The sequence below is a fragment of the Aegilops tauschii genome, chromosome 3, assembly GCF_002575655.3.
Source record: "Aegilops tauschii subsp. strangulata cultivar AL8/78 chromosome 3, Aet v6.0, whole genome shotgun sequence".
In the NCBI taxonomy this organism is placed as follows: Eukaryota; Viridiplantae; Streptophyta; class Magnoliopsida; order Poales; family Poaceae; genus Aegilops; species Aegilops tauschii.
In genome coordinates, this window is record NC_053037.3 from 52,523,336 (window position 1) to 52,594,809 (window position 71,474).

A 71,474-nucleotide genomic window follows, 5' to 3' on the forward strand; every position below is an offset into this window, starting at 1 on the left:
AAATAATTTGGCAGGATGCCTTGAATTTGTAATATAAGTTGATGTAAAAAATTTGGGGCCATTTGGCGAATGTCGAAAAAGAATGTGCTTTCAAAAGGTCCCTTCTGGCCCTAACCAAACACCCTTTGTTGCGAATGGTCTATTTTTTGACATCCTTCAAATGACCCAACTTTGCAAAAGGACCCTTCTAGCCTACCCGAAATCCTCCGTTGAAATAAATACACTCTCAAACGGACCCTTCTAGCCTACCCGAAATCCTTCGTTGAACATGGTCTATTTTTGGACATGCATGAAATAACCCCAACTTTTCCGTTAGCTGGGCATGCCCATGGTAGGCATCCATGTCTGGTTTGAACGAATTCCGACACAGTATACAAATTGCGTCGCGTTCGGCTATTTATCGACTATTTTTCACCGGGTAAACTCTAGAAAAATGCAAGAATTGTTGAAAACTCAAACAACTTTGCATGGTGCCTTGAATTTGTCATAGAAACTGGTGAAAAAAGTTGGGCCATTTGAAGGATGTCGAGAAAAATAACGTGCTCTCACAGGGAGCCTTCTGGCCAACCCGAACACCCGGTGGCTGCAGTCAGAGCGGCACAGGGAGATGGGGACTCGATGGAGCTCGAGGTAGTTGGAGCCGTGCGGAGAGGCAATGACGAGAGCTTGGGAGAAACACGAGAGACGACTTCTCTCAAGGACGCAGATCCTGCAACAGACGTTATTGTGATGAGAGAGATTGCAACAACGGGCCAGTTGTAAAAAGCTAGTGTTGCTGGCCATGAGGCACGTGACGTGCAAAGAAGGCGGCGGACGCGGAGCTGCGATCCTCCAGGTGATCTATATTTTTTAACGAGTCCATCTGCTTGCTCCACTTCAGGCGCGACGATGGCGCCGCCGCGCTGCAACAACCAGGTGACTCGTCCTCGAAGGGCCTGCTCGACACTGCAACAATGGAGGACACTGCTTCGTCGACGCGCCCATCCATTTTGGCCCATATACGACATGATTGGGGCATGGAATTTTACATCAGGGTCGATCGTGGAGGATCGTTCCACACGTATCCTGACCTGGGCGGCCCGTTCCAGAGCATGCAACAAGCGGAGAATGCCATTGATCGGCATCTTCGTGGCCGCCGGGTTAAAAAAATGTAAATCTCTCAACATTGTTCTAGATTTTTTTTATCCCTTCATATCTCCTTTTTTTCGTTATAATATTCAGAAAGGGTGACATAGCAAGGTGCGTCTCCACTTCTGATGAAGTACGTACAATATAATAAAATCCTCTGGAAAATGTCTGATCTAATCTAGGTGCATGGAGCAAGCTGGTGTTTCTATGCAGGAGATGGGTATACGACAGTGTCTTTACTGGCCCGACAGCACGCGGAAGAGGCGTACGAAGTCATATATATTTCAGAAAGGACATGAACACATTTGCAGATTGGGTTGCGCCATGGTGGACCAGTATAACGAGAAGCATAATCTTTTCGGGGTTTGCTCATTGCCCTTCCCACACGTCCTTGTCCTTGTGCTGCTACCAAGATAGCACTTTCATATAGTAGTTGCTCATCTGATCTGCTTATGTTTCTTTTTGCAGGATCTTGCATATGAACTCAAGGATCTTGTGCACCATTGTTCATTTCGTGAGGAGGGGGATTGGTACCGCCATATGAATTTCACTGCAAAGACTAAAGGAGCCGATGGTTTGGGCTGCTTGTTCGACAAACTATTTTTCGTCGAAATCAAAAATGTAAAACAAAAAGGAAGTGATGGAGAGTGGGCAGTCAACTGTTTTTGCATGATTGAACCCACTGACAATGGTACTATACTCTTGTATTAAATTAGATATTGTTGAAATACAGTCTATGGATTGCATTGACTAGAGCATATATGTTAGATATATAATTTTAGATGTGTTTCTGGTTTCATATTTATTATATTGACGTGTTTGTTTGACTTTTGTGTTGTGGTTTCCTTCATGTTCATACATTATGTTTTGAGCTTTACATTTGGAATATCTCAAGCTTGGGCATGCATAATGGTTGTATAGGCACTTGTTTTCTCGGCATTGACTTATTCAGCTATTACTACGTGTGTCTATTTGGCTATTTGACACTTAAATGGCAACTAACCCTGTTATCCTCCGTTTTTTTTACTAAAGGTCATTGCGGTGGTTGTGTAAATGATGTGAAGCACCCCAACAAAGTGGATGCATACGCTGGTGGTCATGTGAGTGCAGATGAGCCATGTTGTGTTCCCGCAGCATGGAGTGACTCCGGTGAAGATGTATGTTGATTTACTTTTGTATAGTGTGCATTTAACAAGCTTGTTGTTTTACTTACATGTATGTCTCCCTTCTATTATAGGAGAGCAGCAAGGAGCGTAGGATAAGACGTATGTACGAGGTAATGACATATTTTGTGTGTTATGGTGCCATTTTGTAGTAACATGATGATGTTTGCTCCTTGACTGATTATAATTCCTTGCATGTGTATTACTTTCAGGGCCGGAAACCTTTCGTGTGCCCTGCGTGGGCAGTACCCAAGGAAACATGAGGTGAAGGACTAGGGAAACCGGAGAGGAGGGCACCCCACGATGATGGAAAATGGATCTCATGTCCTTTGGAACAACGGTTAAACAATTGGAGAAAATTAGTAACACAATGTCTTGGAAGATCTTTGTTCGAAAACTGCTGGGGCGATTTGGGAAATCAGGGTCGCAGTGTGGTGAAATACTCATCCACGCAAGGAGGTTTCTACCAATGGGGGTACCTATAGATGAGAAATCCATCATACACATGCATTAAGATTCATGCAATTAGGGCCCACTTCACTTGTACACTAGATAAAACCCCGCGCGCTGCTGCGGAAAATGAAGCCAAGAATTTAGACGGAAAACAATACAAATTATAGACAATTATGATATAACTTCTTATGCGGGGAACACATGCTTACATAAGGCTTATCCCCAACGGATTACTTGAATGTGTGTTAGTTTGCTCCTTAGATGTTGCGTACCTTCTCTTTTGCTTTTTTGGTTTCATACAATGGTGAGTGATATACTGCATTTCCTACCATTGACAGAGACATGTGTGCATTCTCCTTTACATCACCTCTCAATGTTGTAGACCTGTGTGGGCCTTCCTTGGCTGCTGGGCCGTTCTCGATCCCTGCTCTCAGCCCATCGCTCTATCCTCCCTCTCTGTCCCCCTCTTTGCCCTGCCTCCTTGGGCCCATCCAAGTTGTTCGCTCCTTGCCTAACCCAACCCATGCCTGGCCCATGCCCCTATGGATTTATATGGCTAGCCCGCGGTGCTCGCGACCCCTCTCTATGGTTTCCGGCCTCCCACTTTGAGATACGTCGTCTTAGCCACTCTACTCACTCCATCTTCTATCTCCAGATCCACCACCTATCTCCCGCTTCTTCGCTTCTGTCGTTGCCATGTTGCATGAGCCCTCCGCGGACCACAACCCCAACGATGCTACGAGACGGGGTTGCATTCCAAGCTACAACACGACCAGGAAATGCGGCTGCGGGACCGCTAGTTCAAGGAGGACAAGCATTGCAAGGCGGCGGCACGCCCTTCTCCGGATGGCTCCTCCTCGTCCTTGGCTTCTACATGGGAGGGTGGCCGCACTGCTCCATCTGCGATCCCAAATGAGGTCAGATCTGGGGCGGCTCTGCTCAAGACTCCCGCCCTCCTCTCCTCGGCGACCACCCGTCGGGCTTCCTCGACATCGTCTACAAGAACAACAACTACTACTATAGCTATCCCAACCCCAATACCAATCCCAGCTACAACCAGCGTGGCAACTATGATTTCATGGATACAACAACAGCAATGGAAACTTTCAAGGTAACCACTCGCCAGCGCAAATTCAAACCTCATGATGGTGCTTCGGGCTCGGGGGACCTCCCTCCCTCCTCCACTCCCTAACCCCCCTTCCTCTAGATCTAGCTCGACTTATAATCTGGTCGCATCCAATCTGACCTGCTTTTATTATCACCGCCCAGGTCATTTCCAAGCGTCGTGCCAATTCCCCCCTTCTGTCTCATCTGCCCTAGTGAAGGCCGTCTCACTATTGATTGTACTAACCGCTCAAAGCCTTTCTCATACAAAATGTATGGCTATGCCATGCACTGCTATGGTTTCTATGGCATGGAGGGATCCTCGGAGGAGGTCGTGCTACCATCTACTTCTCTTAACGCTTCTATTATTCGTGCTCTCTCCGACGAGGTTCCTCTATCCTTAATCCAGGAAGAGCTCAAACACTGGTCTTGGGCCCTGTTTGGTTCAGCTTTTATCGACAGATTCCGCTGCCGCGCAGCAGAATCTGAACCAAAGGGCGAACCCAGCAGAATCCGATTCCAGAAATCTGTTGCCAAAATCTGAACCAAAAGCGGGAGCAGCCCAGGACGTGCTTTCCAAAATCTGATTCCGCTGCAGGCAAAAATCTGAAAAGGTTGTATCAGCTGGTTTGCTAAATGACCTACATCTTTTTCACATCCGATTTTCCACATCTGTTTTTCCACAACAGATTTTTCACAGCTGCTTTTAGAAATCCATAGCCGAACCAAACAGGGCCTTGATGGATTGGATTGGCAGATCCAACCGATGTCTCCTAAAGAATTTGCGGTTGTTTTTCTCTCTGTTGAGAGTCTGAACTGGTGTGCCAAAAGTGCGAGCTTTGCTCTACCACTTAACAACATCTCTATCTGAATTGTCGCGGCCCCTGATGTGGCCAAATCTTATGCTTCCCTAGTGGATACGTGGATCCTTCTCGATGATGTTCCCCCTCTTGTGCGAAACATTTCATCCATGCTTGCCTTCTCTGAATTGATTGGCAAATCCGTCCAGGTTAACGAGGGCTCCTTTTGCAGCCTGAGTCATGTTCGTGTGCATGTCCGGTCCAAGGCACCTAAGAAAACCAGAAGCTTCTCAATGGGAGCGAAGACGAGGGCGGTCATCTGGGGAGATCGACAACGTGCTTGGGAAGAAGGGTGGCTCAATGATGGTGGCTGACATAGTGCACGGTGGTCGGAGGCGGGGAGGGCGCGGGGCGTAGGGTGAGAGCAAAAATAGGCGGAGAAAATGTCTTAGTTTTGGCTAGTTAGTCTGTTAAGGTAACTCCAAAGAATTCATGTTTGGATGAGAAAAATAAGAAAACAGATTGCGGGGGGAGGTGTTTTGCCTCCCAGGAGCATTTGCTCCCGCATGAATAGTAAATTCAAAAATTAGTAAAAAAGGTAAAAAAAATCTGGTTTTTTTGTAGGTGTTCGTGTAGTGTCGCAAGCATGCTTGACAATTTTCATGCGACACGGAACAGCAGTGTTTCCTCGGTGAAAATAAATAAATTTAGGGTAACATTTGCTATTCGATTTTTTTTTTTGCACAAGCAAAAATGCTTAACCTTTTTGCCTAAATATTTGTAGGTAGCATTTGGATGTTACTATGAATACATAAGATTTTTGTTAGGATTCTTTTGACATTTTAAAAATTATTATCACATGCAATAGCACGCGCACCCGGGAGCTGAATTGGATTTCCGACTGATTGTGCAGTTCAATGGTACACATTGGTTCAAAGGGAGCCTCTCTCGTGTCCAGCTCTCATGTTCACATTTTTTCAACGACACACTATTGTGAAAGTTTGGTGCACGATGTTCGGCGGGGATTGGTGTCTCAAGAGGAGATGTGGCTTCTGTAGTCAGGACAACAACTTTGTGCGGGGTCGATGGGGCCTCTCTCGTCCTGGATGAACGACGATCACCTACCTGGCCCAAAAAACGGGTCGGGCTTGGGCTATATTTTATAGTCCGAAAGAATTTGAGTCGGGCTTTTATTTTCGGACCTGGTTGTCGGGCTTTTGGCCGGGTTTGCACATGCGTATGCTAAAAAACAGCGTTTAGGCCAGGATTTCAAACTGCTTTTGGGACCAGGCTCGGGCTTAATAAATGAGCTGTTTTTGGGATTGGGGTCACACTCGGGTTTGCAGTTTCGGAATTGGGATTTTGCAAGCTCGGCCGGAACACGACCCGACCCAAGGTATGATTACGTTTAATCCGGCAGATATTATTTGGCGCGTAGGTCGCGCGCAAGCGATCTAGCACGCACCCCTTGGGTCGGCCCATTTAGCACTTGATAAATGAAACCATTTGTTGTTTATCATTTGTTTTTTATGTTTTTCCTTTGTTTTGTTTTCTACTGTTTATGTTTCTTGATATTTTTTCCTATTTTTATTATTGTTCTTCCTTCATTTTAATTTTCATTTTCGTTTTAGCAACATCTTTCAAAAAAATTTAAAAAAAAATCATGAAGATGAATTCCTGAACTTTTTCTAAAATCATGAACATTTTTAAAATATACAAATATTTTAAAATCGTGAACACTTTATAATTATTGTTTTACAAATTTATGAACATTTTTTAATTTACAAACATCATTTAAAAGTTTGGAACATTTTTAAAATTCATCAATATTTTCTGAAATGCATGATTTCTTTCTTAATCAGCAAACATCTTTTGAACCAATAAGGTTTTTTCGAAATTTGGCAACAAATTTTAAAATTCACGAACATTTGTTCATATTTTATGAACATTTTATAAAAATCATGAACATTATTGAATTCGTGGAAAAAAATCAAATTCATGAATGTTGTTTGTATATGCGAACATTGTTCAAAATCATGAACATTTTTTAATATACGAACATTATTTCAAAATCACAAACAGTTTTTAAATGCCCAAACATTCTATGATTTCTTCATCTATCATATAGGGCCTTAAGTATGCATGGTTCTATGGATTAGATTAAAATGGTGTAAATATACTACTTTACTAACTCTGTACACCTACATATCTGAATATCTAGGTAGCAAATATGTTGACCGGAAGAGTGTTAATACATGTACAAGTGACGGCATCTGTTGCTACTTGCTAGCTATAAAGGAATTTGGGATCTTTGTATCTTACGATGCATGCTGAAACATGTTTATTTACCTTATTAGAGTAGAGTATGATTTATTATGATTGCAGCCACTAATTAATTTTTATTTTTCTTGCAAAAAGCGGGTGTAAACCAAGATGTGGAGTGTTAGGCATATTTTACATGTCCGTGGATACAAGAACCGGAGCTAGAGATGATTGAGACGGATTTCATTAGTTATTTTGATATAAAGGAGAACATCAAAGAATTGGGTTTCAACCCTTGGGACAACGTTTATTATCAAAAAAAGGTGGCCAATGGAACTTCATGGTTGAGTTAACAGATGATGCAGGCATGATGAACATGCTAGATGAATTTGATGCTTATACGGAAATCACTTTGCATGTTTGATTGGGGGCGAGCAACGCAAACGAGAAGCCACGGGAGGCGAGCGTGGCGTGCGGCCGACTTGGGCGTTGTGCGTTGGACGTGACACAAGCGACCGCCATCGGGCCGAGACGGTCGGGAGAAGCTGCGTGGCCCGATTCAAAAGTGAAAAAAAAAAGAGCCAGGAAAAACCACTAAGGTGGCATGCCAGCTGGACCTAACAATTATGACTGACCAGTCAGAATGCTCACAAAATTTTAAATAGAGTAAATTGTGACAACAAAAATTCTTAAATGGGGTAAAACGGATGAAATCTCGCTAAATGGGGTAATTAGCGTCAAAAATGTCAAATAGGGGGTAAAAACTGGAATTCACTCAAAAAATAACATCCAGTAGGTGTTTTTCTAGCTAGCTGGACCACGAGTCCAGGACGATGGGCGGAGAACATGGACGTCGATCAATCGGATATCTAGCTGGTTGATGGTACTTAATTTGCTTTGCAATAATGCCAAGCAAGCAACTGAAACTTGATGGCGATACGACTGAAGCCGATCAACCCCCACGTTGTCCTAACGTTCATCAACTCAACCGGAAAAGAAAAGAGAAGACGACCAACCGATGGGTCACCTATAGATCATGCATGTGTCAAGGACGAGAAATGTCGGCAGCAGGAAACGCAACGGTACACGCTTGACCCCAACGTAGCTAGGAGCCTAGGAATAGGATCATCGATTGATGAACGCCATGCACCGACCCTATTGACACTGCCTGGCTGGACCAGTACGACGGTAGGAGTATATGAAAGGCCAAATAATGTGCCACTGAAACTTCATGGTGATGCGACGGTAGCTGATTAACTCCTGGTTGTCCTGACATCCAATTCAACAGGAAACTGAAAAAAGGCCATGCACGTACGAGTACGACGAGCACCGATAACGTAGAAATCACATGCATCTAGGACGAAAAATGTCGGCGGCAAGCAGGAGATGGAAATGAAGACGCTTGGCTGCAACGCTGGATGAATGAGATCCATGTCCGAAGTCACCGACATGCATGGTACTCCACGGTTGGCCGCAGTCAACTCATGTCCCCCGCCTATAGCTTTCCTCGTTCCCACTCCATACCTTCCTATTTCTTTCTTCTTTCTCCACGGTTAGAATCAGAATGACATGTTGACATATGCATGTCTAAGCAAATAGGAATAGGAGTATATGCGATTGACTTATTATACTTTTGGCGAAGAAAACTACTACTAATAAGAAGCTTAATTAATTGACTTGTGGGCACCGCCGGTCCTTAACGAGGCATTCATGGAGTTGTACGTGAAGGAAGGCTCTTCTTAAGTATGAAATCTTTGTGGCGTTTAGGACCATGGGATCCACGCATCCATCCATCGGGGTCCCTCCTCTCCTAACGGCCGATCGAGGTTGAAAGAGTTCGTGTGCACCCTCTGACTTCAGTTCAACGCCGGGGAGGTCTCGTTTATAACGCGGGAATCCATCGGTACGAGTATTGCCGTACGTACTACGTGTTTGCTAGTCTCTCTGCATTTCGAACAATCCAACGTGCTCCGCACTACGTCTACATTTGGAAGATAAAATATATATTAATTTTGATCTCAAAAAAAGAAGAGAAATGCGAGTATTTTGTGTGAAAATGGACAAAATTGACCCTTATCTGAAACTTCAACACAAAATGGCTTCAATCTAAAAATATTTCACAAAATGGCCCCTTTTGCATGACGCCCGGGGCTAGGGCCCGCCCTAGCCCGGGGCGTCATGCTATCTAGCATGGCGCCCTAGCCGCGGGCGTCATACAAAAGAGAGCCATTTCGTGAAATATTTTCAGATTGAGGTCATTTCGTGTTGAAGTTTCAGATAAAGGCCAGTTTTGTTCATTTTCACGTATTTTGTAAGCAGAGTTTTGACGGGACGGCAACCGGCGTGCTGCCTGCCTGCTGGTACGTTCCTTCGACGACTCGAGGATGGGACACTGGGGCCTGTGTGTCGGTCGTTCCTCAATTATTTGGCTCCATTTGTACCCGGCTGAATTCCTTGCACAGCTACATGCTAGTTGATGTGCCAACCTTTTTGTCAAAAGAAAAATAAAAGTTGATGCGCCAACCTAATCAAATCAAGTAAGAGAGGCGCACATCTTAATATATGCAAGATCAATTTGTTGCACAAAATGCACGCTCTTGAATCTTGGCTAACTAGATGATGCCCCACGTACGCGTTTCCGCGGGAAATCTTGCAAAAATAAATGCATAAATACTTGCAAAAAACAGCTAAAACTAATGGAAGGAAAATGTAATCAGAAAAACATACAGTGTACAAAAAATTGAATTTCAATTACAATAATACTGTTTCCAACAAAAATGTAAAAGTTCAACGACATAGATATGCTACAATCGACCAACACATATATCATCAATACAAAATCTAGTGCAAAAATAAATTGCGAATAATTAACATGCATGAATATATGATGTGGCTACATTGCATGCATAGTGTAATGCAAAAAATAGGATTTATGACTTGGATGCATGACTTGCTTATGTGGCATTGTTGCATGGCTAGTAAAAATAGATAGTGGGTTGTAGCTATTTAGGAATAGAAGATATATATTGCTGGTATATCTTTTTTATTTAATGAGTGGAGGAAAATCGGTAGCAAACATATCGTGTCCTTTCCCTAACGTGTAGGCGCTAGGGCAAAGATCTCCTCCCGCCCAAAGCTTCACCGGCCATTCTATGGATTCTCCTCCCTTTACCTACCGTTTTCGTGGCTGCTAGCAGGGAGGGGAGTCCCGATGTCTTCGATCGGGCTAGCAATTTAGGTTATGTTTTGTTGTCCTCGCACGGCACTTGGGTAAATGGCGATGCTTTATCTTTGAGTTGATCTTCCGTGCTTCGATCCTTGTCGAATTCGTTCGCCAGGACGGATTTGACGGAGCTCTGACATAGATCCCTATAGTCTCCTTGGAGCGGCGATGTTAGGATTTCTCACCATATGTGCACAAATAATGAAATTTGGTGTCACGCACTTTGGATCGATTCAAGGGTCAATGACGACAACTGCGGTTCCAGGGTGTTGATCTTTAGGGGCACGTGCACGAAGACTTCCCGACTTTCATCAACAAGATCAAGTCGTCTCTGGTATCGAAGCGGCGATAACTCCGCATCGGCGGACACCAACATCGGCAATGGGAGTCGTTGTAGGAGAGGGCAAATGAGGAAACATTGATTTTGTTGCTCAAATGATGGGCTCAGTTTGAGGGGTCGCTGCTCAAATTTGAGGAGATAAAGTATTTTGAAATAAGGACTAGACGGTGTTAGGGCATCTCCAAGACAGACCCGCAAACCTCCCGCAACCATCTGGACTGCGCTGTCCGGACAACGGAAACCCTCCAACGTGGTCCTGTATCGGTCTGCAGGGTGATCCGGACGCGATTTCTCCCGCAAACCGTATACAAACGTGGGGAGGTTTGTGGGAGTTTGGACCGATCCCACGCCCGCTTCTGACCGCTCAAGCCCACCAAAACCCCTCCTCCCCTGCCCGCGTGCGTTCCCGTCTGGCATCAGTTGCCTGCATTCATGACGCTGTAGAGCATGCCGCTCAATATTGAAGATGGCTCAGGGCGGAGACGCGTCTCCGGTGTCCGTGCATGTTCAATGCGGGAGACGCGTGACAAGACGGGACAGGACGGATATCTACTACACCCGTTCAATGTCGTTGTTCATCGGTATGCCGCCATTAAGCAGGCTCGCCGGCCGAGAAACCCACTCCGGCATCGCGCATTGATGCACTCGGACGCCTCACCTCACTGGAATCCGCTATATAAAGGCAGCCACATCTGACTAACTCCACAGCACAACACAAGCCCCAACACATCCTCCTCCCTTGCACTACATCCGCCATGACCGCTAGCGGGAAAGCACTTTCGGACAGTCTATTGCCGGATATGAAGCAAGCGGTGGCCGCCCTTGCCGCCGCCTGGCATAGCCGTCGTGCCAGGCGAATCGAGGCCGGCTTGCCGGCCAGCTCACCCGGGCTCTCAAACGACGAGGGCGACACCACGATGGAGACCGGCTCCGACGAATCCGCCCCGGCTCCCGCGCCTCCTGTGCACGCCGACTTCACCATGGAGCAGGCGCAAACACACTTCAACGCCACCATGGCGGAGGTATAGCCTGCGCCGGCGCCTTTGTCGGCATTCCAGCAGGTGCAGGAGGAACAACGGTACAACATGTTCCTCCTGAAGCATCACCGGTTGGTGGAGGGTCATATCTACGGCGAGCGCGAGAGCGAGGAGGCCATGGCCGCGACGAACCCAAATTTTGTCGCGGAGCTGTGTGCCATCTAGGATGTCGTCCATGCTCAAGCCGCCGCTCGCTAGGAAGCAGCAGTCATGGAGGCGCAGCTGCAGGCGATCACGAAGGAGAACAACCCCAGTTGCGCCTCCTACGCGTCGTGGACGAACTATCAGCCGGCCTGGTGGGACGACGACAACGCCGGCGCCACCATTTCCCCTATGGACCTCACGTCCACCGGCGACGGATAAGGCACAGACTCCTTGAGGGTGAGTATGCCACGGGAGACGGCATGGCCTGGTGTCCCATGTGGGCCGGTCTGTCTCCCGTGTTCTACTCTTCCTCGCCGAAGATGGCATCTTCACTTCATCGGTCTTATCGCCGGTGTTCATGGAGACGGCGGAAGGAGGACGACACGGGCTTGGACGTCGGGCACCGCCGTCGTAGGATAGGTTTAGTGGCGGATCTTTTTTTGTTCTAAACATTCGAAATATAATTAAATCCGTCGTGTTTGTATGAAATCCCGCCGTGTTTATATGAATTTCATCCGGTTTGATGAAAAAAAGTTTGAAATGTATGCGGCTAGCGTTGAAATGGCATTATCCCGCATCCGCGTCCGTGAAACAATCCTCCTACCCGCGGATGGATGCAGGAGGATTTTTACGGGTTGCCGATGGAGATGCCCTTAACTTTAAAAAAAAACTCCGCAAACAAGATTATTTTGAGGGGTTTAACGTTTTTGGGGAAGGGATATGCATGCAGGATGGGAACGGAGATATTCTCCCACTGTGTAGCCCTAGGCAACAACCATACACGGACGTATCCATGTCAAAGATTTGTTCCTAATTTAATTAGCCCCACCTAAACACCCAAACCCTACAGATCCTACGTATACCTCCACAGGGGTTGGCACCGGAAGGTGTTGTACTTTATCAATAAAGGAAAAAAATATCAAATACCATGCATAATTTTCTAGCAGAACACTTCAGTCTTGATACAACAATCACCATCTATCTACTGTAGTCGTTGGTAGCAGTACCGCAACATCAAACGACTGCATCGAACAAGGAAAGGTCAAAGGGGATTGCCAGTCTCCACAAGGGGCGTTTCTCCAAGAGCATCGATACTTAATTCAACCCTGAACCAAAAATGGCCGAACTCATCCTGAAAATGACCTTCCATTCAGAAAAGAACTAAATGCAAAAATTTAGTCAAAGAGAATACTACAATCCATCCTCGTGGATCATCTCAAACATCTCCCTGTCCGCGTCGTCGTACGCCGGCTCTTCCGCTTTAGGCATACCAGCGAACAACGTGCGGGCACCCATCTGCTCCACGCTCGTTGTCCCCGTTCGGACAAGCGGCGGCAATGAACACTCAGAGAAAAGCAGCGACCCCACATTGACATTGACGATGAACGACATGGCGGGGGATGCCGAGGACTGCCTACCCAACTGCTTGGCAGCGTAGAAGTACGGGGCCTTGTAATGTTTCGGCCTTGGCGGCATCTACACGGTCGGTGAGGGCCGGCGGCCCGGGCCGCCACGACCTCCACCACGTTCGCGACCTGCATGCCCACCGCCTCGTTCGCCACTAGCACACCCTTTGTCGGCCTTTATCTTCTTGAGTTTTTCTTCCTCTGCGGTCTTTGCTTCGAAGCGACGATTTTGCCATATTGCCGAGTTGATCTTCGTGGTGAGCGTTATGCTCGGATCCTCCTGTTGGAAATATGCCCTAGAGGCAGTAATAAATGGTTATTATTATATTTCTTTGTTCATGGTAATTGTCTATTATTCATGCTATAATTGTATTATCCGGAAATCATAATACATGTGTGAATACATAGACCACAACGTGTCCCTAGTAAGCCTCTAGTTGACTAGCTCGTTGATCAACAAATAGTCATGGTTTCCTGACTATGGACATTGGATGTCATTGATAACGGGATCACATCATTAGGAGAATGATGTGATGGACAAGACCCAATCCTAAGCATAGCTCAAAGATCGTCTAGTTCGTTTGCTAGAGCTTTTCCAATGTCAAGTATCTTTTCCTTAGACCATGAGATCGTGCAACTCCCGGATACCGTAGGAGTACTTTGGGTGTGCCAAACGTCACAACGTAACTGGGTGACTATAAAGGTATACTACGGGTATCTCCGAAAGTGTCTGTTGGGTTGGCACGGATCGAGACTGGGATTTGTCACTCCGTATGACGGAGAGGTATCTCTGGGCCCACTCGGTAATGCATCATCATAATGAGCTCAATGTGACTAAGGCGTTAGTCATGGGATCATGCATTGCGGTACGAGTAAAGAGACTTGCCGGTAACGAGATTGAACAAGGTATTGGGATACCGACGATCGAATCTCGGGCAAGTAACATACCGATTGGCAAAGGGAATTGTATACGGGATTGATTGAATCCTCGACATCGTGGTTCATCCGATGAGATCATCATGGAACATGTGGGAGCCAACATGGGTATCCAGATCCCGTTGTTGGTTATTGACCGGAGAGGCGTCTCGGTCATGTATGCATGTCTCCCGAACCCGTAGGGTCTACACACTTAAGGTTCGGTGACGCTAGGGTTGTAGAGATATGAGTATGCGGAAACCCGAAAGTTGTTCGGAGTCCCGGATGAGATCCCGGACGTCACGAGGAGTTCCGGAATGGTCCGGAGGTAAAGAATTTTATATAGGAAGTCCAGTTTCGGCCACCGGGAAAGTTTCGGGGGTTATCGGTATTGTACCGGGACCACCGGAAGGGTCCCGGGGGTCCATCGGGTGGGGCCACCTATCCCGGAGGGCCCCATGGGCTGAAGTGGGAAGGGAACCAGCCCTTAGTGGGCTGGGGCGCCCCCCATGGGCCTTCCCCCTGCGCCTAGGGTTGGAAACCCTAGGGTGGGGGGGCGCCCCACTTGACTTGGGGGGTAAGTTACCCCCCTGGCCGCCGCCCCCCCTCCAGATGGGTTCCAGGCCGGCGCCCCCCCTTCCCAGGAGGCCTATATAAAGGGGGGCAGGGAGGGCAGCAACATGACAGCCTTGGGCGCCTCCCTCCTCCCCTGCTACACCTCTCCCTCTCGCAGACGCTCGGCGAAGCCCTGCCGAGATCCCGCTACATCCACCACCACGCCGTCGTGCTGCTGGATCTCCATCAACCTCTCCTTTCCCCTTGCTGGATCAAGAAGGAGGAGACGTCGCTGCACCGTACGTGTGTTGAACGCGGAGGTGCCGTCCGTTCGGCACTCGGTCATCGGTGATTTGGATCACGGCGAGTACGACTCCATCAACCACGTTCATTGAAACGCTTCCGCTCGCGATCTACAAGGGTATGTAGATGCACTACTTTCCCCTCGTTGCTAGTATACTCCATAGATGGATTTTGGTGAGCGTAGGAAAATTTTAAAATTATGCTACGATTCCCAACAGTGGCATCATGAGCCAGGCCTATGCGTAGTTACTATGCACGAGTAGAACACAAAGTAGTTGTGGGCGTTGATGTTGCCAATTCTTCTTGCCGCTACTAGTCTTATCTTGTTTCGGCGGCATTGTGGGATGAAGCGGCCCGGACCGACCTTACACGTACGCTCACGTGAGACAGGTTCCACCGACTGACATGCACTAGTTGCATAAGGTGGCTAGCGGGTGTCTGTCTCTCCTAGTTTAGTCGGAATGGATTCGATGAAAAGGGTCCTTATGAAGGGTAAATAGAAATTGGAAAATCACGTTGTGGTCATACGTAGGTAAGAAACGTTCTTGCTAGAAACCTACAAACCACGTAAAAACTTGCAACAACAATTAGAGGACGTCTAACTTGTTTTTGCAGCATGTGCTATGTGATGTGATATGGCCAGAAGATGTGATGAATGATATATGTGATGTATGAGATTGATCATATTCTTGTAATAGGAATCACGACTTGCATGTCGATGAGTATGACAACCGGCAGGAGCCATAAGAGTTGTCTTTATTATTTTGTATGACCTGCGTGTCATTGAATAACGCCATGTAAATTACTTTACTTTATTGCTAAACGCGTTAGCCATAGAAGTAGAAGTAACCGTTGGCGTGGCAACTTCATGAAGACACAATGATGGAGATCATGATGATGGAGATCATGGTGTCATGCCGGTGATGAAGATGATCATGGTGCCCCGAAGATGGAGATCAAAGGAGCAAATGATATTGGCCATATCATGTCACTATTTGATTGCATGTGATGTTTATCATGTTTTGCATCTTATTTGCTTAGAACGATGGTAGTAAGTAAGATGATCCCTTATAATAATTTCAAGAAAGTGTTCACCCTAACTGTGCACCGTTGCGAAGGTTCGTTGTTTCGAAGCACCACGTGATGATCGGGTGTGATAGATTCTAACGTTCGCATACAACGGGTGTTGACGAGCCTAGCATGTACAGACATGGCCTCGGAACACACGCAATACACTTAGGTTAACTTGACGAGCCTAGCATGTACAGACATGGCCTCGGAACACGGAGGACCGAACGGTCGAGCATGAGTCGTATAGAAGATACGATCAACATGGAGATGTTCACCGATCTTGACTAGTCCGTCTCACGTGATGATCGGACACGGCCTAGTTAACTCGGATCATGTTTCACTTAGATGACTAGAGGGATGTCTATCTGAGTGGGAGTTCATTGAATAATTTGATTATATGAACTTAATTATCATGAACTTAGTCTAAAATCTTTACACTATGTCTTGTAGATCAAATGGCCCATGTTGTCCTCAACTTCAACGCGTTCCTAGAGAAAACCAAGCTGAAAGATGATGGCAGTAACTATACGGACTGGGTCCGGAACCTGAGGATCATCCTCATAGCTGCCAAGAAAGATTATGTCCTAGAAGCACCGCTAGGTGAAGCACCAATCCCTCAGAACCAAGACATTATGAACGCTTGGCAATCACGTGCTGATGATTACTCCCTCGTTCAGTGTGGCATGCTTTACAGCTTAGAACCGGGTCTCCAAAAGCGTTTTGAGAAATATGGAGCATATGAGATGTTCGAGGAGCTGAAAATGGTTTTCCAAGCTCATGCCCGGGTCGAGAGATATGAAGTCTCCGACAAGTTCTTCAGCTGTAAAATGGAGGAGAATAGTTCTGTTAGTGAGCACATACTCAGAATGTCTGGGTTGCACAACCGCTTGTCTCAGCTGGGAGTTAATCTCCCGGATGACGCGGTCATTGACAGAATCCTTCAGTCGCTTCCACCAAGCTACAAGAGCTTTGTGATGAACTTCAATATGCAAGGGATGGAAAAGACCATTCCTGAGGTATATTCGATGCTGAAATCAGCGGAGGTGGAGATCAGAAAAGAACATCAAGTGTTGATGGTGAATAAAACCACTGAGTTCAAGAAGGGCAAGGGTAAGAAGAACTTTAAAAAGGACGACAAGGGAGTTGCCGCGCCCGGTAAGCCAGTTGCCGGGAAGAAGTCAAGGAATGGACCCAAGCCTGAGACTGAGTGCTTTTATTGCAAGGGAAGTGGTCACTGGAAGCGGAACTGTCCCAAATACTTAGCGGACAAGAAGGCCGACAACACCAAAGGTATATGTGATATACATGTAATTGATGTGTACCTTACCAGTACTCGTAGTAGCTCCTGGGTATTTGATACCGGTGCGGTTGCTCATATTTGTAACTCAAAACAGGAACTGCGGAATAAACGGAGACTGGCAAAGGACGAGGTGACGATGCGCGTCGGGAATGGTTCCAAGGTCGATGTGATCGCCGTCGGCACGCTACCTCTGCATCTACCTACGGGATTAGTTTTAAACCTCAATAACTGTTATTTAGTGCCAGCTTTGAGCATGAACATTGTATCTGGATCTTGTTTAATTCGAGATGGCTACTCATTTAAATCCGAGAATAATGGTTGTTCTATTTATTTGAGAGATATGTTTTATGGTCATGCCCCGCTGGTCAATGGTTTATTCTTGATGAATCTCGAACGTGATGTTACACATATTCATAGTGTGAATACCAAAAGATGTAAAGTTGATAACGATAGTCCCACATACTTGTGGCACTGCCGCCTTGGTCACATTGGTGTCAAGCGCATGAAGAAGCTCCATGCAGATGGACTTTTGGAGTCTCTTGATTACGAATCATTTGACACGTGCGAACCATGCCTCATGGGTAAGATGACCAAGACTCCGTTCTCCGGAACAATGGAGCGAGCAACCAACTTATTGGAAATCATACATACCGATGTGTGCGGTCCAATGAGTGTTGAGGCTCGCGGAGGATATCGTTATGTTCTCACTCTCACTGATGACTTAAGTAGATATGGGTATGTCTACTTAATGAAACACAAGTCTGAAACCTTTGAAAAGTTCAAGGAATTTCAGAGTGAGGTTGAGAATCAACGTGACAGAAAAATAAAATTCTTACGATCAGATCGTGGTGGAGAATATTTAAGTCACGAATTTGGTACACACTTAAGGAAATGTGGAATAGTTTCACAACTCACGCCGCCTGGAACACCTCAGAGAAATGGTGTGTCCGAACGTCGTAATCGCACTCTATTGGATATGGTGCGATCTATGATGTCTCTTATCGATTTACCGCTCTCATTTTGGGCTATGCTTTAGAGACTGCCGCATTCACTTTAAATAGGGCTCCGTCGAAATCCGTTGAGACGACACCGTATGAATTATGGTTTGGGAAGAAACCTAAGCTGTCGTTTCTAAAAGTTTGGGGATGCGATGCTTATGTCAAGAAACTTCAACCAGAAAAGCTCGAACCCAAGTCGGAGAAATGCGTCTTCATAGGATACCCTAAGGAAACTATTGGGTATAACTTCTACCTCATATCCGAAGGCAAGATCTTCGTTGCCAAGAACGAGTCCTTTCTGGAGAAGGAGTTTCTCTCGAAAGAATTGAGTGGGAGGAAAGTGAAACTTGATGAGGTGATAGTCACCCCTTCCGTGCCGGATAGTAGCGCAGCGCGGGAAGATGTTCCTGTGGTGCCTACACCAACTGGGGAGGAAGTTAATGATGATGATCATGAAGCTTCGGATCAAGTTGCCACTGAACTTCGTAGGTCCACAAGGACACGTTCTGCACCAGAGTGGTACGGCAACCCTGTCCTGGAAATCATGTTGTTAGACAACGGTGAACCTTCGAACTATGAAGAAGCGATGGTGGGCCCGGATTCCGACAAATGGCTAGAAGCCATGAAATCCGAGATAGGATCCATGTATGAAAATGAAGTATGGACTTTGACTGACTTGCCCGATGATCGGCGAGCCATAGAAAATAAATGGATCTTTAAGAAGAAGACAGACGCGGATGGTAATGTGACCATCTACAAAGCTCGACTTGTCGCTAAGGGTTATCGACAAGTTCAAGGGGTTGACTACGATGAGACTTTCTCACCCGTAGCGAAGCTGAAGTCCGTCCGAATCATGTTAGCAATTGCCGCATACTATGATTATGAGATATGGCAGATGGACGTCAAAACGGCATTCCTTAACGGCTTCCTTAAGGAAGAGTTGTATATGATGCAGCCGGAAGGTTTTGTCGATCCTAAGAATGCTAACAAAGTATGCAAGCTCCAGCACTCAATCTATGGGCTGGTGCAAGCATCTCAGAGTTGGAACATTCGCTTTGATGAGATGATCAAAGCGTTTGGGTTTACACAGACTTATGGAGAAGTCTGTGTTTACAAGAAAGTGAGTGGGAGCTCTGTAGCATTTCTCATATTATATGTGGATGACATACTATTGATGAGAAATGATATAGAATTCTTGAAAAGTATAAAGGCCTATTTGAATAAGTGTTTTTCAATGAAGGACCTTGGAGAAGCTGCTTATATATTAGGCATCAAGATCTATAGAGATAGATCGAGACGCCTCATTGGTCTTTCGCAGAGTACATACCTTGACAAGATATTGAAGAAGTTCAATATGGATCAGTCCAAGAAGGGGTTCTTGCCTGTATTGCAAGGTGTGCAATTGAGCACGGCTCAATGCCCGACCACGGCAGAAGATATAGAAAAGATGAGTGTCATCCCCTATGCCTCGGCCATAGGGTCTATTATGTATGCCATGCTGTGTACCAGACCTGATGTAAACCCTGCCGTAAGTTTGGTAGGAAGGTACCAAAGTAATCCCGGCATGGAACACTGGACAACGGTCAAGAATATCCTGAAGTACCTGAAAAGGACTAAGGATATGTTTCTCGTTTATGGAGGTGACGAAGAGCTCGTCGTAAAGGGTTACGTCGACGCAAGCTTCGACACAGATCTGGATGACTCGAAGTCACAAACCGGATACATGTATATTTTGAATGGAGGAGCAGTAAGCTGGTGCAGTTGCAAGCAAAGCGTCGTGGCGGGATCTACATGTGAAGCGGAGTACATGGCAGCGTCGGAGGCAGCACAGGAAGCAGTCTGGATGAAGGAGTTCATTACCGACCTAGGGGTGATTCCCAATGCGTCGGGCCCGATGACTCTCTTCTGTGACAACACTGGAGCTATTGCCCTTGCGAAGGAGCCCAGGTTTCACAGGAAGACCAGGCACATCAAGCGTCGCTTCAACTCCATTCGTGAAAGTGTTCAAAATGGAGACATAGATATTTGTAAAGTACATACGGACCTGAATGTAGCAGATCCGTTGACTAAATCTCTCCCTAGGGCAAAACATGATCAACACCAGGACGCAATGGGTGTTCGATTCGTCACTATGTAACTAGATTATTGACTCTAGTGCAAGTGGGCTCCTGTTGGAAATATGCCCTAGAGGCAATAATAAATGGTTATTATTATATTTCTTTGTTCATGGTAATTGTCTATTATTCATGCTATAATTGTATTATCCGGAAATCGTAATACATGTGTGAATACATAGACCACAACGTGTCCCTAGTAAGCCTCTAGTTGACTAGCTCGTTGATCAACAAATAGTCATGGTTTCCTGACTATGGACATTGGATGTCATTGATAACGGGATCACATCATTAGGAGAATGATGTGATGGACAAGACCCAATCCTAAGCATAGCTCAAAGATCGTCTAGTTCGTTTGCTAGAGCTTTTCCAATGTCAAGTATCTTTTCCTTAGACCATGAGATCGTGCAACTCCCGGATACCGTAGGAGTACTTTGGGTGTGCCAAACGTCACAACGTAACTGGGTGACTATAAAGGTATACTACGGGTATCTCCGAAAGTGTCTGTTGGGTTGGCACGGATCGAGACTGGGATTTGTCACTCCGTATGACGGAGAGGTATCTCTGGGCCCACTCGGTAATGCATCATCATAATGAGCTCAATGTGACTAAGGCGTTAGTCATGGGATCATGCATTGCGGTACGAGTAAAGAGACTTGCCGGTAACGAGATTGAACAAGGTATTGGGATACCGACGATCAAATCTCGGGCAAGTAACATACCGATTGGCAAAGGGAATTGTATACGGGATTGATTGAATTCTCGACATCGTGGTTCATCCGATGAGATCATCGCGGAACATGTGGGAGCCAACATGGGTATCCAGATCCCGCTGTTGGTTATTGACCGGAGAGGCGTCTCGGTCATGTCTGCATGTCTCCCGAACCCGTAGGGTCTACACACTTAAGGTTCGGTGACGCTAGGGTTGTAGAGATATGAGTATGCGGAAACCCGAAAGTTGTTCGGAGTCCCAGATGAGATCCCGGACGTCACGAGGAGTTCCGGAATGGTCCGGAGGTAAAGAATTTTATATAGGAAGTCCAGTTTCGGCCACCGGGAAAGTTTCGGGGGTTATCGGTATTGTACCGGGACCACCGGAAGGGTCCCGGGGGTCCACCGGGTGGGGCCACCTATCCCGGAGGGCCCCATGGGCTGAAGTGGGAAGGGAACCAGCCCTTAGTGGGCTGGGGCGCCCCCCATGGGCCTTCCCCCTGCGCCTAGGGTTGGAAACCCTAGGGTGGGGGGCGCCCCACTTGACTTGGGGGGTAAGTTACCCCCTGGCCGCCGCCCCCCCTCCAGATGGGTTCCAGGCCGGCGCCCCCCTTCCCAGGGGGCCTATATAAAGGGGGGGAGGGAGGGCAGCAACATGACAGCCTTGGGCGCCTCCCTCCTCCCCTGCTACACCTCTCCCTCTCGCAGACGCTCGGCGAAGCCCTGCCGAGATCCCGCTACATCCACCACCACGCCGTCGTGCTGCTGGATCTCCATCAACCTCTCCTTTCCCCTTGCTGGATCAAGAAGGAGGAGACGTCGCTGCACCGTACGTGTGTTGAACGCGGAGGTGTCGTCCGTTCGGCACTCGGTCATCGGTGATTTGGATCACGGCGAGTACGACTCCATCAACCACGTTCATTGGAACGCTTCCGCTCGCGATCTACAAGGGTATGTAGATGCACTCCTTTCCCCTCGTTGCTAGTATACTCCATAGATGGATTTTGGTGAGCGTAGGAAAATTTTAAAACTATGCTACGATTCCCAACACCTCCACCATCTCCGTCTCCGGCAGTATCTCTTCCAGGTCCATGGGGTGGTGGCGGGAGGGAAGAAGAGAGTGGGGAAAAGGGTGGGAATTTGGTGGAGATCGGCGGGATGGAAGAAGATAGTGGGATTTTGGCACGAAAACAGTGTGAGCAGCTACAAAAGCGCGGGCTCCGCCTCAGTTTTTGGTGGGCCGGGGGTGTGTCGTAGTCCTACGTGGCTCGTGTCCAGATTCCGGCAATCCCCCACCCCTAGTTTGTTTCAACTTTGCTGCAAAAATGTGCTCCGGACTGCTACGTGTGCCGATGGAGTTCGAACAACTGCATCCGGACAAATACGGGCGATTTGAAGGTCGGCGTTGGAAATGCCCTAACATTTTTAGGGGAAGGGATATACATGCAGGTAGGGATGTAAACGGATCAGATCGGGGCGGAAAATGCCTTTACGGTATCCTTTACCATATTTTTTGTCGGATTCGAAGCGGATCGGATAATGACCGGATGCGGATTCGATAATATCGGACTACGGGTTCGGAGCGGAAGCGGAGTGGACTCGGACCAAGCGGAGCGGATATTGGATAATTTTTACTGATCAATGAAATTAACAACTTACACGCTGTAGGTTCATAGTTTTCGCTAGTCCATAATAGAATCTATTTAAATATTAACTAAGTTAGCTTGTACAGTACGTGTTGAAGTCTATTGGCTACGCTTGTACGTACATGGGGTGTGTACAGTCATACCAGGGCGCTATTAGGGTTAGGGTTATATGATATTTATATGTGGTGGTTCTAATCAATGGTCTAATTAGGTATTTAGGCTTGTCGATTGGGTAAAATTTATCAGATAATCCTATTTGATAACACCAGATAATCCGCAAAAAATACCGAATAATCCACATACGTCGGATATGATCAATACTATATCCGCTGCCATATTCGTCGGATATCCGTTTGACCAAAATACGTACCCACATCTGTATCCGTCGAATTTGTGAAAGCGCATACCATATCCTTAAAAATGGATGCGGGTACGGATTCGGAACGGAAATTATCTGTATCATTTACATCCCTACACGCAGGAACGGAGATGTTCTCCCCCTGTTTAGCCCGACAACAACCATACACGGACCGTATCCATGTCAAAGATTTGTTCCCAATTTAATTAGCCCCACCTAAACACCCAACCCTACAGATCCTACGTATACCTCCACAGGGGTTGGCACCAGAAGGTGTTGTACTTTATCAATAAAGGAAAAAAATCAAATACCATGCATACTTTTGTAGCAGAACACTTTAGCATATATATTTTTTTGCGAGGGAAAACACTTTAGCCTTGATACAACAATCGCCATCTATACTGTAGTCAGTCGTTAGTAGCAGTACTGCAACATCAAACGACTGCATCGAACAAGGAAAGGTCAAAGGGGATTGCCAGTCTCTACAAGGGGCGTTTCTCCAAGAGCATCGACACTTAATTCAACTCCGAACCCAAAAAAAACAGTTAAAAAAAAACTCTGAACCAAAAATAGCCGAACTGATCCTGAAAATGACCTTCCATTCAGAAAAGAACTACTAGATGCAAAAATCTAGTCAAAGAGAATACTACAATCCATCCAAACCGGCTCTGACATGGATGGCATTGTTAACTACGTATTCACTTCATCCCATAATATAAGAACGTAGCTTGAAGAACGCTCTTATATTATAAGGCCACGTAATAATTAGGGCAGTGATCAGCCTCGGAACCCTGGTCCTGAGCAGAGCGGCGAGCGAGCGAGCGCTGAGTCGGCCTTAGTCTTTGAGCAGGGAGGGAGGAGTGTCGGTGGCGCATGCAGATGTGCAATGGGAAGGCCTGCCTGAGAAGAATGGAGCCCGTAGAATAGAAGCACCGGATGCGTGGATCAGGTGGAGGCCATGCCCATGGGAGCGAACCCAGCCAACCAACCAACCAGCGCAACAACTCGCCGTTACGCTCTTTAAGCAACTAATATCCACACCAATGGGGAATTTCCGCCATGTTTATTGCGGAGAAAGTGGCGCGCCACCGAACCCTCTAAAAGCTAGCCCAGCCATGCGCCTCTCGCTTTCCTCCCCTTCCTCTTCCTTATCCACACGGCCTAACCAACCAAGAAATCGTAGGACTGGTACGTAGAATTGTTTCGGAAGCGAGGCCACACCACACCACACGAAGAAACCGAGAAGACGGCCATGTTTATTCGTTCTTTTCTCCCGTCCACGGGTTCTAAGCAGGCACTGTGCGTGCGTTTCGCTTCAACGAGGAAGGGGCCGGAGCTTAGGACGAAGCCGCTCGCCTCGTCGCAGCAGAAAAACGAGTAGTATTATTCGAGGCTAGGCCAGGCGCGGCCCGTTGCTGCTGGCTGCTGCATTGACCGCATCAAGGGATCGCTGCCACGAGATTCCCCGCCCAGCGGGAGAGATCCCGGTGCAATCAGCTACCTGTCGGAGCTCCCTTCCTCTACTGATTTTTCTACGTATATTTCCACCATGCTGTACAATCGCCTCTGGTGGACCGGTCACGGGTTCACGGTGAAAGATTCCAACGGAGGTACGCCACAAATCCATGCACACGTACCTCCAAGGAACCCACGGCAGGCAAACAGAGAGAGAGGTCTCGACATATATAAACGCCGTCAAAAGACGTCCACTCTCTCCCGCACACGCCGGTGATAATGTTTCTCAGAAGTGCCTGATGTTTCTATCGGTGATTCTTTTTCATATACCTGCCATTTGGAGAGGTGTGCTCCAGTTAGTATGAACGGCCTGGTTCCCTACTGCCTGTGGCTTTCCACGCACCACTGTCCTCCACTGCCAAACTCCCATGGAAATCAGCGCCACAGCCACAGCAGCAGCTTCCTCTTCCTCTTCCTGGGGCTGACTGCCATTTACGTGGAACTGCAGGGAGAGAGCACCAAAACAGCAAAACAGAGTGGCACTCACCGCCGCACCGACTAAACATGGACAATGGAAAATCACTACGTACGGCCACTCCCTCTGTTTCAGAACGCGGTGCATATTTAGTTCTATGAAAGTCAAACATGTTTATGCTTGACCAAGTTTATATGGGAAAACATCAACATGCACAACACATATTTAGTATCATTAGATTTTCATCATAAAGTGTATATTTATATTCTATTTGTTTTGTACGTAAAAATATATTTCATCATGAGGTGTATTTTTATATTTCATTTTTTTTGTATTTAGATGTCGATAGTTTATTCGATGAACTTTGTCAAACATAGGCATGTTTTAACTTTTGAAAACAAAACACACACTATGTTTTGAAACAACGGGGTTATTATTTATGGATGAAACGGGGCGGAAGCAGACGGAACCGCTTGCTCCTAATTTTGTTTTCATAGTGTATCATTTTCTTGGATGCAAAATTCATAAACAAGTAGTACTACCCGGTGTGCATACAATGCGGATGCGGATACATGAGCCGGGATTCATCGAAACTAAAGACCGCATAAAAACCCATAGAGAAAAACACAAATAACCAACAAACTTGTCCAGTTGATATGGCTACAACGTCTTTCGACGGTCTCCTAAGCCCGTGGGCTACCTCTTAAACTAGCCACACTGACGTGGGGACATTTGGCCACTACAACGAGGATGGGGTGGGGCGGCCTTGTGGGCGGTGGCGTGTGGACTGGACGGTTACGTATGGCACACAGTGACGTGGCACGACGACGTGCTCATGTGCCTGGCTGCTCGATTAGGAACGGTGACGCGTAAAAGGGGATCAGATAAGTATTATCGTTCTGGTTGTTGGGCCACACCATGGGCTGCATTGCATGCTGGACTATGCCACGCGGCAGCAATGATAAACACCGAAAGCTTTGTATTAACGAAGCAGAATTGTCGTTTCCGTGGTTTTCTCTGCTGAAAAGCGTCATTTGCTTCTATCTTTGTTTGCGTTACGCGATATATTGCTTATGTATTCCCTCTGCAGATAAGGGAATGTAACTTCGCAAAAAGGACACCAACATTATAGCGAATTCTTTCTCCGTTGGTACCGTCTTCAACGGCGTGCCGCTTCGTGCCTCCCCCCACCACGCCAACGCCCACCTCCACAATGTTGGTCTTCTCCCTTTTCCTTGCCTCGTCTCTCTTTTTCTGTTGTCCCATCCCTAATTTGATCGATGCCATGGGCGGCGTGAGCACCACCCACATCTCGACCAACCTATGTTTCAAGTCCCGGAAAAACCATTACCCACATCTCGACCAACCTCTTATCATTGCTAACCCCAGTCATCGTCATCCATCCCCACCAATCCGCCTCCCTTCCCCTCTTCTCCTCCATCCGTGCTTATGCCGCACCCTAAGCCCAACATTTACACATTCACACATTAGGTTATTTATTTTGCAAAAATACATAAACATTCATAAACACCATGCCTGCTCAAAGTTGAATGAATTGGAAAAGGCTCACTTTTGCACCACCTAATACTTAAAGAGAGCATAAATATAAACTAATCACCAAAGCAATTTCAATGAGTTGAGTCCAGCAGGGGGCAAATGATGATCGACCAAACGCCAACGATCACAAAATCCCTCTCATTCACACACGTGGCCACCAGCACCTACTGCGTACTACTACTACTTCTAATCAAACATGTCCCCGGACCAAATCGCCATTCACCCCCTGCGGTGGTTGATAATCACACTCAGGTCCCTGGCGAGCGCCCACCACCAAACCCGGAACCACCGGGCGGAAATGTCTCGTTTTTATATAAAAGCCCCTGTCTCCGTCTCCGGTTAGCAGGAGAGAGAGAGAGAGAGGAGAGAGGACGGGTGGAGGCCAAGAACGCAGCACGACTGCACAGCACCAGCTGCCGACCGACCGCGGGCGGAGCTGACCCCCCGACCCGATCAGATCCCTCGCCGCCCGCCCCCTCAGATCTCCCCGCGCGCGCCCCTCCCAGATCCAGCTCCGAGCACTTGGATTTTCAACAAAGAGGTTGGTGGTGCTGCTGCTGCCCGGTTGCTTTGACCGGCCGGCGGGAAGCCCGTCTCTTGCCGCGGCTGCTCGATCGGAATGTGATCTTCTTCCTGTTGCGCAGGTCCTGCCGGCGGTGGTCCGCGTCTGGAAGCTCGTCGGCTGCTGCTTCTTGCTTCCAGTGCTCTGTGGCGAAGGCGACCGGCGGAGATGGGGCTGGCTGGGGAGAAGTTCCAGCTGGGGACGGTGGGGGCGCTCAGCCTCTCCGTCGTCTCCTCGGTCTCCATTGTCATCTGCAACAAGGCGCTCATGAGCGCCCTCGGCTTCATCTTCGGTATGAGATCCAATCTCGCTCTCGCTCTCCAGATGTGCCCCGCTCCTTGTCCTTTGCTGGCGCTTCGCCTCCCTGGATGCTTGCGCTCCATGCTTCCTCGTAGACGTGCGAGGTCGAGATTCGGTTAGGGTCGTGGGCAGTGGCTAGCGGAAATCTTGGGCTCGTGAGAATTTTGTTTACTGTGAACCGCAAAATCAGTTACCTTTTTTTGTCTCGATGAGGGGAATCACCGTCGGTGGAGTTCCTCGAGCATCGTGTGCCGTGGGTTGGCACATCATGACTAAAACAAAATAAATTTGTCCTGTGCTCAACTTGAATGAATTACAGCTATTCTGCTTAGTGTGACTTGCTGGAATGAATATGCCGAGGAGAAGGGAGCTAGAGTGAGCTTACATAGTGCCAAACGATATTTTGAGGAAGAAAAGAGTAGTGGTTCATCTAAACATATTAGTAAAACAAAAGCAGGTAGATTGCCCCGAAGTTTTACTCAACCTTGTTCTTTATTGTGCAGCCACCACGTTGACAAGCTGGCATCTCTTGGTGACATTCTGTTCACTCCATGTGGCATTATGCATGAAGCTCTTTGAGCACAAACCTTTTGACGCGAGGACCGTCATGGGGTTCGGAGTGCTCAACGGCATCTCGATTGGGCTTCTCAATCTGAGTCTGGGTTTCAACTCTGTTGGTTTCTATCAGGTCAGTTGTGTTCTTTGCCTCCACTGTGCCAGAACTTTTCAAGATTTCATAGTCAATTCAGTTCCTTATCTAAAATGGCAATAGTTGCTTTGGATGGTACGTTGAGTGTGCATAAAATTAGTGTGACTTTGACGCATGCAGTAGTGTCCCTACTATATTCTCATAGCAAACGACATCTTAGGAGAAGGGTTTCAGTTAAGTTATTACTCCCTCCGTTCCAAATTACTCGTCGTGGTTTTAGTTCAAATTTGAACGGAGGGAGTACATGTCGCGTGAGTGCGTTGTCCGACCTTACACTGCAACAAGCTCATGCTAAAAATGCTCTTTATGTCCAGATGACAAAGCTGGCCATTATTCCCTGCACTGTTATATTGGAGACTCTTTTCTTCAGGAAGAAGTTCAGGTTGGTATTTTGATACACCATGTCCACTATGCTGTGTAATAATTATCATCTGACTGATTTTCTATCTTTACTGTCCAGTCGCTACATCCAGCTCTCCCTTAGTGTGCTCCTTTTTGGTGTTGGAGTTGCAACTGTGACTGATCTGCAGCTCAATGCTATGGGATCTGTGCTGTCTTTACTGGCAATCGTCACAACCTGTATTGCTCAAATTGTATCCTTTTGACAATAAGTTTTTGTTTTCTTCTACCGTAAAACTTTCTGTGCTTGCCAAATCATCTGCATATATTAAATGTTGCATGTAGCTAGCTACACATCATGTAGTTTGTCAGTATTAGCTAATGTGAAATAATGAACAGAAGTGACTCCCTACAGCTACTGTGTTTTCTTAACAGCCACTTCGTTTCTACTTTCCTGTTGAACTTATAATAGGTACTGTAGATTTTCTATCCTACTCGGGATATACCTCTTGGTTACAATGCTGAAACAACTTCACGATTGAGTATTATGTTTGCTTTATGGTGTGCGATTTGAGTCCTTAACCAGCCATCAGATGACCAATACAATTCAAAAGAAGTTCAAAGTATCTTCAACTCAGCTGCTGTACCAATCATGCCCATACCAAGCATTGACCCTGTTCATTGTTGGTCCATTCCTCGATGGGTTTCTGACTAACAAAAATGTCTTTGCTTTTGCATACACACCTCAAGTTCTGGTAAGTATTGAACTAGGCTGTGAAAACTTACCTTGATTTTTGACACGGCTTCATGTGATTCATAGTTCGTTCTTATCATTTCTGCAGTTCTTCATCGTGCTGTCGTGTCTGATATCAGTCTCGGTGAACTTCAGCACTTTCCTTGTGATTGGGAAGACATCTCCTGTAACTTACCAAGTCCTTGGCCATCTAAAGACATGCTTGGTTCTTGCCTTCGGCTATGTCTTGCTGCATGATCCGTTTAGCTGGAGAAATATACTTGGAATCCTGATTGCAGTGGTTGGGATGGGACTATATTCATACTTCTGCACCCGTGAAGCTCCAAAGCCCACTGAAGCCTCTCCACAAGTCACTCAGGTACATTCCCTGGGTATTTTCATTGTGCTTTGAGCTCTTGATATTTTCTGCATTTTGGAATCCTGATCTGCTGAGCGTCATGATTAAGGAGTAAGCATAAGCCACCTAGCATGAGTTTCACTGGGTAGTCCATTTTATAAGCCCTATCAATTTAATTTGATGTGCTTCATATGTAGCTGGATGGTGGTTCTCCGCCCCTCTTACCTGGGTTACTGCTACAATTTTCTTGTTATTTACCGCGCATGTCATCTGCATGACAGGTGAAAGAAGGTGAATCAGACCCTTTGATCGCAGACTCCTTGAACGCTGCCGAGAACGGGGCCGCTGCAGCCACCGACGAGCCTCTGAAGGTCCCCATGTGGAGCTCCAAGTACGCACGGGCATGAACGCTCCTGCCCCGACCTCTGAAGGTGCCCATGTGGAGCTCCAAGCGCTCGCGGGCATGAACGCCGCTTCGGACCTTGGTTCATGGTATTATATACATAATTATTCAGTTTAGTAGGCAGATAGTAGGGCTGGAAGGAAGCCAGGCCAGCCCTGAGTGTAATGAACGTTCCTTGTTCCATTTTTGGGCCTTTTTTTCTTTCCCCCCCTTTTTTTCCTTCTGTTTTGGCTTACCATGCATGCCTGTGGTGCTGTTGTAAAAGTGGATCTCACACCAAATGACTCCAAATGGCAGATCTACCTTTGTTGAAGCTAAGATACAAAATTTCAATGGCTGGGCAGGGGATCTCTTGTATTATTTTTTCGCATGTTCAGCTTCGGATCCGCGGTTGTAACTTTGGTCGCAAGACTCAACACGTAGTTTACATTCTTTTTTTTGTACAAGTGTCCACTGCACGATCTGTGGTGAGCTTTTGAGCTTTCAGTTTTGTGATATAAGATGCATTTTTCTCTCTCTTGGGTCCCATATGGCAGTTGCTGAAGACAAGACTTGTTTAGGCTAGTCATTGTTGAAGAAATGCCATGCCATTTTTTGTATCAAAATGATACGCACAAACTTTGCGAGCCAATTTTGTTCGATCATGATGTCTGACATAAAATAATAAATATGATTATGCATCTTGTCCTATGATAATAGATGGTGGGAAGCTTTCTTTCTCATTATCTAAAACAAACAAATATGTTCCTTTCAAGAGAATCTGAGACAAATGTTAAACTATACTACTGACATCTTGTTTCTTCTCTCTCACAAAACCGAAATGTTAGTGTTTTTTAGGGGTAACCAAAATGTTAGGTTTTCTTTTTAGTGCTAACTGAAATGTTAGTAGTAAAAAAACTTGGCACATGAACCAAATGGGCCTCTGGGCCTTGTTGGCATGTTGCATTTCCTCCATTTCTCGCAGTCCTGATGCAGGCCCATCAATCGCTCGCTTGTACGGTACCACGGCAAAACTGGGCCTGGATCGGCCCAGTACACGCACCCAGCCCACAGAAATTGGCGGGAACTGGAGGGAGAAACGGCGGGAAGCGCGGCCGCCAGTGGCGCGAAACCCTGACAACTTATAACCCCTCCCGCCTCCCTCCCCGCCGCACCACCTCCCGCCATTGCTCCTGCCTCCTGGTCTCCCACTCTCCCAACTCCCCAAGAAGAGAGAGCGAGATCCACCGCCGGAGAAAGGCAGAGAGGATGGTTGGCCCGCAGTACGACCTCGTCGGCAACCCCCTGGGCGCGGTGCGCGCCACCTTCGAGAGGGCGGCCGCGGCGGAGTCCGGGGGGCGCGACCCCGTGGCGGCGTTCCGGTCCAAGGACTGGGGCGCCAGCGAGGTGTTCCGCTCCTTCCTCTTCGAGCAGGGCGGCCTCGACAAGGTATCAACCCCTCGCCGCCTCTGTTCTTGGCTTTATTTCCCTGTCGCGTGCCAGTACGCTGCGCGAGATTAGGTTATCCACTCGCGATCCGGTTGGCGTCTGCCAGTTTCCTATGCGTCAGGCTATCATGTTTGTTGTAGATTAATCGGCCTCATCATAGATAAATCATCAAATTTTGATAATCTTATGTACACAGTCCGCACTCTGCACTGTAAAAGGGGAAAAATGATTATTGTCCAAATGAACAGAGGGAAGAAAAATGCTTGAGAGCAAATGCGTTACGGATTTATGGCCGGGGAAAAGGGATTTATTTTTGTACTGTGTGTATTAGATCCTACTGGACTGTTAGCAGATTTCAAATTGTCTTTCACTAGGTGAAATGAGATTTCTTACACTGTGTTGCCCTTTCCAGGTTCCATTGTTGGATGCATCAAATCTCGGATTGATCAAACCCAACACCCTCGTCCGGTTCCGGGGGATGGTTCAGGACATGCTCGGGAACGAGTTCTATGCCGGCGCTTTCAAGGTACTGAAATAAATCTGCTGATATGCTGCCGTCAAGCTTCGGCTACTGCTTCTTATGCTCACCTGTATAAACACTGTTTGTGAAGGATGGGTCTACCTGGAGGACGAACAAGTTTACAGATTTCTCGCCATTCGCTATGCCACACCCGTGTGACTCGCATCTCTGGGAGCGCCATCTCTTCCATTGCGTGCCGGTATGTTATATATCCCGGAGCACTTGTTTCCCATTTTCTGATCAGTTCTAAAATTCTTTGTACAAAGGGTTGGCTGGTGGAATTCACCTGAATAGTTTGATTTGGCTTCTTTCAGGTGCCTGGACAGAATTCTTGGACACTCGAGTCTTCCCCTGGGCCTGACTTGCGCCAGATGGCAAACTGCTTGACACCTGAACAAAGGGAGAAAAGGAAGAGGGATGGAGATGATGATGCCATGGATGTAAGCTCTTGTCATGTTTGTTACAATAAAGCATTCTCTTAAAAGTTTCAGTGTCCAGTAACCAGCATTGGCATCTGATGCATTGCTTGCTACAGGTCTCAGAAAATGGAAATGGCGGGAGTTCTTCATGCAGCAAGAAACCAGTAAGAACCGAACTTAGTTTTCTACCATATAGCTTTGTCATTTCCCCATACGAAATGGTCCCATAATCTAGTGTGTTTCTGTTTCCTGTTTGAAGTTCATCTAGCTTCTGATAGCCTAAATTACTTGCCTGGATATAGATTAGCATAATCATAAAATAGGATGAGTAAGCGTATCAATTGATTAGTAACATGTTTTAGTTAATTAAAATGTCCCATTTCATGCTAATCCGAAGTCATGTAGAATGAAGGGTTTGGTTGTCTGACATAAAGTGCATTTGCTTTTTCTCAGAAGGAAGATGACGTCCAGATCCCATCTAGTTCAGCCGAGATGCCAGCAAGTGAAAATGTGCCACAGATGAATGGGAATGATCATCATATTCCTGGAAGCTCTTTTTCATGTCTAGTGAAGGTGGGGCACCTCAACTTTTTTGTATGAAATGTACATTAGCTAATTTATTTGCCGTGCTTCCTGTTCTTGCAAGTCCTATTGCTTACAGACTTTCATGCACTGCAGATCTATGATATGCCTGAAAGTCAAGTCAAACTAAACGATGTTGCTGAGTTCATAGGGGTATACACATTTGACCCAGAACTTGCTGCTCCCAATGATAATTCGGATGATATAATGTTTGATCTCATAGAAGATGTAACAGCTCAGTTGCCTCCCAGCAAGGTATGCCTATTGTAGGGTGCATAGTGCTTGATTTCATGCGTGACATAGAAACTTGAATTTCTATGCATATTTTAATATTTGCCCTAACCTCTAGCCTTGAAACTGTTTGTATAGGTGCCCCGTCTTCACTGTTTGGTGTGGCGAAAATTATCATCTGTTGATTTTCTAGCAAAGCATCCTGCTGTTGAGGTGAATTTATGACCTTGAACTGAAAAATGGGCCTGTTGGTTTAACCAATGTATTCATTTCCTCCTAGTAACATACAGAACTCTTAACCACTGTTTTTTTATCATGCAGCCTTTGCCAAGTCTACTAAAAGGCATCCGGCAATCTTTGCTCTCACATCTCACTCTGGTATTAGGGAAAGATGACCTGGCAGCTAACTGTTTACTGCTGCATCTTCTATCCAGAGTATGTCTTATCACTGCACATTGCTTTCTTTTTGTGCTTTTTGCCAGATATTTTGTATGTTGGTTTAATGATTTCATTGCCTTTTCAATATGTCTACAGCTACGAACTAGGGTGGATGTGGTCACCGTTGGCAGGCTCTCCTTGAATTTCACTGGATTTAACAGAGAAAGTGTTTCCATTTTTGGAAAACAGCTAAATACTTTGATCCAGGGACTAATGCCATATTCACAAGCTATTCCTCTGTCAATTGAGTATCTCAACACAGCCACACTTCAACCTAGAAAGGACAACAAGTCAGGAAGGTAAGTCCTGTTCAGTTTCTTTTTGTTTGTTCAATCAAATTCCATAAGTATGCAACTCCTTGCCTTTATTGGGAGCTAACCTATAAACTGTGCTCTTCATAAAATTTGGTGTAGGTTGGTTACAGGAGTTCTGCAGCTACCTCAAGGCGCTCACTTGACATTTGATGAAACTCTCTTGCAATCTGGATCTTTGGCATCTAAAGGTGTTGAGAACACTGTGCTGCTTAAGAACTTGATGGAGTCACAGATGGTAATAATTCTCCCTGAATTTGTATTTAAGACATGATACATATAAGAATGTATTGCATTATATTTCTACAAGATTCTATGCTCATCCCATTTGAGTGGTGTGTAAGTCTTTTGTCAGCATATGTATCAGTATCAACCATTTTAGGTCAATGACTACATGATCCAACAGTGAATGAAAATTTGAACTCAAAATTCACAAGCACTTAGGTGTAACCAACTGCGCACATCTAAAGTGAATTAGCGATGGCATGATACTTCAAGCATGAACCTCTAAATTATCATTGCTGGGTAATTTTTCATTTATAAATTTTGTCTGTTGCACTTACAGGTTGAGTATGATTTTGAGTACTACAAGCTGGAGATGGCGACCGATGTGCAGCTACTTACTCTTTCCGAGGGAAAATCCAACATCCTGCCTTCAGACCTGGTAGTGCCTTTTCGTGCATCCACTGTTTCTGCGGTGAATGCAACTTCTGAGGAACTTGAGAGCTGGAGGTGGTACTTGGCCACAGTGAGGTCTCTTCCTCAGTCATCTGAACCTGAGATTTACCAGGTAACGAACAAATCCCTCCTTCCACTTATTATCTAGCAGATTCAGAATGTTCAGATTATGTTGGTTTGCATGGCCAGGTTTAAACCTGTACTGAGTTTGCTCGATGTTTGCATCTTAACTGTAGACGATCCAAGATGAAATGGTCAGTGCCATGCGCAACGACAGGAGCTTGGGTTGCACCGAACTTAGCAGGTAATCTTGGGCGTCTAACATGTTGCGTTTGCGATAACATGGGAGTTTATGAACCTCCATCCGGCTAACATTTTTTGCGCTGATGTGCAGATGGCTGACAATGGCTCAGATTACAGCCTCAAGCTTTGGTGAGAAGAGCCTTTCCCTGGAGCACTGGCAGATGGCGAAGGAGCTTGAGAGGCTTAGAAAGGAGAGGATGCAATGAGAAGACGCGTCTCATCAGCACATGGATGTGTGAAACTCTAGCTTTGTAGTAATGGCCTGCTGTGATGTGTATATTGCCTCCTACTAGGGTCTAAATCTTCAAGACTTGGATCTGCATCATTGTTTGTGATCCTTCCTGTGGGTGTCATTTGACAACTCTATTATCAAGTTAAGCCTGTGTTTTTGTGAAATGTGCTCTGGTAGCTACATTCTGTCTGGCCTTGAATGGACAACTAAATCTAACGTTCGTAGTTACTCCCAACTCTGGAGAATTAAGGGCATCTGGTGCTATTCTGCCCTTGAATGGATTCTATATCTAACACTTTCAGTTTCTTCAGTTCACTTCTAACTCTGGAGAATTTAATGTGAATTGAAATGTGTATTTCTGGTACCAAGTATGTTAACAACCCAATCTCATCAATCCAGGATTACCTTCCCAATAAAAATTGCTTCACTTGCTAATGCCAAAGCAAGACATGAACACTGAATAATAGTACCATCATGACTGGATATATAGCCAGTAGATACAATGTGATGTAACTTTCACAATTGCTCAGTATGCTGCTCCGAGAAGATTATGTGCTGAGCAAATGAATGATAGTACAGCTGCTGGCTTGCTGCATAAACTTCAGAGAGCAGAGCTCAAATTGTACAGACAAACCCTCGCACAACCAAGTTTCATAGCTTGGCAGTGCTTGAGCAAAATACAGGAGGAACATTTACAGGCTTCTTTGCCCCTGTATGATCCCTACATATTTGTTCTTCACAAAGCGGCGGAGAGAGGAATGGTTGCTTGCATGCCTGTTTTACAGGCATGTGTCGCAAAGCAGACGTCCGTCGTCTCAAGGAACTCCTGGGTCTTCACCAGAATCAGTGGGATGTAGTCAAGGACAAGCCTCTTGCACTGAGAAAATAAAAACAAAAGCAGACACGAGCAGAACAAAACTAGTTAGATACATTGCAAAGCGTCAAAATCGTCAGAAGGTTTATGTGTACCATTCAGTTGGTTTACAGAAATAGTTATCTAGGTTTTGAAGCATATCAAGTGATCACGAACATCTAAAGTTCTAAAGAGCCTGAATCCGTAAAGAACTGTGGCATTGAACTGTTTACTTCCAGAAGAATTAGGAGAGTTCAGGGTGTCTTGATTATTTCTGTTGCACAAACGACCACGAAAACTAGTTGATCCTGTGATATTTTCTCATTTAACTACAGGCAGATTCATCTGTCCTCCGGTATCTACGACTGTTTCTGAACTTAACTCACCTGCGGTTCGTAGTTCTTCGCCTTGCTGCATGTTTTGAAAAGAAGCCCGACTATCTCCAGCTGCAAAAAATCGTGACACCCACAAGAAAGCATTAGCCATGTGCAAAGTACAAGCCAACCATTGCACAGAAGATCGGTAACTGTGATTGGCAACATGACAGTTACCTTGGTGTTGGGATCCTTAAGCATCATAAGAACTTCAACAAGAACATGATGGCATAGACCACAGGCATCCCCTCGTGTGGACGACCGAGTCGCCGCCCCCTTTGGGCAGAGGTGCGCTGATTCACATAACTCCTCAGGTTTAACTACAGAAACCTCCAAGAAGAACACGGGAATGTAGTAGTCGACCAGCGTGATGCACTGCGAGAAGATGAAAGCCAGTCAGTTTACTGAACTCTGAACTGTGCTATCCTAGGCAGGCATTGTCATTTAACCACACCTGCTGTCTTAGAGGACCAAGGCTTGCACACGTGTGGTGGAGGGCACTGAGAATCTCGGCCTGTGTTTCGTTTTGTCGCAGGTAGATCAGAGCTTCGGTTGAGTATTGCTCACATAGTACACACAGCTTTCCGTTTGCCGAAGTTAATCCTGACCCTTTGCTTGCAACAGGGAAGCTCTCCTGGGCTGAAATGATCACAAGTCATAAGGTCAGACCAGTCAAAAAAAAAAAGTCATAAGGTCAGCACTCAACAGTGGAACTTGAATTTTTACAAGGAGAGGGATGTTTAGCTGAAGATGTGGTGAGCATAATTTGTCACAGCAGGATCACAGTTATCTTTATGAGTAGCTATAAGCGAAAGTTCAGACTGGCAGAATCAGTGAATGGAAGCAGAGTTTACATGCCCTAATTGTGACTACTTCCAGCTAAATATATGTAATAGACAGCAACTCAGCAAGTAAAGCAATTCTTAGTTTCTTACAATACAGGCATCAGAAACGTGATTCATGTGTCTTTGCAACATAGATCAAAGCAGAAAACTAGATGCACGATTATTTATGGACAGTGTTCTGGTCAAAAATTAAGTAGCAGTTCCTATCATAAGGTGAACACTCAAAAACAGTGGAACTTTAATTTTTGCGAGGAGAAGGTCGTTTAGCTGAAGATGTGGTGAGCATAACTTATCACATCTGGATCTGAGTTTTCTTCTTGAGAAACCATAAGTGAGAATTCAGACTTTTAGAATCACTGAATGGAAGCAGAATAACATGCCTTAATTGTGACTACTGCTAACTACAGATATCTAATAAGCAGTGGGTACACAATTCATAGTTTGTACAACACAGGCATCAACAACACAATTCATACTTGTATGTGTGTGTGCAACTCAGATGAAACAGAAAAATAGACGCAGAATTATTTCTGGTAAGTAGATGCAGGATTATTTAGGGACAGTCTTCTGGTCAAAAATAAAAGGACAGTCTTCTGGTAAAAAAATTCAGTTGCAGTTCTTATCATAAGGTGAACACTAGGAAATAGTGGAACTTTAATTTTTGCAAGGAAAGGGGTGTTCAGCTGGAGATGTGGTGAGCATAATTTATCACATCTGGATCTGAGTTTTCTTCATGAGAAACCATAAGTGAGAAATCAGACTTTCAGAATCAGTGAACTGGAAGCAGAATAACATGCCCTAATTGTGACTACTACTAGCTAAAGATATCAAGTAATAAGCAGTGGGTACACAATTCATAGTTTGTACAACACAGGCATCAACAACACAATTCATACTTGTATGTGTCTGTGCAACCCAGATGAAACAGAAAAATAGACGCAGAATTATTTCTGGAATCAGCACAAAACCAAATTGAGAGATAGTACTCCATTAGTATTTTGGTCAAAATTAAGTAGCTGTTCTTCATACATATGTTTCAGATGGTTTTCGAGCAAGTATTTTCCAGAAAAGTGGATTGGTGGCACACAACTACTGCACTCGGTCGATCTACCTAGCATTATCAGCATGGATGCCACTGAGACATGAACAGAAACTCTTGGATAACAAACAAGAACAACCAGTACGAGCATTCAATCTTGTAATAAATCCACAACTTACTCAGTATGCAGGCATATCGATCTGCGCTCCTCATATATGCATCTCTGCTCTCTGCGAGCGCGGCCGAAAAGGCCAGCCCGAGCAGCACAAACGCCAGCCTCCTCGTCGAGCTCGCCATCGCCATGCCTGCTCACAAGTTTGCCAGAGCACAGTTAATTTGGAGACTCAGAACAGAAAACAGGGAGATGTCCCAACATCTGAAGGCTAGAATGCACGCAACAGCTAACCCCAATTCCTAAAAAGTCAACACATGCATATCTGCGCACACACGTTTTGAGCACCAGATTCAGCAAGACTTGTTCCTGTGGCACCGCCAGAACAAGCTTCCGTCCCCACGCCAGAACAAGGCCCGACGAGATCCAAAAACGTGCAGTGGATGCTACTCGAATCGAGCCTCGCTCGGTAGATGCAGGATGAACATGGGGGTCCAACCCAACCGGGAAGGGCGGAGCAAATCAGCTAGTAGTAAATATTCTCTCAGGGGAATCGCGGAGTAGCTCACCTGGTTGACTCGCTCTGCGGCCGCTCCCCTCTGCGTCTGATTTGCTCTTGGAACGGGGGAGGGCAGCTCGGGGAGTAAAAGCTCCACGAGGTTAGCTGAAGCCCTGTCCTGACTCCTGAGGATGGATGGATGGATGGAAGCGGCGAAGAAGACAACCTTTTCTTTTCTTACAAGGTAGTAACTGTAAAAGAACTGAATTGTGTGGTTTGTTGTAGGCGTAGTAGCTTGCCCTTTTTCGTGAGTTTTTATCCAGCTAGCAAAGTGGTCTATTAATCATCCGTCATGCTTTATTTTTTTGAACTTTGTATATGAAGTGAGATTACATAAATTTTGAAATACATTCGGATTATCTATTTATTATTTTTATGACATAACTATTAGTAAAAGAAAATCTTATCCTAAAGAATATTAATGCAAATATAGCAATTGCAGCCTATTTTAAATAATATTTTATTAAAATTTAATGGTATTATACGCTTTAATATCAAAAAAGATATTTAGCAGTGTAAATCCCTCGATTTCTTTATACTTCAAATCATTGTTAATGAAATCGTTAACTGGTAGCTGCTCGGTTGGCTGGCGAGTAGGGGATTAGTAGGCTAATTTGCAAGTCAATCGGCCATTTAAACAATTTATCACTCGATGATCCTATGGGTAGGGATTAATCGGCAACTTAACTGGTTAATCGGATGAATTCATGAACATGGCTTCAAGTACACGTCAAACTGTTACATCAATTGATCTTAAAGTTTGGTTGATATTAATTCCATTTTATCTTAACCAATTTTTTTGTTGTCTATTTTTTGTTAGAATTAGACTTCTACTGTTTGTCTAACTTTAAAACAACTATTTTGTCAGGAACGCCTTTTCTATGGATTTTTTAAATAATAATAAAGTTAAAATTTCTAGTAAATTAAATTATGTGTGTTAATGATTGGTTTTTGTTCATAAATATGACAGATACATATCTTTAGTAAAGATAAGATATTTATGACATTGTAGATTAATAATTAAGAAAATGTATAGCAAGCATTCTATTTTGATCATCGTCACACCTTACACATCCTATCTAGCACACCACATCTTGAATAGAGAAATATGAGTCAACCATTCCTTTGTCTGAGCGCTTAAATGTGTATGAGATTAAAGCCCAAATCATAAGCCGGCCAATCATTTGTATATGATATTAATTTGATATGTAATTTTTGTACGTGATATTGAGAAAGTCTTTAAGTTAATCAAAGAACTATGAAGATTATTTTCTAGATCTTACACTGTTTTTTGGCCAATTTGAAATCTGGACACTACAATATCATTCCCACTGTGATTAACAAAAATTAAATAATTTTATTAGTCACTATCTTCAGATATGTTCTCATCTCTACTCGTAAAAGGGGACTTGAGGCTTCCGTTCCACGTTTTTTTTCTGCATCACCTCCTGAAAGATCGAGGATGTCGCCTAGAGGGGGGGGGGGGTGGTGAATAGGCGCTTTAAAATAATTATGGTTTAGGCTTGAACAAATGCGGAATACTACAACAACTAGGCTCACCTATGTGCACCAACAACTTATGCTAAGCAAGATAAACAACTATGTGATAGCAAGATATATAACATGAAACATTATGACTATCACAAAGTAAAGTGCATAAGTAAAGGACTCGGGTAAGAGATAACCGAGGCACGCGGAGACGACGATATATCCCGAAGTTCACACCCTTGCGGATGCTAATCTCCGTTTGAAGTGGTGTGGAGGCACAATGCTCCCCAAGAAGTCACTAGGGCCACCATAATCTCCTCACGCCCTCGCACAATGCAAGATGCCGTGATTCCACTAAGGGTCCCTTGAGGGCGGTCACCGAACCCATACAAATGGAGACCCTTGGGGGTGGTCACCGAACTCGTACACTTTGGCAACCCTTGGGGGCGGTCACCGGTACCCGTCAAATTGCTCGGGGCAATCTCCACAACCTAATTGGAGACCCCGACGCTTGCCCGGAGCTTTGCACCACAATGATTGAGTTCCGAACACCACCAACCGTCTAGGGCGCCCAAGCACCCAAGAGTAATAAGCTTCTCAACTTGTAACTTCCACGTATCACTGTGCAGAACTCAAACCGATGCACCAAATGCAATGGCAAGGGCACATGGAGTGCCCAAGTACTTCTCTCCCAAATCCCACCAAAGCAACTAATGCTAGGGAGGAAAATGAGAGGAAGAACAAGAAGGAGAACACCAAGAACTCCAAGATCTAGATCCAAGGGGTTCCCGTCATATAGAGGAGAAAGTGATTGGTGGAAATGTGGATCTAGATCTCCCCTCTCCCCCCCTAAAAAAACTAGCAAGAATCCATGGAGGGATTGAGAGATAGCAAGCTTGAAGAAGGTCAACAATGGGGGAAGAACACGAGCTCAAAGGATAAGTTTCACTGGAGAAAAGACCCCCTTTTATAGGTGGGAAAAAATCCAACCGTTATGCTCACAGCCCGCACAGAGCGGTACTACCGCTCATGGGAGCGGTACTACCGCTAGGGCGGTGGAAGACCTTTGAAAAACAACAGCGAGGAGGCAAAAGGCCAGTAGAACCTCCGGAGAGGTACTACCGCTCGTCCCCATGGTACTACCGCTAGGGGTAGCGATACTACTGCTTGCGAGCGGTACTAAAAAAATGCATCCGTGCCTACCACCGCTGGACTTCAAACGAGATTTTGGTCCGGAGCGGAAGTAGCCACGGTAGTAGACGCGGTAGTACCACTCTAGAGTGGTAGTAAAAAATTACATCCGCTCCAAGCGGTAGTAGCCGCGGTAGTACCGCTGCAGCCTTTTAAGGACACCAAAACTGCCACAACTTCTGCAAACAGACTTAGAATTCAGCGAAACCAAGTTTGTTGGAAAGCTAACGACATGGGCTAACACAATATTGGTAGAGATAATAATAAGAAGCAAATGATAAAAGGACCATAAGAAAATGGTGAGAACCCTTCCTCAAATAAGACCGGTAAATCCCCAACACCGAAAACGCAATAGAAGAAGCATATGAAATCCGTTTTCGATATACTAGAGCTTGTCACGAAGATAACCACAAGCTCTAAAACCTCAAAAAGAGAAAATACAAATAAGAATCAAGAAAGATGATGCAAGGATGCAATGGTTTGAGCTCTCGACGAACGATACGATCAAGCTACTCACTTGAGAGCCCACCTTGATAGTACGGCTATCGATCTTATAACCCGGTCTCCAAACTATCACCATGAGACCGGTAAAATAGAAAACCTATCAAGGGCAAGCCTTTGCCTTGCACGAAGTCCACTAGAGCTAGATGATGACGATCTTGACTCCCTCAAGTTGGACCACCTTTCTTGATTGCGTTCACTCGATGAAGACTAGTTGATTGCTTCCCCATACTCCACTATGGGCGAGCCACTCTTTGGCACATCTTCACAAGTCCATTGACACCACAGTGAACGGCAAGCTTCAAGGATGATATCTTCGTGATGCTCCACTTGAACTTGCACACCGCAATCTTGATGACGATCACCACTTGATGTCATCCTCCATGGGTTGTATGAGATCTTCCTCTTGATGCAAACCCATGGAAACAAACCTAACCCCACATAGAACTCACACGTAGATCATGGGTTAGTACACAAAGCATAATGGAAAATGCTTACCATACCATGGGATCACTTGATCCCTCTCGGTACATCTTCTATGCTTTGTAAGTTGATCAACTTGATTCACTCTTGACTTAGTCTTGATCAACCTTGAACCTTTCCAACTCTCTTCATTTGGATGATGCCTTGAAGGTAAGCATGAATGATCACACAATCTTCTTCTTTTTCTTCAAGACATGCTTGCAATAAGCTCAACTCTCACATGACCAATCTTTGGATAATTCCTTAATAGCACCTTGGTCAACACATAAACTCCTTGAAACCAACACATGGACTTCAAGAAATGCCTATGGACAAATCCTTCAAATATAACTCAATGCAACCATTAGTCCATAAAGAATGCCATCAATTACCAAAACCACACATGGGGGCACTGCATGTCCTTTCAATCTCCCCCATTTTGGTAATTGATGACAATCACTTTCAAGAGAGTATATATAAGGATTTATGCATTACCATGCAATGCAACAGCTAATAATGCATGCATATGAAATGAAAATGCTTAGGAACAAAACCAAAGCAAGAAGAAATAACTCTATAAACTTCTCCACAAAACTCTCTGAAACTTCTCCCCCATTGGCACCGATTGCCAAAACGGGCGAAAAGCTAAGAAAGCCAATATAAATTGTGGTCCTCCATAAATTGTGTATTTCTCAACAAGAGAGTGGAATTCAATACACATATCCAAAGGTAAATACTTGGAGGAAGACAAACTATATTGAGGCACAAAGATTGCTAAAGAATGATATGCCACAAAGACATAACAAAGAGACACACAAGCAATCAAGCAATCAAAAGATACCAATTGAAGCCAGCAATCAAAGGATATCGATTGAACCAACTAGACCAAAGATCCTATGAGCCACATGAATAAAGGATATTATGATATGAGCAAAGGAGTGTTCTAAAGAAACTAGAGAAGCTCCCCATGATTTGTGCACAAATAAGAATTTTTGTATTTGGATACAAAGTGCACAGAATAGGATCATAGCTCACCCAGAATCAATAGAAACTTACAACAAGTGCAAGTGAGCATAAAGGAAACAAAGCCTAGCACTTGCAACAAACACATGGTTGAGCAACATGTAAAAGAGGCAACTTAAGAATAGGCTCAACCAAAAAGATATGTGTGAGTCATGGCAAAGCACTTGAGAAGACTAACATAAGGATGAGCATTAAGCATCAACATAGTCTTGGATAAATGAGATACAAGGTGCAAGACATGTCCTTCCCACACACACACAACAAGCAAAAGAATACACAAGCTTACTAAAAAGCGAAATAACAACCCAGCTTGTGACAACCCATGGTGCAGATAGAAAATGAAAGCCTCATCAAAATGAGGGATACCAATTAAGATGGCAAAAGCCTCGTCAAGACAAGCATGAGGAAAATAATCTTCACCACACAAGAGTGCATCAAGATGCAACGAGATAAGATATGCACTCAAGGAAAAAGCTTTCACGGAGCCACCAACGAAATAATCATGAGAAAGAAACGGTGGACGTAAAAGAAAGGGATATCAACTAGTTATGCAACTTTTCTCAAGTGTATAAGATTCTAGGTAGATGAAGATCATGATGATATCAATCCACAAAGAAGGATATACACACGAAATAGTTAAAAAGGAAATAACAAGATATACACAAGGAAGCCATAAATATACCAATAAGATATTTGCTTGAAAGCATAGCACATGGCTTAGATATGGTCTTATTGTATATAAATGAATTCCTACTACACAACCATCAAACACATCACAACTAGCAACATGAGATCATCGTTGAGATGCTTTGAGAAAGGAAACAAGTATCACAAGATGGAATGAAAATCATGCCAAGATGCAACCTACACAAGGTTGAATGCAAGAAAAGAATGCATGGATAGATACTTGTTACCGAGATATCATTGAAAGGATGTAGAAGGAACCAATTGAAGGTAGTAGATAGTAGTTCATTGAGCATCCTAGCTTGACTCCAATAAGCACATGGTGACACCACCTTCCTTGTGAGTGAGCCGAGCATCCAATGCATCTCCAATTGTTCCTAGAACAACAACACAAACAAAATGGTACCCAAACACATTGGGACCAAGGAGTTAGAGAACCAACAATACATAAGACAAACTCCACATAAATATGTGCATATAGATATGAAAATGAATTTCATGCACATCTCATCCAATTTGAGACTTGGTGGATTTTCCCCTATATATTGGGTCAAAGAAAGAAAGCATGCCAAAGAAACTACCTGAAGTTAATATGAATGATCAAGACTTTCAAGAACCGATACCAATTGACAAAGAAATACCACGTGAAGAAAAGAAACCAAATGAATAAATCATCACTTGGAGGATATCACTTGAAAGATTCATCAAGGAATGAGATATCCATTGAAACACACAAAAAGAGAGATATCGAACTCCCAAAAGAGAGGATGGTTCCAAACAAACCAAGCCCTCTACTAAGTTTCATGATGGCACAAAGTACCAAAAAGAAACAGCTTGCCTTCCACCAACACACACTTGATAAAGATCACAAGATGAGAGTTTTATAGAAAATAGGATAGCTCCTCCAAGAGTAGTGCATTATAGAGAATTTGCATTTGAATACAAAATGCACAAGGTGGGATAACCACTTTCACTATATCTAGAAAACACTAGACAAGATCAAGAAATTAACAAGATCCACAAGTGGTATGGAAGACAACGGGAGTTGACACAATCCTTGGCAAGAGATAAGGCAAATAAAAGCAAAGGCCAATGTAAAGATGGTCAACAATTTCTACCACATAAATGATTACCAATCACTAGTACAACGATGTGCTATACAAACGGTTTTTAACCCCTTTTCGCGACGGCATTTGGAACCGTCGCCTAGTGAGAGACGACGATAGGGGGGGTCCTTCCCACACGACCCAGAGACCATCGGGGATATTCCCTCCTTGTCGGAGTAATGGGCCACGGGTAGCCTAACCCGAGCCCCAGAACCTTTCAAGACATCGGGGCCGGCTGCGCCCCTCAAGACGTCAAGATAGAGAGCCGCCTTCTGGCGGCCGGCTGGTCGAACGGCCGACTGCCAGAAGAAGGCCATGCTCAGGAAGGCGGCTCCAAGACGGGCCGACTCCTGGCAAGCGGCCTCCAGAGAGGCCGGCTCCCAGCAGTCGGCCCATGGCACCCTCAAAGTCTGCGCCCCCATTAAGAAGACAAGACAGGGTGAGGCTACAGTGTAGCCCATCCCCCCGTATCCAGGGCCGGACGTGGCCACAGTGCTCCGTACAGGCGGAGATCTCCGCCCGGCGCGACACTGTTGCCACTCCGCCCCTGACGTCACTCCTGTCAGACGGAGCCCCGCTCCCACGACCGCCTGTCGGTATGGCCTGAAGACGGCGGGCCCTACCGGACAGCGAGAGCCCGAAAGACGGCGGAAGCCTCACCAGTCGGACCCGAGGGAGGCCGGCTCCCAGCAGGCGGCCCGTTCCTTCCTCGGGGCCCGTGCACCATTAACCAGATAAGACTCGGAGTGGCTACAGTGATCCCCCACCAGGCGGCGGGACTGTAGCCACGCTCCCCTGACCAAACGTGCGTCATTAGCATCACAGCTACAGTAATCAGCAGCCGGCAAGACCCGCGAGTGGCGGGAGCGGCCTATCGGCGCCGTACCGGACCAGCCGGCGGGGCCCACCAGGCGACGGGCCCCAGCAGCCGGCGGAGAAGCCGGCGACCAGAGAGACTGACAGCCGGGTCCTACACCCAGCCGGATTACCATTGTACCCATGGGGGGTAGGCCTTTATAAACCCCCAAGGCACCCATGCAAAGGGTTGGAACCTGTTAGAGTTAGACCTACACCTAGGGGAAGAGGAGAGCAAGCCGTACCTTCTTCTACCTCTAGCATATAGCTTGAGGAGCACCATTGTACTCACTAGTGCCTTAGTGATCATGCGGAGACCCCGCAGAGCAGGACTAGGGGTGTTATCTCTTAGGAGAGCCCCAAACCTGGGTAAAGTGCGCCGGCGTTCGTGTCTACGCCTCATCCCGCTTCCAGGCACCGGCGACGTTCTACTCGCTCCCACCATGATAAGCCACCCATTGGCATATGTCGCACCCAACCCCCGACATTTGGCGCCCACCATGGGGCGAGGTGCACCGTCTCCCGAAGACCTGTTCTGGACGGGAACCTTGTTCCTTCCTGGCGAGCGCAGCCAGCCCGGCACGCCAGACGACGTCTGCGCCGACACGATGCACGGTGCGGAGGTCGCCTGTGTGGCGAGCAGCCTCGCCGATCTTATCGGTGAGATTCGCCTCTCTGACGAGCCCGCGTCTAATGCGGGCACCGATGGCCCCGAGAGCCGCCTCGTGCGCCTCCTCGATCAGCTTCATGTCACCAGCGAGCCTGCTGTTGACTTGGAGTCGGTCGGCTCCACCGACCCGATGTTGGTCGACTCCGACACGGCGTCGCTCGACGCGTTCCTCACCAGCGTGGTGGTCTATGACGAGCCGCTTCCTCGCGCAGACAGCGGCGGCAACACCGTCACGGAAGTGCTCGTCACCAGCCACGGTGAGCACTCTGGCGGAGGTGGCTAGGATCCGCTGCAGGCGGTGATGCAAGACATGGCTGCGCCTATCCCAAAAGACGCCAACGCCGAGACGCTGGAAGCACGCCGCGTCCAGCTCTTCGAGAGCACCAACCGGCTGGCCAGCATGAGACGCCTTTCGGAGGCCTACCAGCGGGAGATGGACCGTGCCGTCGGAGGCACGCCGGCTCCTGGTGGGCCTAGCCGCATTGGCTTGATCCGGCAGCGTGGCGCGACCATCGCCAGCATGTTTGGGACAGATCGTCCCGTCTACGCCACGCCTGCAGAGAACATACGAGCTGCCCAGGCGGCAGCAGACGAGCTAGACAAGCTCGAGGGCCACAAGCGTCGCCACATGACGGAGCGAGTCCAGCAGCTCCTTGACGCGGCTGCTGAGCAGCAAGATGCCGGGTGCCGCACTGAAGCGCCCAACCGGCGAAACGACGACCCGCCTCCTCGCCGAGACCAAGGCGCAACATCCCGGACGCCGACTGGTGGCGTCCGCGATAGAAGAGACAAGGAGCCGGCTGCTAGCCACAGCCGGACTCGCATCACCATCGAGCGCAACCAAGACGACCGCCCAAGAGCAATGCAGCGACGAGACGACTGTCCGCCTCCTCCTCCCCGTAGGGAGAGGCGCATTTCCCCGCCACCTGTTGATCACCCATCACTCAGCGACCGCCTTGGCCGCCGAGAAGGAATCAGAGAAAACGATGCCCGCCACCGGATCGATCGCCTCAACCGATCCCTGGCGCTAGAAGAAGAAGATGAGCTGGGTCCGCATTGATTCGGCCCCCGCATCCGAGACGAACCTTTCCCCAAAGGGTTCACGCTCCCGAGAGATACACCCAAGTACACCGGCTCCGTGAAGCCGGAGGACTGGCTGGTCGACTACTCCACAGCCGTCAACATCGCGAACGGCAACAAGCGCGTTGCCGTGAAATACGTTCCGCTCATGCTCCAGGGCACGGCCCGAACATGGCTGAACAGCCTGAAGCCCCGCAGCATCAACAGCTGGGTTGATTTCACCGAAGCCTTCATCCGCAACTTCACCAACACGTACAAGCGGCCGCCCAAACCTCGCCAGCTCTCCTTGTGCGTCCAAGGCCCCAACGAGTCAACTCGTGACTACCTCACGCGCTGGGCCGAGCTGCGCAACTCTTGCGAGGGCGTGCACGAGGTGCAGGCCATCGATTACTTCACTGCCGGGTGCCGAGAGGGCACCCTCCTCAAGCACAAGCTCCTCTGCGACGAGCCGGCGACCCTCGACGAACTGCTGATTATAGCAGACAAGTACGCCACAGCCGACTCCTCCATGAAGGCAGAGATCCAAGTTAATGCGTCGGGCAAGGTGGCGCCTCAAGCTCCTCGGACCCCGGCTGGTGACACCAGCCGGCGACAGCAACCAAACGACAACAAGCGCAAGGCCATGCAGCCGGCCTCCATGAGCCGGCAGGTGGCAACAGTCAAAGATCAGCAGCCGGAAGGGCAGCCTCCTCCCAAGCGCGAGAAGGGCGGCAAGTCCAACTGGTTGCCCGCCTTCTCATACGAGCAGACCCTTGATGCACCCTGCAAGTTCCACAGCGGCGCGAAGCCGTCCAACCACACCACTCGGAAGTGCCACTGGCTCACCAGGATCGCCAAGGGTGATGGACTCCAGCCCCCTCCGCCTGCCGGCCCGCAGCCTCCTCCTCCTCAGCAGCCGGCGGTTCGGCCAGTCGGCGTGATACAAGAAGAATACCCTGAGGAGCATGGAGCTTATGTCGTGTTCACCAGCGTGGCCGACGACAGGCGTAGCAGACGGCAGCAGCAACAAGAAGTAAATGCAGTAGCATCAGAGACCCCCGAATTCATGCATTGGTCTGAGAAGCCCATCAGCTGGAGTAGAGCCGACCACCCGGAGGTGATGCCCAATCCCGGCTCTTATGCGTTGGTGTTGGATGCCACCTTTTCCACGGAGAGGCGAGCTGCTCGCTTCTCCCGAGTTCTAATAGATGGCGGCAGTAGCATCAACATCCTGTACAAGGATACCATGGAAAAGTTGGGAATCAAGCAGAGACATCTTTAACCCAGCCGGACTGTTTTCCATGGCATTGTTCCAGGCCTTTCCTGCTCAAAGGAAAAAGCCAAGGAGCAGAAAGCAAGGAAAGATAGAACTCGGTGAGCATATTTACATATCAAAAGGCCCTTGGCCAGCATTCAACAGAAGTTTGAAATACACCCCGCGGGTGGAATTGTGCGAAGTTAACAAAGTTTGTTGAGACTGATAAGCAGGAAAAAACAAAGATAAATTGGCAGCCTAGGGAACAACAGACGGGCTCGGTGGAACGGTGGAGTCGGTGGTGCCGGTTGGTCGCCTTTAGTAGCAGCCGGCTCGCTCGGGCGTGGCTCGTTGCTGGAGGCGCGGTCGAGCTGAGGCTGGCCGTCGGCTCCGACCTCTGGCGCCTCCTCTTCACCTTCCTCCTCCTCATCGTCTTCTTCCTCGCCGCTGGAGTCGATCACCTCAGCCGAGTCCTCGCCGTCCTCCGGGTTCAGCCTGAACCACTCTGGTGGTGCCTCGGCACCGTTCTCGGCCCGCTCCGGGATGAAGATGCTGGTGTTGGTGTACTCGGCGATTGCTGCCGCCCGCTTGACAAGATCATCCTCCACTGCCACCAGCTCCTCCTGGGCCTCCTGTCGAAACGTGGTCAACTGGGCTAGATTTAGCCCAGGGTACCACGCCTTGATGAACTCCAAGGCCCGGCGTGCTCCAGCCCGGGCCGAGGAGCCCTTCCAGGCCTCAAGACGGCCGGCCGCTACCTCCAGCCAATCGGCAGTCCGACTAGGAGTGCGCGGTGCCGGCATGTCCGGCCACAGGGTGGAAATAGCCTGTGCCCCGACATGCTGAAGACGGCGCATCATCCGATGAGCCGGCCGAAGACGGGCCTGGATGCTGAGGAGCTGCTCGCTAAGGGTCTGGGGGGCGTCGGCAGCAATCTGCGCACCTTCCGCCCTCCGACCTTCGCGATCAGCCTCGATGGCTTGATTGGCGGCGTCAGAGTGACTAGGGAAGAAGTCTGCTCAAAACGGAAAGCAAAAGAGCCAAAGTTAGGGACAAGAGGCCGGCTTGGTCAGCAGCCGGCAGCCCGAAGAAGAAAAAAGAGGGAAGCTCACCGTCGACCATGTCTTCAATCTCGCCGAAGCCGGCAGTTAGCATCGTCTCCTTGTCGGTCCAGGCGGAGCGTTCGGTCTCAAACTTAGCAAGGAGACCGGTCTTCTTGTCCTCCGCCTCCTTCTGGGTCTTCTTGAGAAGCTCCGCTTGCTCCGCCAGTTGCGTGACCAGCCGGTCACGCTCTTCGGTCAGCTTGCTGCAGTCCGCCTCCTTGGCACGAAGCGCGGTGTTGGCATCGCCCAGCTGCTGCTGCAGGGCGGCGTTGGCCTCTGCAAAAGTAGAAGAGGAAAAGGATATCAACAATCAACAAAGAGAGACGTGGTTGCCGGGAAGATCCGGCCCGACTGCTCACCAGTCGGCCCGAATCTCGGGGACTACAGCCTGCGGGTGCGCCAGTGCGCCCCCGCGAAGAAAGAAGTTATCAAATATCAACAGACAAGAAGAACAGTTGCCAGGAAGATCCGGCCCGACTGCTCAGCAGTCGGCCCGAATCTCGGGGACTACAACCCGCGGGTGCGCCAGCGCGCCCCCGCAGTGAAAGAAAAAGACTTACTCCGGCTCTCCGACAAGTCGACGGTCCGTTGATCCAAATCCTGGACTTTGGAGTTGAAGGCGGCTGCATGGAGGTTGTGATAATCCTGCAGCAAAGATATCAGACAATATTAGTACTCGAAGCTTGCCAATTAGAGTTCCGAGCCGCCTGCTCAGCAGCCGGCCCGAAACTCGGGGACTACACCCAGTGGGTGTGCTGGTGCGCCCCCACGGAGCAATACAAGAATTAAAAACAAAAAAGCAAGAAGCATACCCGGACGGCTGCTCGTGACTCCAGGAACGCATTGTTGTTTGAGTGCATCAGCTTCGGCGCAGAGCTTGGCCTGGACGTCCAGGATCGCCTTGTTTAAAGGGCCCGTCCCGCCTCCCTGCACCCACCCAGTGGGCGCAGCGCTGGTCGCCTCGGCGTCCGGGATTGAAGAGCTCGCGGCGGCGGCCTCCAGCGGGCGTGGCACCGAAGCCGCCTTTGCGAACTGGCGGCGCGTCGGGGTGCGGACCTCAGGAGTTGGGCCCGCCATTTCGTCTCCGGCTATTGACACCGGCGGATCAGCCGGCTGCTTGTCTTGCGCCTCCTAAGAAGGTGGTGGCGGGGGCACGATTACGTCCGGCATGACGACATCGCCGCCGTTCCTCTCCATGATCGGGTGATCGTCGCCGGCTCCCCCAGTCGGCGCCGCGAATTCTGGCGGCGGCAGCGCGGAGTTCAGGGGGGTGACGAATATCGTTGACTGGAGGCACGCGTCCTCTTCGGCCTGCTCCTTCGCCGCGGTAGTGGCCTCGGCCTCCGCCAGCTTCTTCAAAGCGGCGGCCTCCGCCTTGTCTGCCCCCGCCTTCTCCAGGCGGGCGGCCTCCTGCTCCTCGCGCGCCTCCCGAAGGTCGGCGGCCGGATCGATTCGCCGGATGGTGGTAGAGGTCTCCGCCGACCCAACGATGGAGGCGGCGACCGACTTCTCGAGAGAGAGCGGAGCCCTAAATCAAGAAAATAAAGCAAAGGAAGTTCAGAAAGAATCAACGAGAAAGAAGAGCACAAGGAAAAGAAACTTACGCCGACACCATAGGAGGCGCCTTTGGGAGCTTCTGGTACTTGGCCGCCTTCGCTGCGGCCTCTTTCCGCCTGGTCGCGGCGGTCGGATTCTTGGCCTTCTTCGGCGCGCTGCCGAACAAGACGGCGCCTTGCTTACGCTTGCGCGTGCCGCCTCGAGCAGACGGCTCGACGGAGGGGCCCGCATCCGCCCTGCTGGCGCCCCGAGCTGGGCGTGGCTCGTCTTCCTCCTCGTCATCGTCAGGCCAAGTCTCGATGCCGCCTTCCTCGGAGCCGCCTGCTTCGTAGATGCCGCCTGTCGCAGTGTCCTCCAAGGCGGCCGCCCCAAGTCGGGGTCGTCCGGTCCGGCTGGTAGTCGCCGCCCGCCCCTACGATGGCGGCCGTCGCATCCGACATGTAGATCTGTTTCAAGTGGCGAGAGGCCGGCTGATCAAGACCGAGATCAAGACTAAGACAAGTATCAAAAAGAAAGAATTGGAAACTTACTGCGGGCGGCGGGTCGGCGCGGGAATATGGCCGCTTGCCGAAGCTCCAAGACCCCTCCAGCTTGAAGCCGGAGATCTTGTTCACCAAGTTTGCGACCTCGGCAGCCGGCATCTCCTTGGTGCTCAGCCGGCACGGGTCGCGATGCCCGCTCATCCGGCTGATCAGGTGCGGCTGGCCTTGGAGCGGGAGAACCCGACGCGCAACGAAGGCAACCAACAAGTCGGTCGCCTTGAGGCCCTCGGTGTTGGTTAGCTCTCGGAGTCGTTGGATGGCGGCGGTGCCATCTGCCGATACCGGTTTCGGCTTGTAGCCCCAGCTGGCCCGAGGCTCAGCCGGCGGACCGGCTACATAAGCCGGCAGGTTGATGAAGTCGACGGCCGGGTCGACGTTCTCCACGTAGAAGTAAGATTGCTGCCACATCTTGACCGACTGTGGCAGCTTGATGGTGGGGAAGGCGTTCTTCAACGACGGCCGGCGAACCGCGATGAAGGCACCGCACTGGGCAGCCACCTCCCGGACGGAGGTGCCCAGCTTGGTGTAGAAGAATGCTCCCCACAGCTCGATGGTGGGGAGGATGCCGAGATAGCCTTCGCACAATGTGACGAAGGCGGCTAGGGGCATCACGGTGTTGGGCGTGAGATGATGAGGCTGGAGGTGATAGAATTCAAGAAATGAATGGAGGAAGCCGCTCGCCGGCAGGCTGAAGCCGCGGATGAAGTGCGAGCGGAAGACGACCCGCTCGCCCTCCCCTGGCGCCAGCGAGATCTCCCCCTCCGGCGGCACGCGCGCCTTCACGTAGCCTGCGCCGGGAAGACGCCGCGTCTCGCGGAGGAAGGTGATGTGATCCTCGTTGACGTTCGATCCATCCCAGTCTCCTCCCCGCTCACGCGCCATGGAGAGCTCGACGGAGGAAATGGCGCGGCCGGGGAGATGAGAATGGGGCAGGGCCAAGAGGGCTCGGGGCGGACGAACTCGACGGAGGCGAGCTACGGCAGCGCTCCGGCCTGGCTCGGGGGCGCTGCGGCGGGAGGAAGAAGAAGGAGGCAAGAGCGGGGTGGAGGGGCGCGCGTGCTCCGCCGCTCCCTCTCCTCCCCCTACTTATAGCCTGCGGGCGTGAAGCCGAGGGGGCGGGCATGGGATCGTGGGGATTAACTGTGCCCACGACCCCACCTTTACCGCGCGAGTTACTGCGCGCAGTAACTCCGCGGGGAAACTCAACCGACCGCCTCGGCCGCAGCGGATCCGCTCGCGTGCCGAGGCCCGGTGGTGGCGGGCCCAGCCCGCAGTCACGTCCCATCACGCGCATGGGCTGGCAGGCTGGCCCGGCTGGAAGGCGCCACGTGGCGCGCCCACGATAGGCGGCGGGCCTAGAAGCTTAGCAAGCACGCCACCTAGTTCCCGCCGTTACATTCGAAATTCCAGATAGATCCGACTGGACGTAGCCGACTCCCCTTAGGCGGCTTGGCAGGAGTCGGATGAAGCTTCCACCCATAGCACCCGGAGGAGGAAACTGTTGAGGCTTCTCGGCTCCTCAGCCGCGGCGCCTCACCAGCTTCGGGGACTACTGTCGGAGTAATGGGCCACGGGTAGCCTAACCCAAGCCCCAGAACCTTTCAAGACACCGGGGCCGGCTGCGCCCCTCAAGACGTCAAGATAGAGCGCCGCCTTCTGGCGGCCGGCTGCCAGAAGACGGCCATGCTCAGGAAGGCGGCTCCAAGACGGGCCGACTCCTGGCAAGCGGCCGGCTCCCAACAGTCGGCCCATGGCGCCCTCAAAGTCTGCGCCCCCATTAAGAAGACAAGACAGGGTGAGGCTACAGTGTAGACCATCCCCCCGTATCCAGGGCCGGGCGTGGCCACAGTGCTCCGTATAGGCGGAGATCTCCGCCCGGCGCGGCACTGTTGCCACTCCGCCCCTGACGTCACTCCTGTCAGACGGAGCCCCGCTCCCACGACCGCCTGTCGGTACGGCCTGAAGACGGCGGGCCCTATCGGACAGCGAGAGCCTGAAAGACGGCGGAAGCCTCACCAGTCGGACCCGAGGGAGGCCGGCTCCCAGTAGGCGGCCCATTCCTTCCTCGGGGCCCGTGCACCATTAACGAGATAAGACCCGGAGTGGCTATAGTGATCCCCCACCAGGCGGCGGGACTGTAGCCACGCTCCCCTGACCAAACCTGCATCATTAGCATCACAACTACAGTAATCAGCAGCCGGCAAGACACGCGAGCGGCAGGAGCGGCCTGTCGGCACCGTACCGGACAAGCCGGCGACCAGAGAGACTGACAGCCGGGTCCTACACCCGGCCGGATTACCATTGTACCCCTGGGGGGTAGACCTATATAAACCCCCCAGGGCACCCATGCAAAGGGTTGGAACCTGTTAGAGTTAGACCTACACCTAGGGGAAGAGGAGAGCAAGCCCTGCCTTCTTCTACCTCAAGCATACAGCTCGAGGAGCACCATTGTACTCACTAGTGCCTTAGTGATCATGCGGAGACCCCGCAGAGCAGGACTAGGGGTGTTATCTCCTAGGAGAGCCCCGAACCTGGGTAAAGTGCGCTTCCAGGCACCGGCGACGTTCTACTCGCTCCCACCATAATAAGCCATCCATTGGCATATGTCGCACCCAACCCCCGACACTCCTGGCACACACGCTCGGCAAAATGAGTTCGTGTGCGACCGACGAGCGCTCAAATACGAAAATATGTACAGTAGAGCTAAAAAAATTATAATTATATAGGCGAAATTGTTTCCGGTCGCAAGTAGATCCCACACAGTCAGTCCCCGCTAAACGTTTCCTTTCGTATGTACATCCCACATAGTCGCTCCAAGGAAACCGTTTCCGTTCACAGGTACATCACACATAATTTTCCCCATTAATTCGTTTGTGATAGCGTTGCCATTGCACACGATATTAATAATATTATCGTTTGCGTTATTGAATGCATCACACATGGTGCGTAGAAGAAACTGTGTAGCAAAGGCTGTCCATCACACACAGTTTTTATGTGGTAAATGTTTGCGCCAGGTGGCCTAATGCAAACAGTTTTCAAGAGGATGTCGTGTGTGAATGTTCATTAATCTAACACGGTTTATTCCTAGAAACTGTGTGCTGTTGATTATCAATAATCGTTTGCAATAGAAAAACCCAATTAGCAGGTTAATTATCCGATTATTAATAATCCATTTATTAATCTAATTGGCATTTCATATTAAGCACACAATATATTTCATTTTCATAATTGAAATACATCAGAGTACAATATCATATAGCTTCAGCACTCAGCTATCCCATTACACAACTGCACCAGCACCAAGTTTCACATGCAACATCTATAACCTTTCGAAATTAGCATCATAGACGGTACATAGACAGATGTATCTCATGTGGAAAACTGCTGAAGCAGAAGGTGAATATTGAGCCTTCATTGATGTTGAAGGTCTTTGTAACTTTAGGCCAGTGCCTGAGGATGATTGACCGTCCATCCTTCGTCCTCTTCAGGAACACTTCAATATTGAACCGTGGGTGTTGTATGAATACCTTCCTCGCCTCCTAACCATACAGGTGGTTTGAGAGGTAATCATCAGTGAACTGCTTTGAAAAGGCCTGAAAACAAGGATGTGCATAAATATCTTCTCTATATTGGAAATGGGGCAAAGGAATAAAAAAGGCAAGGTATAATAGTTAGTACCATCCTGTAGTGAACTGATGTCTTCTTCATTGTGCAGACAAAGATCTTGTTGTTTTTTGTCGCTAATTCCTTTATCCTAACAATCTTTCTGAGTTTCTTGACTTGACTGATATTCATGGACAACTCATTTCCCCATATGCAAAAGGGTCGAATAGTGGGTCAAAACCTCTGACAGCAGGACCTACATGTGCATGACCAAATTGTTAAAAACCTAAATATTAGAAAGGTTCTTGCAATTGCACAATAATGTGCTATTAGACAACGGACCATGCACATGCTAACCTCGATTGTAAACCTCAGTGCTTCTCATTGTTTCCCTACAACACATATAAGGTAGTTAGTCATCAGGTTAAGTAAGGGTTCACATGCTATCAGTAAAATATGTTCATGAAAAATAAGCACATTGCAGATTCATCAGATTAATTCAAGCCACATGGAAAACCCATTTATCCAAACCAAGCATGATTAAGAACTAGGAAATATAGCACTTGTATATGTTTCTCATGTATTAAGTGCAACCAAATTCGATTTATTCCTCACATGCACAACAATACAAAATTCTACCCACGACAATTGGACATCGCATTGCAGAATTAAATCAAGCAGTTAACTAAACACCACAACAAATGAACCAAACATTAACTGAGCACCACATTGCACAATATAACATACTCCTAATAGAAGATCATACAGTTAACCAAACCAAGCATGCTTAACAACCTGGAAATATAGCAATTGTATTTGTTTCTCATGTATTTAGTACAACCAAATTCAATTTATTCCTCACATGGTATACAATAACAGAATGGACCCACAATAATTGAACATCGCATTGCAGAATTGAACCAAACAAAACAGTTAACAAAACACCACAACAAATGAACCAAACGTTAACTGAGCACCACATTGCACAATATAACATACTCCTAATAGAAGATCAGACAGTTAACCAAACCAAGCATGCTTAAAAACTTGGAAATATAGCAATTGTATTTGTTTCTCATGTATTTATTACAGCCAAATTTGATTTATTTCTCACATGGTATACAATAACAGAATGCACCCACAACAATTGAACATCGCATTGCAGAATTTAACCAAACAGCCAACCGCGTCGCGTCGTCGGCGCGCGAGGCGTCGACGGTGGCCTCGACGGTGAGGTGCTCCTCCAAGATCTAGGGGTCGACATGAATGGCAGCCATCGTGACCTCATCTGCACGTGCGGCCGCAATTTGCTTCTCCATTGCCAAATGCTCCTTGAGATCCTGGCTATACTGCGTGCACCATGGCTTAGGGCGGCGCTTATTTGGTAGAGGGGTCGGTGATTTGGGTGGAAGGTGTCGCGCCGGCGGTCGGGGCATGTGGGATGTGGAAGGAGGAGGAGGATGGGGGTCGGGTGTGGATTACCTGCCTGGATAGGCGAGGCCGAGCAGTGTGAAGGAGGGTCGCCGTCGAGGAGGCGGCGCTGCAAGCAAGGAGTGAAGGTTTCAACTTGGAAAGGAAGGCAGAAACAGGGGAAATGTGGCTTTTGGCAAGGGGGAGGGGGCGGGGAGGTAGATATTTTCGCGGAAGTCGAAATTTTGGAATCGCTTCAGCGAAAAATTTGGCGCGCAAAGTGTCATCAGACATGGTCCCTTATTAAGAACTGTGTACGATATGTGAACATCACAAACGATTCAGATATCTTAACCCGTGTGTGATGAGTTTGAACGTCAAAAATTTTGGTTCGAAATTTCCCTGGTTACAGTGGTCATCCACGTCATTGCATAATTTGGGTACACAAAGGAGACTACAGCACACCCACACTTCTTAATCGACCAAGTTCAGCAATTAAATAGAGCTAGCTGACCTAAACATTACTCTAACAAATTAAAGACCGGCGCTCTTAATTAAACAAAACAAAGAGTACTACTACGACTGGTGCTCGTCGATCTCCGCCGCCGCCTTCATGTCCATCTCGCGCCCGATGGTCTCCTGGGGAAGGGGCTCCATGGCATCAATTGCACCATACTCGACTAACATCTCGCGATCCGCGTCCGCCATATCTTTGGAATAGGCCGCCACGAGATGGGCATGGGCGGTCGCGATCTGGGCTTTGACAGGCTCTGTCGTGGCAAGGTATGCCGTGCAGGAACGGACGGCTGCTTGAACTCTTTAGGCGATTTCCAACTCTTCGGTCGTGGGTTGCCTACCGTTGTCAGAGAATGTTTGTTCGATTTGTGCAGTGACCGCCATGAGCTGGGCGTGGACGGCCTCGACATGGTGGTGGACGACCTCCATCAGGGCTAAGGCCGCCACTGTGGAACGAACAGCTGTTGTGCTGCTCTCGCCAGTTGCTATCCCCGAGGCAGATGCTGCTCCCGCCGCCTGAGAAGCAACAATGACTGTTTGGGCTGCCTTGGACGCCCGGACACAGATTGCGGTCGCCCTCACGAAGCTTGTTAGCACACGCCTGGCAGCTGCGGCCGCGCTCTCGCCGGAGTGGGCCGCCGAAGTTGCCCTCACGACGCGGGTCCACGTCCCCATCTTTCACCGGCGACGAATGAATAGTGAAATGATATTTGAGGAGCGGGCTAGTGTGCTTGACACTCCGACGGTGCTCCAAGATATTTTGTGCCGCATCTCACACGGTTGGTGATAATAAACTGTGTGCGATCTACTTGATTTTTCGTCTTGATTTGAATTACGTAATGGGGTCACAGCTGCAAAGGATGGTGTTTGAATTGCTAGAACTTTTATCTGCAGTGAACATGCAACTATAGGTGTGTCATAAAAAAATTGGAATTATTCAGGGTTCGTTTGGACGTTTTTATACATTAACTTGGTTTTGTAGGCATTTCAGGTGCATAATTCAAATTTGAACTACATGCACATGCTCCAGTGCATACAAACGAGTTGAAAAATCAAATATGTGTCCATGCTTGCATGCTTAGATCACATGCAAGAAATGGGAATGAATGTCAAACACCCTGCCACCGTCACTCGGCCGCAAACATTGAGATACCTGGTTTTTAAATTCTAGTAAATCCAAAACTCGTCTGAAATTCATGAAACTTGGCATGCCATCATGGAGAGGCATCAACATGTCGTGGTAAAATTTTTGTTCCATTTGTGGCAGGTTTAGGTATAAGCTTCTCACAAACCAGAGCTACTCACAACAAGCGTGATGGTTTCGGTAGGGAATCTGCCACCTTTGGGGACGAAACGATATATGTTGCCTCTTATTGCTTTCAAATATTTTCTAGTGTCAACATAGAACAACAGGAGTGTTGTGTTTATACATTAACTGGGTTTTCCAGGCATTTCAGGTGCATAATTCAAATTTGAACTACAAGCACATGCTCCAGTGCATATAAATTAGCTGAAAAATCAAATTTGTGTCCTTGGTTGGATGCTTAGGTCCCATGCAAGAAATGGGAATGAATGTCAAACACCCTGCCACCGTAACTCGGCGGCAAACATTGAGATACCTGGTTTTTAAATTCTAGTAAATCCAAAACTCGTCTGAAATTCATGAAACTTGGCATGCTATCATGGAGCGGCATCAACATGCCGTGGTAAATTTTTTGTCCCATTTGGGGCAGGTTTGGGTATAAGCTTCTCACAACAAGCGTGATCGTTTCGGTAGGGAACGTGCCACCTTTGGGGACGAAACAATATCCGTTGCCTCTTATTGCTTTCAAAAATTTTCTAGTGTCAACATAGAACAACAGGAGTGTTGTGTTTAATTTCGGAATTTTTCGGCGTTCATTTGGACATTTTTATACATTAACTGGGTTTTCGAGGCATTTCAGGTGCATAATTCAAATTTGAACTACATGCACATGCTCCAGTGCATATAAATTGGTTAAAGAAATCAAATTTGTGTCCTTGGTTGCATGATTAGGTCCCATGCAAGAAATGAGAATGAATGTCAAACACCCTGCCACCGTCACTCGGCCGCAAACATTGAGATACCTGGTTTTTAAATTCTAGTAAATCCAAAACTCTTCCGCAATTCATGAAACTTGGCATGCTATCATGGAGCGGCATCAACATGTCGTGGTAAATTTTTTGTCCCATTTGGGGCAAGTTTGGGTATAAGCTTCTCACAAACCAGAGCTTCTCACAACAAGCGTGATGGTTTCGGTAGGGAACGTGCCACCTTTGGGGATGAAACGATATCCATTTTCTCTTATTGCTTTCAAAAATTTCCTAGTGTCAACATAGAACAACAGGAGTGTTTTGTTTAATTTAGGAATTTTTCGGGGTTCGGTTGGACATTTTTATATATTAACTGGGTTTTCCAGGTATTTCAGGTGCATAATTCAAATTTGAACTACATGCACATGCTCCAGTGCATATAAATTGGTTGAAAACTCAAATTTGTGTCCTTGGTTGCATGCTTAGGTCCCATGCCAGAAATGTGAATGATTGTCAAACACCCTGCCACCGTCACTCGACCGCAAACATTGAGATACCTGGTTTTTAAATTCTAGTAAATCCAAAACTCGTCTGAAATTCATGAAACTTGGCATGCTATCATGGAGCGGCATCAACATGTCGTGGTAATTTTTTCCCATTTGGGGCAGGTTTGGGTATAAGCTTCTCACAAACCCAGAGCTTCTCACAACAAGCGCGATGGTTTCGGTAGGGAACGTGCCACCTTTGGGGACAAAACGATATCTGTTGCCTCTTATTGCTTTCAAAATTTTTCTAGTGTCAACATAGAACAACAAGAGTGTTGTGTTTAATTTGGAATTTTTCAGGGTTCGTTTTGACATTTTTATACATTAATTGGGTTTTCCAGGCATTTCAGGTGCATAATTCAAATTTGAACTACATGCACATGCTCCAGTGCATATAAATTGGTTGAAAAATCAAATTTGTGTCCTTCGGTGCATGCTTAGGTCCCATGCAAGAAATGAGAATGAATTTCAAACACCCTACCACCGTCACTCGGCCGCAAACATTGAGATACCTGGTTTTTAAATTCTAGTAAATCCAAAACTCGTCTAGAATTCATGAAACTTGGCATGCTATAATGGAGCGGCATCAACATGCCGTGGTAATTTTTTTGTCCCATTTGGGGCAGGTTTGGGTATAAGCTTCTCACAAACCAGAGCTTCTCCCAACAAGCGTGATGGTTTTGGTAGGCAACATGCCACCTTTGGGGACGAAACGATATCCGTTGCCTCTTATTGCTTTCAAAATTTTTCTAGTGTCAACATAGAACAACATGAGTGTTGTGTTTGTTTTGGAATTTTTCGGGGTTCGTTTGGACATTTTTATACATTAATTGGGTTTTCCAGGCATTTCAGGTGCATAATTCAAATTTGAACTACATGCACATGCTCCAATGCATATGAATTGGTTGAAAAATCAAATTTGTGTCCTTGGTTGCATGCTTAGGTCCCATGCAAGAAATGGGAATGAATTTCAAACACCCTGCCACCGTCACTCGGCCGCAAACATTGAGATACTTGGTTTTTAAATTCTAGTAAATCCAAAACTCATCTGAAATTCATGAAACTTGGCATGCTATCATGGAGCGGCATCAACATGCCGTGGTAAATTTTTTGTCCCGTTTGGGGCAGGTTTGGGTATAAGCTTCTCACAACAAGCGTGATGGTTTCGGTAGGGAATGTGCCACCTTTGAGGACGAAACGATATCCGTTTTCCCTTATTGCTTTCAAAATTTTTCTAGTGTCAACATAGAACAACAGGAGTGTTGTGTTTAATTTTGGAATTTTTCGGTGTTCGTTTGGACATTTTTATACATTAACTGGGTTTTCTAGGCATTTTATGTGCATAATTCAAATTTGAACTACATGCACATGCTCCAGTGCATATAAATTGGTTGAAAAATCTAATCTGTGTCCTTTGGTGCATGCTTAGGTCCCATGCAAGAAATGGGAATGAATTTCAAACACCAGGGCACTATTGATTGCCGGCAAAATTTGAGATACTTTGTTTTTAAATTCTAGTAAATCCAAAACTCGTCTGAAATTCATGAAACTTGGCATGCTATAATGGAATGGCACCCGACATGCTGTGGTATTTTTCGTGTCCATTTTGAGAGAAGGCGCACTCGAATAACAGCCAACAAAAGCATTTTGAAACAAATAGCTACCACTGTAACCTCTCAAATATTTTGTATAATTTAAATTGTGTGTGTTCTGTTAACCATTCACGTGACGCAATGCCTTACTCTTTTAATGGCTAGGAGGTGCCGTGCGGACAGGTGCTTGAGTGCTTGACTAAACGGGAGGCGTGCGAGCTGTACTCCAATGCGGAGGATTTTTGTAGCTCTTGATCGCAAACGTTTTAGTTAGAACACCCGTATGCAAACGGACAGCTTCCCCATGAAGCCAAGAGAAAATGTGTCGAGCAGGATTTCTGCAGCTCTTGATCGCAAACGTTTTAGATAGAACAACCGTATGCAAAGTGAGAGCTATCACTACAAAAAAATACACTTCCATGATGATACGTGTTTGTCATAGTAGGTCACGTTTTCTGTCATGCATGTACATCCATGACAAATTTATGATAGAATCAAGATAGTCATACCTGTGCTGTCATAGAAGTGTTCCATGACATTACCAAAATTATCATCACGGAAGTGTCCACTTCCATGACGATAAATCGCGCGTCAGAGAAGTGCTTTCATCAAGGGTGACCGACATGTGGCATCCACCGTAACGGAACGCCGTTAAGCTATCGGGTCCGGTTTTGGATCCGATAACCCGTTAACAGCCCCGACCAATGGGAATTTTCCACGTGTAAAATCATCATTGGCTGGAGGAAACACGTGTCGGCTCACCATTGGGACAGATGTCATCCACTCATTGGACCCAAAGCGCCTATGATACGTCGACACGTGGCACGGCCCAACAGAGGCCCATTCCTGTGAAAAGGCCGGCCCGTTTGACTTGGTCAAAAGGTGGCGGGCCGGCCCACGACAAGCCTGTTAACGGCCTGTTCGCATATAGCCCATTTACAGCCCACTAACCCAGGGCCCGTTTACGGCCTATCCGAATTAGTCCCAGTAGCGTCATCTAGGCCGTCCAATATAATTCCAGCCCATTTTAACTTCCGGACCATGTATGGCCCATGACGTCTTTCGGCCCATATGAGGCCCTTAGTAACCCTCGGCCCCTTAACGGCCCGTGGTAAAACTGGCCCGTAACGAACAGTGTATCACTTTATACCCATTAACGGCCCATTATTCCGTTGGGCCGTTTCCAGCCCATGTTATCTTTCGGCCTTCTCAGGGCCCATTTATTCTTGGGCTCATTTCCAACATTCGATTACTTACGGCCCGTTACTGTCATTTTCTGCTTGTGGGCCAAAGTCAGCCCGTGGTTACAGTCGGCCCGTTTGTGGCCCGTTAATACGTTGGGCCGTTTTCATGTAAAAAAACCCGTTGGGCTGTTTTCATAGAGTTATCAAATACGACCTATTAACGGCCCATTATTGTCCATGAATAGTATGGCCCATGATTGGCAAAATGATGATACGCCCCGTAGAAGGCCCATGGATCCTACGGCCCGTAAAAGGCCCATGATTCGTACGACCCGTAGAAGGCCCATGGATCCTATGGCCCGTAGAAGGCCCATGGATCATACGGCCCGCAGGAGGCCCATGGTTACAACAGTCCGTGTGTTGCCATGATTATTTTGGCCTAGTTCCCAAAAATAGGTTATTCTGGCCACTAGAAAAACACAGAAAAAGAACTGCAGTGACTACAAGGAAACAACTAAACAAGACAATAAGGAAATAAATAAGCAAGCAATTAACGCTAGCCTATTACCGCTATTACACATATTACATCCACTGGGCATCAAAGTTCGCCACCAGTGCAAATATAGGGAACAAAGCAGCATATTACATACATTGGCCATCAAAATTGGCCACCAGTGCAAATAAACACGGCAGCAAAACAAGAGCATAACTGAAGCAACTTCAGAAGAGCTCAAGAAACGTGGTATCCACCATGCTGGCAATAAGCTTAGCAAGCTTATTAGCTTTGTCCTGTTTGGCTCTAAAATCCTCCAATGCTTGCTGTTGCACCAGAAAGTATGCATCTAAATGCTCTAGGGACTTCCGCAGTCCTTCCGCTTCTTGTCGCAGCACAGCTGATCGATGTCTTTCAGCTTGTAGTTGAGACTCAAGAAACCGAACTGATTCAGACAGTGAGTTTGAATAGCTTGTGCAAGCGGTAGTGGCCAGTAACTCGAACACTAAACCAAGACAGGACTTTGGGGTTGTCTCACTGTCATCGAGATAGTCTTCCTTAGCTGTTTTATCAGCTTTGTTGGAGACCAACAAGGATGTGTCACTATCCTGAACCTTATCTGCATTACTTCCTTTGCCATTGCTTAATAAGGCACTCTTCCCCAATATTCTGTCAGCATTCTAAAAGAAGAAACAAGCAAACACCTAACAGGTTTAGCATGTACTAGTATATGAAACTCATTTCGGTGAACCAGTTCATTAGTAAGGTGGACAGGATTAAACTACCAAGTCTTCTATTGCCAAGTACTAGTACATAATAAAAGCATCAAACAAACATATATCTATGTCCTATGGTCACTGCATTGTCTTGCCAAATCAAAATAGAGACACGGTTCAAATCATATCAGTCCAAGACAAAGCAGCAATGAAAGAATACAAAGCGTGGGAAACTACACAGCACAACAAGATTTCAGATGGATACCACGGGTCTACATGTACAACAACACTATTTGCTCTGTTGTGATGCTAGTAATGTGCATGATATGAGAAGTCAACTGTATACACAATTGAAATTGAAATCAACAGAGCTATTGATAAGAGCAAGCCTGTTAGAGAAACATGCGTGAACATACCTGCTGTGCCATTGGAGTTTCGATTGGATCCTTCAATTTAAAAATAAGTTTGTATGAGTAAATACAGTGATACAAGAGCAAAGCAGTATGCATGATAGAAATCATAGTTAAAAAAGGTGCGCCTAAGCGAGCGCTTAAGCGCGCCTAGGCTCTAGGCGTTGGCGAAACGCATTGCGCATAACTACGCTTAATCTGTGCATAACTGCGCATAAGCATGCGCTTTGGTCAGTAAAGCGCAAGGCGGTGGCAAAACACACAATTAATGCCTAGCACTGTTTGGAACTATGATAGCAATGGAATCTTAAATTAGAACAATTGTTCTTCAGGTTTAGGCACTTGTTCTACATGATTAGAGTATAGTAAGACGCAAGAATATAGTACTTAAAAATAGAAAATGAGCTCATAGACCTTACCACATTCTTGGTTCAGTACAAAACAAGGCGTTCCCAGTCATCGTCCAGTAAATGTGTCTTAGGAGAACGTAAGAGAATTTGATGAGTTTCTTTGCCGGTGAAGTACGTTTTCTTCAGGTAATTCCGATACTGCCACCAAGCATTCTTGAAGATAGCAGAGGTATTAGCACAGGTTACCTCATCCTGAGTTTCCAAATCGGTCCTTCTCTATAGAGAAAAATGGGAAAATTTGCTGTATTATAACCATCATGGAGGTAGGATGTATGGGACAAAGCAAAGTAATTGCCATGAATAACATTACTTACACATAACTCCTGGACAAACACCTGCAACTGGTATTTTCCTTCATCTTCAGTATAATATTTCCAAGATGGGAAGATACGCACATACGATTTAACAACATCAAATGCGATAGATGCTAAACTACGACTAGCTGGTTGTGCTTCCTCCACAGGAATAGGCGTACTAACTGGTGGAGTTGGGGTTCGCCGTGGTAGTACTGGCCCTTTGGGCACTGGAGCTGCCTTACTAACTGCTCTTGTTTGGGAGCTCTGTGGTGGAGATGGTGCTATGTCAACAGGAACTGGGTTACTATCTACTGGGGTTGGTGTCCTGGATTTGTCACGACAGATGTCCTAGTGAGAGGACTTAGTCGTGAGGCCAACGCATCAATGTGGTAGCTTGAGAGGGGTTGAGCGGATTCGAGAGACGCAACACACAAGACAAGGATTTAGACAGCTTCGGGCCCCGAGAAACATCATCCGGTAATAGCCCTGCATGCTGTTTGAGGCTAGGTCTCATTATCATCACGAGGGAGTCGCCGTAAACCGGCTCTCCTCTAGTTGCGTCTAGCCCTAGAGATTATTGCTTGTTTCTCGTCCCTCTTTGGGGAGCCTTGCCCCTCATATAAGTTAGAGGGGCGGGTTACATGTGGAGTCCTATTAGGATTAGGACTAGTCTACCTTCTAATACAAACCGGATACAAGTCCGGGTCTTAACTCCTTGTAAGGTAAATATTCCTTATGCCTTTCCTTGTAAACCGGCCCACCATAGTATGAACCGGCCTTCATGAACCGCCCGTTGGGCCACCGGGTCTTGTCGCTCCTCTGACCCGCCTGCCGGATTACCAATGAATCGTAAACCGCCAGGTCCAAACGGGTCGCCAGTGAATCGTCAAGTCTCAGCCGGGTCTCAAGTAAACCGCCAAGTCCGGCCGGTTATACTTCCGGCCGGTTTACGCCGCGGGGTATATCCCCGACATTAGCCCCCAGTTTAATTTGGATTTATCCATGTTAAACTGATCCTGTAAAACAAACACAAGAACAAATTTGATAGATTATGCTCCGGGTTAAGAATTCTTGTAAACCTGCATCTGATCATCCTTAAGTCCTTGTCATTTCCTCCTTCTAGAAAATCCGGGTCAACAAGCCAGCTTCATACTTAATTTGCTGACATTGGTTTCTCACAGAGAAATATTGTGAAGAAATCCACTTGAGTCGGCTTCCAAAGCGCCGGCTTAAGAAATATTGGTTTTGAAATACTTATCTGATATTCAACCGGTTTGAAGATGTAGAACTTGCCGGTTTAGCATTGCCAAAACTGTCGGGTTATAAAAACTGATAATTTCGGGTCATGATTGTTTCCAACGCCAGTTCATGATTATTGCCAACGCCGGTTCATGATTATTGATGACACCGGGTTATGATTGTTGCAGACACCGGGTCATAATGATTGGTGATGTCGGGTCAATCTGGTTTGCTCAAAACTGAAAACCGGAAGATATTTCTCCCTTATATCCATATTACCTGTAGCCCCCAAGTCTTGAACAGAACAAAGTGATGATTTGAGACTTGTTTCCATATAATTACTGCCACTTTGAAGAAATCCATGTTCATCTCAGTCACTAGTAAAAACTGAATACTCCATATATGTAGCCCCAAGTGCCGAGTTGTCATGCTTGCAGCAACCTGGGACTTGATATTACCTTATGCTCATAAAAACTTCAACCAGTGTAGCCCCCAAGGGCCGTCATTATGCAATAATGAGCAGGGACTTTATAAATATGATCATGTAGACTTGAACAATAACGTGTAACCCCCAAGGGCCGGCTCAGTAAGATAATACCGAGCTGGGACTTTATATATATATATATATATATATATATATATATATATATATACTTCATTGAAAAGAACATCATATGATATAACCCCACCATGGGGCTTGAACCCACGTCCACAAGGTTAAGAGTCTTGTCCTCTACCAACTTGAGCAATAAACCCTTCAATAAATGGATTAAGGCTTGTGTACCTTAAATTTTTTGACAGGAGCAATTGGTAGCCCCCAAGGGCCAGCTCATTACAATGTGATGAGTCAGGTCTTCAATAAGGTGAGCAAAAAATGACTTTTCATTAGCCCCCAAGTGTCATGGTGCATGCTTGCAACGACATGAGACTTGCATATTTGATATAATCTCAACTTGAATAATGTAGCCCCCAAGTGCCGGGTCGTAAGCCTGCAGCGACTCGGGACTATTCCCTCCATTGTAGAATAAATCATATCCATTGATAAAATAATAGCCATTGCGCTAAAGCGACTTTGAAAACCTCAATCATAATATTGGTTATTGATAACCATAATAAAAATCCAGCCATGTTGGCTATTTGAAGATTTGAATAATATACCCAATGATTTATAAGCGCATGATTCCAATGGCGCAATCCAAATATATACTGGTGACTTATAGTCCAAAGCCAGGCCGGGTTAACAAACACCGGATAATTTCTCATCATATACTGGCGACTTATCGTCTTAAAGCCAGGCCGGGTTAATAAACATCGGATATTATTTTATATCATATTGGCGACTTATAGTCAAAAAGCCATGCCGGGTTAATAAACCCTAGTGATTTATTATTATGCTTTATTCAACCTGTTTCTGCATACAACAAATTTAAAGTGTCCTGGCGGTTTACCGCCGGACGGGTCATAATGCCCAACATATAACTTGGGTTGATAACCAAGGCTGCACTTAAGAATAATCAAATATGAAATATATCGTACCTGTGACATTGAATCATATAGTTGGTTGGCCAACGTTATTGTAGTAAGGGTGATAACCCCAATCTTGAGTACTGATAACTCCTTCCATATTGTGCCGGTTTATGATAAAACCGTACCGGGTTGTGATAAACACCGGTTTAACCATATATAATACTGGCGACTTATAGTCGAAACCAGACCGGGTTAATAAACTCCGAATTATAAGTGATTATGTACTGACAACTTGTAGTTGAAAGTCAAACCGGGTGAACTAATGCCGGTTTATCAAAACAGTAGAAATTTCATCCAAATAGAAAAACTTAGCAAATAAAGGCAAATAAAACCCTGCAGTCGAGGCTTTTCACGGGCTGCCAGGCCCCAAATTCGAGGCTTTTCATGGGCTGCCAGGCCACTGAGTTAAACCATTTCACAAAGACTTTTAAGATGGTCCTCAATCCTTAACCAATCATCGTTTTAACTTGACAAGTTCAGGGTCTTTTTAGAGTAACTTGTCAAAGTTCGAAGGGTCATACTAGGTTTACCTGGACAGAGTGACTTACTTAAAGAGGCAGGCTAACCCGGTGTTTTAGGTGTATACACCAGGCTTCCAAGCCATGGCTTGATAGCCTATTACAAGTGTAGATTCTTTGTTCATTTCGACAGCAAAGAATCCCCAAGTAACATTTTGAGCTGTGCTCAGTGGGTGTCCATGTTTGAGTTGTTCTTTTGCAACACTCTCTTTGGCCCCTAAATAATTTCCTTTTGGCTTTGTGCCGATCAAGAGGTGTAGCTATGGTTCGAATATGACCAAGCCCCCAAGTGATTCTTCTGGTGGCCTTGCACCGATCAAGAGGTGTAGCTATGTTTCGAATACGACCAAGCCCCCAAGCGATCAATAATATGATAAGCCAATAAGGCATGATACTCATGTTTAAACCGCGCATCATGGCAATAGGTCCTCTTCCGCAACCTTTAACTTTTTACAAGAGATAAATTCTTCTTGAACCGGGATTTTGAACCGGATATTGAGAGCGTTAGAGCTTTATGGGAGACATCTTCCCTTGAACCGGATTGTAAACCGGAATCTTCATTTTCAGCCGAAAATTTTCTGACGGCCTTTAAACTTGAATTTGCGAGAGATTAATTCTTTTTGAACCGGAAATTCTTAAACTGGAATTGAGAGCCTTCAGAGCTTTGTGGGAGACAGATTTCCCTTGAATCGGATTGTACACCGGATATTTGATAGCTTCAGTGAGACTGACTTCCCTTGAGCCGGATTTTAAACCGGAATCCTTTCTGATGACCCGGACTTCTTCATTGAGCCGGGATTTTGTAACTGTCATATACTTTCTAAGCCAGAAATTTTCTGACGGCCTTTAAATTTTCATCAATATAACAGTAGCCACCGGGATCGGGTTATCTGTCCCTCCATCGTCCTGGGGTTCTTAAATTTGCTGAAACTGGCAAGATTTGCTGAATCATGTCATTGTAGCCCCCGAGTCTCAAAGGTGACTCGAGGAGTTGGCTTGAGATTCTCCATATTTTGACCGTGATATAAACCGGCATAAGTTGTATATCATTGGCATTGATAGCACGATTTGAATCCACAGAAGGTTGAGGTGACTGCGGCGGGTTGTAAATGATCCTGTATGAGCCGTGTCAGCAACTCGGCCAATGGTTCCTTCCAACTGGTGATTTGAAGTTAACCAAACTGTAGTGGCGGCGACTTGTGCGCCTGCCCATTGAACCACCTAGTGCAGACGGCGGTTGATAGTATATGACAATTTGCCTCCATTTTGTTGAAAGAAAACCGGGCTACCCAAGCTGTGACTTGCTCATACTCAATAAACAGCTCACGCAGACAGGAGCGGCCCAGTGTGTTGATGTAGACCAGGCTGCGAGAGACGGACGACAAAGACGACCGCGGCTTCAGAGGCGGCACAGACACATGAGTTGGCCGCGGCGTTGTAAACCGGTGTGGATGGGCGAGTTAGCCACATCATATTGATGTAAACCGGTCTGCAAAATGGTGGTTTGCACATATATTCATCGATCTTGATGGCATGGTAAGATAATAGCACCTTATAACGGTGGCGCGAGTTATATATCCATGACACAACCATAGCTTCTGCAGTGAATAATTTGTCCTGCATAAACAATATTGCAGACCAAGGCAAAGATAAACTGATCTTTGACAAAAATAATAATATGTGCTAATAAATATTTTTTAGATGGACATCACCTGATGTGTTTAGGCCGAAAAATAATCCGTCATGAAGTTGATGATCACTAGGTGAAACTAAAATCCCTCATGGGTGAATCGGCCGCGGGAGCAGACAGATAAATCAGCCACGGAGTTTGTAAGCCGGTGCGGACGAGCAAGTTGTCCTCCGCGTTGTAAGCCGGCGCGGACGCGTGAACCGGCGGCGAAGGCGGACGGGCGAGTCGTCCGTGGCGTTGTAAGGTGGTGCGGACGGGCGAGTCGGCCGGCGCGTTGATGTAAACCGGATCGCTGGGGCGACGGCTGTATATAACAACACTATAGGGCAGAGTGGTTGTTTTCAAAAAATTAATAAGTGCTGATAAAAATAAACTGGATAGATATCACCTGAACCGGAGCAAGGCGTGGACGCTCCGGCGAGTCTTTTGAAGTGTGTCCGCCACAGTGGCGGGTTGGAGAGGCGCGGCCGAACCGGCGACTTAATATAACCTCGGCGGCTCAAAGCCGCAAGGGCGGCTCAACGCGGCTCCGGCGGGTTGATGTAGATTAAGCTGCACGGGCGGCGACTTGCGCACACCTGTTCCATCAGTAAGCGGGCGCAGACGCCAGTGCGTGATGGTGCTGACGTACACTTCATAGGCACAACATGGCACCACCTTTGCTGATTTACTCGGTCGACTGATGACCCGTTCGTCGTGACAGAAACGGCTCAGGTAAACCGGCGACTCAATATAATCCCGGCGGTTCGAGCAGACTGGCGTCTCCGGCGACTCAACACGGCAGAGGTGACTTAGCGCGGCGCGTCTGCGGCCGGTTCTGTTGGGTGGCACAACACAAACGAACGTCCCCTTTTCTCTTTTATATGACAACAAAACAATTTCAGCACCACCCCCCTTGGGTTGATGTCCTCGAACCAACACATACATGCAT

The 71,474-nt window shown here is 47.2% G+C and overlaps 3 protein-coding genes across 4 annotated transcripts; 2 read left to right on the top strand and 1 right to left on the bottom strand.

Annotated features, from left to right (window-relative positions):
• Window positions 1–26,814: 26,814 nt before the first annotated feature.
• On the top strand, window positions 26,815–30,259 carry LOC109738836 (UDP-xylose transporter 3). Its single transcript, XM_020297940.4, has 8 exons — window positions 26,815–27,059; window positions 27,163–27,372; window positions 27,884–28,068; window positions 28,404–28,471; window positions 28,550–28,682; window positions 29,022–29,183; window positions 29,271–29,540; window positions 29,801–30,259. Exons 2-8 carry the CDS (start codon window positions 27,249–27,251, stop codon window positions 29,924–29,926), a joined length of 1,068 nt encoding a protein of 355 aa, XP_020153529.1. The 5' UTR covers window positions 26,815–27,059; window positions 27,163–27,248; the 3' UTR covers window positions 29,927–30,259.
• An 805-nt stretch (window positions 30,260–31,064) lies between these two features.
• LOC109738835 (mini-chromosome maintenance complex-binding protein) lies at window positions 31,065–35,228 on the top strand. Its single transcript, XM_020297939.2, has 14 exons — window positions 31,065–31,350; window positions 31,763–31,876; window positions 31,962–32,069; window positions 32,185–32,310; window positions 32,406–32,453; window positions 32,743–32,862; window positions 32,968–33,126; window positions 33,241–33,315; window positions 33,424–33,537; window positions 33,637–33,839; window positions 33,954–34,089; window positions 34,417–34,641; window positions 34,766–34,833; window positions 34,924–35,228. Exons 1-14 carry the CDS (start codon window positions 31,171–31,173, stop codon window positions 35,036–35,038), a joined length of 1,791 nt encoding a protein of 596 aa, XP_020153528.1. The 5' UTR covers window positions 31,065–31,170; the 3' UTR covers window positions 35,039–35,228.
• Window positions 35,229–35,525: 297 nt separating this feature from the next.
• On the bottom strand, window positions 35,526–39,082 carry LOC109738837 (uncharacterized). 2 transcript variants are annotated; one of them, XM_020297941.3, is made up of 6 exons: window positions 38,857–39,082; window positions 38,355–38,480; window positions 36,746–36,930; window positions 36,469–36,666; window positions 36,304–36,363; window positions 35,526–35,941 (listed from the first exon to the last, which is right to left on the bottom strand). In XM_020297941.3, the coding sequence occupies exons 2-6, from the start codon at window positions 38,476–38,478 to the stop codon at window positions 35,801–35,803; spliced, it is 708 nt and encodes a 235-aa protein (XP_020153530.1). In that variant the 5' UTR covers window positions 38,479–38,480; window positions 38,857–39,082; the 3' UTR covers window positions 35,526–35,800. The 2 variants fall into 2 exon arrangements, with proteins under 2 accessions (XP_020153530.1, XP_040259378.1); XM_040403444.3 differs by having other exon boundaries at window positions 38,625–39,002.
• Between the last annotated feature and the right edge of the window lie 32,392 nt (window positions 39,083–71,474).

What these genes read in the sequence shown, in the direction of transcription:
- LOC109738836 (XM_020297940.4), top strand. Translation starts at nt 27,249, where the DNA reads ATGGGGCTGGCTGGGGAGAAGTTCCAGCTGGGGACGGTGGGGGCGCTC. An exon ending in TTCTTCAGGAAGAAGTTCAG is followed by an intron (nt 28,472 to 28,549) that starts GTTGGTATTTTG and finishes TTTACTGTCCAG; the next exon opens with TCGCTACATCCAGCTCTCCC. An exon ending in CATACACACCTCAAGTTCTG is followed by an intron (nt 29,184 to 29,270) that starts GTAAGTATTGAA and finishes TCATTTCTGCAG; the next exon opens with TTCTTCATCGTGCTGTCGTG.
- LOC109738835 (XM_020297939.2), top strand. Translation starts at nt 31,171, where the DNA reads ATGGTTGGCCCGCAGTACGACCTCGTCGGCAACCCCCTGGGCGCGGTG. An exon ending in CTTTTTCATGTCTAGTGAAG is followed by an intron (nt 32,863 to 32,967) that starts GTGGGGCACCTC and finishes CATGCACTGCAG; the next exon opens with ATCTATGATATGCCTGAAAG. An exon ending in CTCAGTTGCCTCCCAGCAAG is followed by an intron (nt 33,127 to 33,240) that starts GTATGCCTATTG and finishes CTGTTTGTATAG; the next exon opens with GTGCCCCGTCTTCACTGTTT.
- LOC109738837 (XM_020297941.3), bottom strand. Translation starts at nt 38,478, where the DNA reads ATGGCGATGGCGAGCTCGACGAGGAGGCTGGCGTTTGTGCTGCTCGGG. An exon ending in TTGGTCCTCTAAGACAGCAG is followed by an intron (nt 36,667 to 36,745) that starts GTGTGGTTAAAT and finishes ATCTTCTCGCAG; the next exon opens with TGCATCACGCTGGTCGACTA. An exon ending in TTAAGGATCCCAACACCAAG is followed by an intron (nt 36,364 to 36,468) that starts GTAACTGTCATG and finishes GATTTTTTGCAG; the next exon opens with CTGGAGATAGTCGGGCTTCT.